Source organism: Amblyomma americanum, chromosome 1 (assembly GCF_052857255.1).
Source record: "Amblyomma americanum isolate KBUSLIRL-KWMA chromosome 1, ASM5285725v1, whole genome shotgun sequence".
NCBI lineage: Eukaryota > Metazoa > Arthropoda > Arachnida > Ixodida > Ixodidae > Amblyomma > Amblyomma americanum.
Window position 1 is genome coordinate 408443742 of NC_135497.1, and position 71387 is coordinate 408515128.

General features: G+C 46.2%; 2 protein-coding genes, 1 long non-coding RNA gene and 1 other non-coding gene across 5 annotated transcripts; 2 read left to right on the forward strand and 2 right to left on the reverse strand.

Moving 5' to 3' along the window:
• Positions 1 to 14540: 14540 nt before the first annotated feature.
• On the reverse strand, positions 14541 to 14702 carry LOC144116532 (U1 spliceosomal RNA). Its single transcript, XR_013311867.1, has one exon. It is a non-coding gene; the product is annotated as a U1 spliceosomal RNA (small nuclear RNA).
• Positions 14703 to 15431: 729 nt separating this feature from the next.
• LOC144115789 (uncharacterized) lies at positions 15432 to 17148 on the reverse strand. Its single transcript, XM_077650285.1, has 3 exons — positions 16935 to 17148; positions 16574 to 16858; positions 15432 to 15918 (listed from the first exon to the last, which is right to left on the reverse strand). The coding sequence occupies exons 1-3, from the start codon at positions 17062 to 17064 to the stop codon at positions 15899 to 15901; spliced, it is 435 nt and encodes a 144-aa protein (XP_077506411.1). The 5' UTR covers positions 17065 to 17148; the 3' UTR covers positions 15432 to 15898.
• Positions 16678 to 29311, forward strand: LOC144115788 (uncharacterized). 2 transcript variants are annotated; one of them, XM_077650284.1, is made up of 13 exons: positions 16678 to 16807; positions 18737 to 18809; positions 19864 to 19962; positions 20061 to 20139; positions 21066 to 21346; positions 21432 to 21497; positions 21676 to 21712; positions 24004 to 24141; positions 24800 to 24828; positions 24909 to 24967; positions 25859 to 25940; positions 26879 to 26963; positions 29097 to 29311. In XM_077650284.1, the coding sequence occupies exons 2-13, from the start codon at positions 18739 to 18741 to the stop codon at positions 29205 to 29207; spliced, it is 1137 nt and encodes a 378-aa protein (XP_077506410.1). In that variant the 5' UTR covers positions 16678 to 16807; positions 18737 to 18738; the 3' UTR covers positions 29208 to 29311. The 2 variants fall into 2 exon arrangements, with proteins under 2 accessions (XP_077506410.1, XP_077506409.1); XM_077650283.1 differs by lacking the exon at positions 16678 to 16807 and adding an exon at positions 17271 to 17303.
• An 11758-nt stretch (positions 29312 to 41069) lies between these two features.
• On the forward strand, positions 41070 to 43957 carry LOC144115790 (uncharacterized). Its single transcript, XR_013311550.1, has 3 exons — positions 41070 to 41154; positions 43625 to 43708; positions 43795 to 43957. It is a non-coding gene; the product is annotated as an uncharacterized LOC144115790 (long non-coding RNA).
• Positions 43958 to 71387: the final 27430 nt, after the last annotated feature.

The window sequence follows — 71387 nt, forward strand, 5'->3', positions numbered from 1 at the left end:
CGATTAGTGCACTAATGAGTTGAGTACCTTGGTCATTACTGAAAACAGAATCACAGGTTTTAGTGGCAGCCATTATCACAGCTCTAAAGTTGAATGGCTTTCGGACTAGGGTAAAAAAAACACCAAAACAAGCTACTTTAAGGCGATGAAGAATCTCAACACTTCAGTTCTACGTCAAAGCTTCATTTCCATATTGCATGAGCCTTGTCCCGTGTGCTCAGCTGCTACTTGATAAAGTTAAATAATTTTTTGTTTAAGAGAACGAGGCCACGAACACTTTGTTGCGGCCACAGCTGCTCACCAGAGTAATTAAAAATACTTGTGTGAGACAGCACTATATTGCTGCTTACACGACGGTAATCCTGTGCAAGCAGCACACTCGAAGTCACATTAACACTGGTTGCACTGCAAGCACCAGGAATAAGCAAGCTCACTTACTGTGAAGATAACCATTATACTAGACACCCTGCAGGTGCTGTTGGTGAGCAGTGATCTGAGTGGACTTTAGTAAAAGGAAGTAAAAAACAAGGAGACCGGAACAGTGATCTGGGTGGACCAGTAGTAAAAAAATGAAAAAAATAAAGCAGACCGGAATTATTAAACCATGCTAAGTATGCACGGCCCATTGTACTGCATCACAGTGGAATGGAAGCTACAAGTGCAAGGCAATGGCGTCCTCAGTTGTGAGGTTGGCTCGTAAGCATGCGAGGACAACACACTTGTGGAACATGTTGCCTCGTGCTCATAGCTTTCACTCCACTGCTATTTACTTGTGAGATGGAGTACAGTAATGTCAGAAAGAATGTCGAGCAGCGAGTTCTAATGTTGAGTCGGCTGTTTCCTCCTAGAATTTCCAGTATTCAGTAATAAGCATGCTATTAGTGTCTGCACAGTTTTATTAATCTCAAAGTATTTTCAAAGTACTGTTCATTTTGATGCAGCAGATAAGTCTGGAACCATCTGCAGTACAGAGCTCTGAGGACAGAGTGCTCCGTTGTGGTCCTTTTTTTTTTAATGAAAAAATCTCTTCAAACAAGTTCCTCGCTCCTCCTGAAAATGTTGTCTTAAGCCCTACAAAGCAAGATTTTTAAAAGACAAGCATGTGCAGTCATGTTCTGCACTGAATTTTAGTTCAGTAGTAGTTTTAACCCCCTAACGGAGCTTCTTTTTTTTTTCGGAAATTGAACCAAACTGCCTATTTTTTATTTCAGGAAATGGTAATATGGCTTATCTGAAGCAAAAAAAGCCATAATTTTTTTTTTTTGCCATACAACAATCTTTTTTCTGGTTGGCAGAACTAAAATCTGTCAGTAAAACTAAAGAACTGTGCTGGACGAACCCTACACACTTTAAGGGGGGACGCGGCTTCCAGAAAAAGTTTTTATATTTCTCTTTGTATCTACGTTATTTTTTATTATATTAAAGTCTGACTACTCGCACAAAGTTTCACCTCTGAATTTTGTGAAAAGGCTGCAGCGTTAACAAAATGTGGCAGAAGGCTGGTTCAACATTCACTGCATTCCTACTGGCATGCTACAGGTCAAGACTATTTTAAAGGAATATTTTTTTCGCAAAGCACAAATTTTAGTTTTGAATTTTTGTGGTGCAGAGTCCGTTGACATATCTAGGGTGAGAAGATTTCATACAAGAAATTTAAAATTCACAAATTCGAAAAGAATGCAGTGACCTGCACTGTGGTCCTAAGACTGCAACAAAACTTGAGTCAAATAAACAAAACAGTCGTGAAGAAATTTGCTTTGCAAGGTGAGCATCTAGGCAGAAAACCGTAACGGAGAAAAACGTCCATTCTTCGTGCGCTTCTCTGCAATGCTGAGCTGCCAAGGTCTATGGAACAATTTTCTTTAGAGTACTTCCCGATCAATTTCAGCAGTGAAACTTCAGGACAGCATAAAAAACGAGGCACATAAGCAGACACAGCAATTTTCAAAACATCAAATTTTTGGCCACTTTTTGGGATTTCAAAGCCGCATCCCCCCTTGAATTGGATACAGAGTGCTATAACAGGCATGACGAGGTGGATTCATCATAAGCCTAAAATGACCATAGGCTTGTGACGGCCGTGGCTCATCAAAGTTTGCTAGGGGGTTAAAGCACACAATAACTAGAGGGTGTAAAATCGGTTCTTTCAGTAAAGCCTTTTGTACTGTTTATCAGGTAGCCCTCTGCAATTCAGTGCTGTTTTGGATCAATTTCTTTTAAGTTTTGTATCTTTGTGCATCTGTTACCTTTCTTGTAGCCACGCTTCGTCTGACAAGATTGGCATTCAACCACATTTTTAGTATTGTGCAGTATCCCCTGAGCTTTGCACATTGCGCAGAACTGTTTGCATTTGCTTTTCAGTTGTGCACATTGCACTCTGCATGGCAGTGCATATCCATATGCATAAATACCGGAAGCATAAGCAGGTGATTATCAAGGAACACGGTGCTAAAGGAATGGTACAGAAGAGAACAGACGTACACAAATGCTGACTAGCAACTGAATGCATTTATTGCGTGAGTGCATTAAATACACATGAAAAAGGTTTGCGCATTACCTGGAAAAAACATCACCAAAAGCAAAGTCACTAGAGCTTGTCAGTCAGGAATTAAGATACGCCAGCTCTTGGCGGAAGAGGGATACTGAAGGTTTGCTGACACATGATGCCCCCTTGCGCGCAATAGCAGAGGCTTCAAAGATTTCCCTTGCCCGTGGATCGATCAAAAAGTGGTAAACACCCTTAGCAGATTTTGTAGTGAAGTGCCAGGTTGCTGTTGGGGGTGGTGGCACATACCTGGCAGTCCACTACGAAAGCTGTAAAGGGTGTTTATGTCATCAGATCGCTGAAGAGCCATAGAATTTTATGTGGCCTTGTACTTTGGTTTTGGAAGCCCCATGAAAGAAATCTGCTCTACTCTCAGAAAGTGAGAGCTTGCTGTTTCTATGCAGAACAGTAAAGTATTATTCAGGGGGAACTGTGCTGGGTACTTTATTAATTACAACTTTCCCTGGAGGCTTCAAGAGCTCTTTATTCAATACATGCTTGCATTGTTACTGTCATGCCGTCCATATGTAGATGACTTTACTGGATTTCTTCATTGTTGTTCCTGGCATAACACAAATCACAATTGATGGAGCTGAATATTATGCTGTGGAGCTTTCATTTTTTTTTGCTGTAGCTTATTTCATGTATGTGCATTTTTCATGGCTATTCAAGATGTGTCTTGCTGTAAATGCAAACTGGCCTGCATTTGGCCCACCAGTGATTTTTAAGAATCGTAGCATTTTGTCAAGCTTTGAGATATCTTCATGCTGCAGTTAAGTATTGTGTGTCCTTGCAGAAATGCAACTTCTACAACTACTCTTGTCCATGCACACACAAAAATTGAAAGTGGACATTCCTAAAAATTTTTTCTTACCATTCTATTCATGCTTCTGGAACTTGTGTTTTCTGTAGTTACTGATAATTTAGGAGTCATCAAACTTGTCATGGAACCATTTGTTAACAACCTGACATCTTTAAGTGAAGTTTGTCAAACCCATTTATGTATTGAGTGGAATCTCAAGTATGAGAAAGTTGATGTATCTGAAGCATCAGTTGTAGAATACAACACTGTCACAGTGATTTTCATTCTTCTCTTCACATTGTTAGTATTTTTCTCTGGGAACTCATGGCCCCAGTTTTGGTACAGGCAATAAGTGCCTGCAAGGGCATGCCGTAAAGAAACAACATAGATTAACTTCATCCTTGTCTTTTTGAGGTTATATTTATAAAGTTGCTCAAATGAAAACTCTTGGAATGCTTTATCAAGGGCAGGCAGTGCTTTCTTTTCTTGTGCAAACTTACTGGCTATGCAATTTTTGAGTGTTAAGGCCACCTTTAACACAATCGGAAAGCTTCAGCAATTTTGCTTTCACATAAATTAAACGAGAAGCTTTTATGTTCAGTGAAAAAAAAAAAACACTGAGCACTCTGAGCCCTTTTTTCATGTGGGGACATTGATGCGCACTGTTGGCTCCTCTTCCTTGAAGAGTAACTCGTGGTGTATAGTGTTCAGTCACATTTGGTGGCTTGTGCATGCCATAATTGCATACATAAAGAAAACCTCATTGCGATGATCTTACACATGTGACAACTGCGGAGGTAATGTGGTAGTCTTGTGACCAGTGGTATTGAGCAACATTTAGAAGTGATTCCGTCAACGCAATGCAAGTGTTCAAGTGTTTTGGTTGTGTTTGCATGTGCTCAGTACGGTGTGACACATCTTAAGTTTTGTGCCATCAAAGCAAATGTGATAACACCCCCGTGAAACCATATGAACAATATGGTTAGTTTTTCCTATGTGAATTGGCACTCAATAGAATTTCGTGGATGCCACCTGTAGAGAGTGGATTCTGATTAAGCGACAGAGTCGGCAGTAGATTTTCACTGCTGCATGCTGAACAGCATTTTGTAAACACCAAAAGCTTGCCTTCAACATTGATGACTGGGGTTTTGCATTTGCCGCATTATGGTTGGTGTAGTGATCAAACTAACCTTGCACTTGCTGGCCTGTTTGTTGTGCCAGTGGTCGCAACCATGGTTGACAGCTTGTATAAGGGAGAAAAAAAAATTATTTTCTGCAACACAGGTTGACAGCTGTGCTGCACAGTTGTTGAAAAAGGTGCATAGCAGTGTGCAGCAAAAGGTGTTGTGGCTTTGTCATGCATGGAATCTTGCATGTATCATTGCTTCACCTATGTGCATTTTTTACATTGCCATTAAAATAATTTATGCATAATACACTTGTCCAAATGTTGATTATGTTTGTTTTGTACGTGGCTATTACAGGAGAGCTGTCACATTGACTAGGGGTCCTCACTCGAAGCTTTTTAATGTGCCTTTGCGAGCTTCAAATCCACACCGAGGTTAGTCAGAGCTTGCATTGAACTGAATGGAAATGATTGAGATGAATCTTGTGGGTGCTAATCAGTATTTTGGTACACATTTTATTTTGTTCCATGCCTCCTGAATGAACAACGGTAATGTGTCTCATTATCTTTTCAGACCAGCACCAGACACACTCAGTGGTGTACGCTGCTTGCACATTGCACTGCATGCAAGGATATATATGCATCTCAGCATTTGCGAGATATGCAACTGCACTTTGTGCTTTGTGTGCTAGAGCAGTGCATAATGTTAAAAAGGCAGGTTTAAGCAGTGCTTGTATGCAAGATAGCGTGAAGGCCAAGTGCACTGGTACTGTCATCGCCATACATAGAATAGTCAATATATACATGTGCATCACTTGCTGTCGGGAGCTAAACATGCTATACAGTCAAACCTCGATATAACGAACATGGATATATCAAATTGCTCACTATATCAAACTCTTGGAATCTGACAAATACACGTAAATTTTACCGTTTATGCCGAACAATCCATTCTACATCAAACTCCCCAGCACCTTGCTGTGTTGCTTCTGATAGTGCAGCAAGCGTCTGCACCTCGCACCTGCCGACAGCGCCACGGAAGCAGTGGCAGGTGCAGCTATAGCGTTGAAATGGCCTGTGTTGCAGCTGTGGTATTCGTCACAGAAAACAGCAGTACAATCCTGATGTATTAGCTTCTGGTCTGGCATGTGCATTTTCTACGAGACACTGTTCTCAAGTGGAATAGCTGCTCTAGCTGGCAGTTAGTCTGCCGCCACATGTGCTGGCGACTATTTGCAGCGATGCCAGCTGTAGTATGGCACTCGCAGTAACCCAAAGTAATCTCCAATTGCTGCCTTCGGAAATGTTAATGAGGTTAATGTGAAATCATTACTTGGCTACGTTCGCGGTTTCTTGTCCGCAGAAAGTGGACGCAAAACGTGTCGGCAGCCCTTGCGTCGTTCGAGGACGAGGAGTAAAAGAATGATTGTATGTTATAGAGGATGATAAAAGGTCGATGCGCATCAAATTTGGTTGATGTGGAGTAATTATTTAAAGGCCTCAGAAAGGGGTGTTTCAGCTTGGCTTTAAATGGTTGCACTATGTAGAGTGCAGGCCACCGAGCATCCATGCCGCGTACGAGACGTCACGTGCTACCACAGCCGCAGCCACACCGTGCGCGCCGCAGCCGGCGGAGGTAGGAGAGGGGCCGAGTGTGTGGGGCCGACGGAGTGGCGCCGCCGTTTTGGCGCGCGAGAGAGCGAAAGGCGCGAAGACGCGGAAGTTCAAATTTTGTCTGCATATAACACAGCTTCCACAGGACGCATTAAAAAAAAACTCTTGCTGGGGGGTAATGTGCGGGGCACTTTCCTTGCCGTGCACTGCAGAACTACAGATGTCCGTGGTGGCGAGCAGCGCGCGCAAGGTATCTGCGCAGCCCGCGTCCACGGTCACCACGCTGCGCCGCGTGTTGACGCGGACTGCCAGAACTCCCGGCCGCGGGCCGAGCTCCTCCTCGCACTGCGAGTTTTTAGAGTTGAACCAACGAGCAGAGCGCGTCCTTGGTGTCATCTGTTTTGGTTTAGTTGCGTCCTTGTAGTTGCAAAGAAGACACAGCTCCCCCGTTAAGCGCTCCGCGAGCTTCCCCCGTTCCGTTCGCCGCGTTCGGGTGCCGTTTAGGGCCTTGCCGTGCAGGGGTCTTTGGCCCGCGTTCCGCGATAAGCGCTTGTGCCGCTGGGTGTTTTTGTGTACACTAGTTTGAGAAAGTGTATGTGTTTGCTGTTGGCATGTCTTGTAAGGATGGGCTCCGGTTGGTTCCGATAACGGCTTTCTTGATTGTTCGAAAGAAGGGTCGCCAGAATGCTGGTGAAGCGTATTTAAGAGCGGGTTTTTCAACCCGACAAGGGGTCTCGAGAGAGAAACGGCTGCCTTCCGGCTGCTGCTCGGGACCTCCGCTCCGAAGATGTTGCGCGCCCCGGAGTATGGCTGACTGTTTTTCTATGTGACCTCATATATTTTATCTCAGTTTGTAAGTTTGGCTAATGATTCGGATCTATCCTTAATAAATCAAGTTTATCAACACATCTCGACACCTGCTGGTCCCCTCCTTCAATGCGGCGGAGCTCTCGTCCGGGCACGGAAGCACGCTTCGTTACACCGGTGCCCCGCTGCCGGACGGTGTTGTTTTGAGGAGAGGAAATGCACATAACTGGCGCACTGGGTCAGTGGACACCTCAATCGCGCTTTGAGGTGCGTGGATGTGACTATTTCCTGCCACATGATGACATTCTAAAAGTGGTCATCGAAGGTATCAATGGGTACGGCACCACGTTCGTTTCCAGAATGCATGTGGCATTAATGTGAACACCTTCCTGGACCTTCGTAAATGTGACCTGCGGTCGTCCTTGGTCGCCTTCGAAAATGGCATTTACACCCAGAAAAAAGAAGTCTGCATTGGTTCCTGCTTAGCCCCCGTGTTCAGCGACCTCGCTTTGGCGTACCACGACAGGAACCTAGAAAGACAGCTTAGCACTAAGGACCACACAGATCTTCCAGTATGTTGACGATTACCTCATCCTGTTCGACTGTCAGCCAGGGGGCCATACCATTGACCATGTGAACCTCATCTCAGACTATTTTGAAGCAACCATCTCTGGCTTGACCTTGACAAGGGAACTTCCCGCAGACAACTTGAATAAAGATGTAGCGCAGAAGAGACGAGCACGGGAGAGAGACACGACAAACACGAACGCTATTAACAACGATTTATTTTCCGTAACAGACATCAATATATAGGCGTGCACATCGCATGCGCACATGACATAGGGCGCTGTCTCAACAACCGTTTAAGGGAGCATGCTCAAAACTTAATACAAGATAAGCTCGCGAATTTAGTTCAGCATGTTCTGACATACAAGTGCGAGCCCCGCTTTAACGAAGCAAAGATTCTGGGCAGGAGCGCTAGCACAAAAACCAGAGTTTTGCTGGATGCTTTCTACATTAATAAAAAATCGAGTGATTGCATTAGCACACGTCAATAAGTTTGTTCTCCGGGCGCGCTTTTCTGGAAAGTTTTCTGTAAGAATAACACCGCCTCTTTCGTGCGTGCCTCTTTAGGCTTTTTCTGTAGGTTCATCTTCAATGCCTGTTTTCCCCCCTCCTTTTTTGCAGATGATACATTATGATGCTCGTTATTTCTGCGATTGCAGATATGTAATCAGATTTCTCTTTTTTTCTGTCAAGAAGCCCAGAGCCGCCCTAGTGTCACGTGCCCATGCGATGTGTACACCTATATATTGATATCTGTTACGGAAAACAAAGCCAGTTGCTAGTAGCATTCGTCTTTGTTGTGTCTCCCTCCCGTGCTCGTCTCTTTTGCGCTACATCTTTATTCAAGTATGTGTCGCCAACTAGCCCAGCAACAAGTTTTATTCCCACAGACAACCAGTTGAGATTCCTGGATCTAGTTTTGACTTTTGACCCACACCATCTATGCTGCAAGTACGCACCCCGCTCTAAAAAATATGCTCTACCTTTCGGGTCTGCGCACTCAAAGGTAGTTAAACGTAGTATCGCCATCGCAGCTATTTTAATAAATACCGCCGATGGATGGAACGATAAAACACTGAGTGATCATGCATGATGCAAAACAAAAAGGAAACCAAAAAAGACTGGACATTAATCTGGGAAAGCAAACTCAGGATTTTAGATGTGACAGTTCCTTCTTGAGGAGGGTGACCAATGGTGTGTTTACGCAGTTCTCTCCTTTTATTTTTCTTTTTTGTCGATGATGAATGCCTCGATTTCTCTCGCTCCTTTCTCTTTATACCTTCATGAAACGCGCGTTTTGTGCAGCTTTGGTCTACAGCTCTTGAAATTCGTGCAGTGTAATGGCAAACTGCTGCCTGTGCCAGTTATTATTGAATTTGCATGTTCACGCAGCCGGTCATTGAGGCAACGGCCGGTCCAGAGGTGGGCATTTGACCTCAAAAATATGGGCCTCACCTCAACCTCAAAAAGAATTTTCCGACCTCACTCAACCTCATCAGTTGAAGTTGAGGTCTCCTTAGACGCACTCACCTCACTTTTCCTGAGGCCACTGCTGACCTCACTCAACCTCACTTCAACCTCAAATTGTGAGGTTGAGGTCGGCTGCTCAACCTCAGAAAACAAACGAAAAACAAAAAAAAGCGATTAAGAAGTTTTTCAGTTAAAAACGATTCTGAGAATCCTGCGAGACAGGAAAGCCAAAATGATAAAAGCCAAATAATGATATTATTTAATTAGATGTGTACAGACACTACTGATGTGCACGCAATAGGAGAAGCATATAATCTGGGATGAGCCCTCAGAGAGTATATGACCTGCGGGCAGGGTTGTCCCATACGCGGTTACAACTAGTACGTCGTTGAGTACTTCATATACATGCAACCTACTTCGAGTATACTTGTCCGTATTGGAAGCATCTCGCTTGTTCACGCACGAACCGGCAATTGACAAAGACCTTCTACACCATATACCAGAAATTGGGAGGAGGTATTCACGGTACTCTTTTCAGGCTTGAGAATAGTAACCGAATATAAAGAAGCTGGTCGTCGATGTACTTTCCAATGCGACGGTTACGCAGATGCATATCAGTATATTTCGATTTTCTAGCTCCATTCGGCATAGTGAGAATGCTCTTCTGAGTCCTCTTTATGTTGCCTTCGAAAACACTTAACAAGCTGCGTTGTATTTATGTCTGTGTAGAAGCGAGCGGCTTCTTTTATTAATGCGGAAGCGTTAGATGGCTCACTTTCAAGGTAATATCCGCAAAAAAGCGTCCACAAGAAACGCGCCATGCGACGCCACGAGCCGACGAGTCACGCGACGAACATGATGACGTTACCTGAATAATTAATATAATTAGGTAATGCCACAACTAATTAGTATAATTAGTGATGTCATCGTGTAAGTGTGACGTCATACCAGGTCACGTGGCAGCGATGTATTGTGCCATCAAACCTAGTCACGTGACGACGCTGTAATATGACATCACACCTACTCACGTTACGACGATGTAACTTCTCGTCATACCAGGCTCCCAACCATCCCCTTCCACCTCATTTCAAGATCAATATGGATCCCACATTACTACACATGCGTGCATGACTGATTACAAAGAGTGCCCACAACCCGGTCCACGTTAATGACATCCGGATTGTACAGCAGGTAAACGCGCTAGTTCTCATGTACGACGTACTGCGAAGATCATGCAACGACACACGCCTTTGACTCTCGAGATGATGGCGATGATGATGATGCTAACAATGTATCCTTATGAGCCTGGGGAAGTCTGATATACCGGTACCAAATTAAAAGTTGCCAGAATATTGATTAAATATTGTACATTACCCAACAACCAAATACAATTATTGTGCGGTAAAATAGGAATACCTGCAGCTAATAATTAAGGATGATGAAGTTGATGTTCATGGGAGGTCAAGACCGTCCCCCGTTTCCGCCACTTCCCTCCAGGTGGCGATGGTAATGGTTTCGAAATCCTGGGAATTTTCCGATGACTCGGTGAACCCGCGGAATTTTAAAAGAAAGGGCTAGATTACGTCTTCGAATACTGTGAGTGTGTTTATAATATCTTGATCCGTGCCTGGGTCTGTATTTAGAATTTTGGTGATTTCCTTTTCAGTCGTAGCTTTGTTCGATTCCGGATCAAGGAGATGCAGCAGAAGATTCCACGTCTCTCTCGTGCCTAGATTGCCATTTATATTTTTGCAGATATGGTTCCACTGCTGTCTCGCGAGTTCTGCGGAGTGGTGTTGAATTTCTTCCGTGAGTGTGAATATCCGATTTCTAAGCTTTTTGTTGTATTTTTGCTTAAGCCATCTTTTTTCTAGGCTTTGCCTTGGCTCCTACATGTGTGTGAGGTAGCTGTCAATCATATTTACGCCTAGGTCATGCACTACGTCTTTAGTGGCCTTTCCCACGTCTGAGAGGAGGGTTTGTATCCACTGTGCTAGGTCTGCGATCGGTTCCTGATTTTGGTCAGGCATCGTCCTAAATTTGTCCCAGTCAGTGATTCTGTTTTTTCTGGGTTGGGGTTTGAGATTGCCAATGACGATTTTTGACATTATGATATAATGGTCACTTCCCAGATTTTGTCTGGTGTTGCTCCAGCTTAAGTCTGGGAGATTTTTGCCCATCGTGAGGTCCGGGCACGTGTCCCTGTTCACGCTGTTGCCTATCCTGGTAGGCTGCATGGGGTCCGTATATTGGGTTAGCCCTCTTTGCTGGATAAAATCCATTAGGGCCGTGCCTTTCCTGGATATTGTTGCGTGTCCCCATTGCACGTGTTGAGCGTTGAAGTCGCCCACAATTAGGATTGAGTTTTGGCCTGCAATTTGTAGGGCTTTGAGTATAGCGACTTTCGCTGGTCCAGCCTGTGCCCTGGGGTGGCTTTATGCGTTAAGTATGAATAGAGAAGTTTCTTTTGGTAGGTAGAATTTCGATTAATATACAATCGAGCTCTACGTCTCGTGGTTAACCACGGTAAGGTTTCTATGTACCATTGTAGTGGTTAATGGCTGTTCTGCGATGTAACATGGGAGAACTGGACTTTGCGAACGGATGTTGGAGGGAAGGAAAACTCCCAGCGTCTTGGAAACACGCCATTGTTAAATTCATTCCAAAACCGGGCAAAAAGCTCGCGCTCGAAAATCTCAGACCTATTTCGCTTACTTCTTGCTTAGGAAAAATGATTGAGCACGTCATACTCGACAGACTGCAGTCCCACATGCACAAAAAGAATTTATATCCAAACACTATGGTCGGCTTTAGACCATATTTATCAACACAAGGATACGATGCTCAGACTAGCAAACGAGGTCCTATCTCAGGAGCAAGAAAGGAGCACAAGGGCAATCCTAGCTCTAGATTTAACCAAAGCATTTGATAACGTCAAACACAAAGCAATTCTAGATTCTCTTTCACCGTTGAATGTAGGCGAAAGAACGTTTAACTACATCAAGGACTTTCTCTCCGATAGAACGGCTAAAATTCAAATTGGCACAATCAAATCCGACACCTTCACTTTAGGAGACAGAGGAACGCCGCACGGATCGGTCCTCTCCCCTTTCTTATTTAATATAACCCTCATCAAAATGGCGCGCGAACTCGCCAAAATTCCAGACCTAGAACACTCCTTGTACGCAGACGATATCACCCTTTGGACCACCAAGGGGAGTATCGGCACGATACAAGATACGCTACAACAAGCGGCAGATGTAGTAGTAGAGGAGGCACAAGCCGCGGGACTTGCGTGTTCCCCCCAAAAATCTGAACTCCTCATCCTACACCCAAAGCATAAAAAAAAATAAAGCGCCTGAGATCAAAATATACGCAGAAGGGGCAGCCATCCCAGTAGTGGAAACACTAAGAGTCTTGGGAATGATGATACAGTCAAACCGAAAAAACGACACACTAATTAAGAAGCTGAGAAACACCGTCAACCAAATCTCCTTCCTCATCAGACGCATCGCGAATAGGCGAGGAGGAGTTAAAGAAGCCAAGACCAGGAAACTAATCCAGGCCTTCGTTCTTAGCAGAGTCATCTACTCCACACCATACGTCACCCTCACTGTCAGAGAAAGGGACGAAGTGGATTCTCTAATTCGACAATCCTACAAAATTGCGCTGAACCTCCCTCGTCATACCCCAAATGAAAAACTAATACAGTTAGGAATTCATAACACCTTAGCGGAAATGATGGAAGCACACCTCACCGCACAATACGAAAGACTATCAGGCACTGAAACGGGACGTTTCATCCTAAAGAAGGCAGGAATACAATATGAAGAAATCTGTGCACACACGTTGCCAATTCCAAGACTCGGGCACGAACACTTAATAGTCCATCCTCTGCCCAAAAACATTCATCCACACTATGATAGACAGAAGAAAGGCTAGGGCACAAAAACTTCACGAAAGATTTTCAGTTCAGAAAGACACGGCGCTTGTGGACGTGGTAGAACATGCGGACAGAGACGCCTTTTCCCTGGCAGTTGTCGATCATCGAGGTTCTCCCGTCGTATCGGCGACAATCGATAAAACAAAATTTTCGGAGGAGGCCGAAGAAGCTGCCATAGCTTTAGCAATTACCTCCACCACTGCCAAATACATCATCAGCGACTCTAAAACCGCAATTCGAAATTTTTGCAAAGGAAGGGCCCACTCAGCAGCCATCAATATATTACAAAAAATCTCCAATACCCGCCAGATCATATTGATCTGGGTCCCCGCCCATTCGGGCCATCCTGGAAACGAGGCGGCGCACCAATTTGCCCGAGGATTCGTAGTTAACCGGGAGGTGCGTTACCCCGAGCTCAGGTCGGCCAAGGAGCGAATGACGACCTACAAAGAAATTACTACCCACTTCAAGAAAGAAAGACAAATCTTCCCAGACCCACAGATCTCGAAGTAAAACACAACAAGTCAGTTGGCGGCAGCTCCAAACAAACACTTTCTTTAATCCGTACATGTACTTCATATGGTTCCCAGAGCAGTTCATCCCCATCTGTTCTCTCTGTGGGCACCATAAGGCAGACACACCCCACATCCTATACTCATGTCCTCATGACAAGCCGTCGAACAGTCTGCAGCTCTCTACCCAATCGCAGTGGGAGGCCGCGCTGCTCAGCTCGGACCCGGAGGTTCAGCTCCGAGTCACTGAGCGGGCCGAAGAGGTTGCCGAGCGACATCGTCGGTCGGCCACCTGGCGTCCGGCCTAGAAGAGGTGCCCACCGCGGGGAGGGGAACGTCACCCCAACCCGCGCCAAAGACCTTTTCTTTAATAAAGTTTACCTCCTCCTCCTTCGAATACTGTGCCAACTATTAAAATCACACGGGTCAAAACAACTGGCCTAGAGTGGGCAGCGTGAACCGCTCTCTCTCTAAAGAGCACCGTGGCTCTCCGCTCAAATTTCCCCGCAGCGAAATCTTTTTCCGAGCCCCCCCCCCCCCCCATGGCGCAATGTGAAACGTGTAATTTCTTTTGCTGAAAACCAACTTTCATTTCACCTCCCTTCGCTTGCGCGCGGTTCGGGTGTCCACCGAGATATGTGAGACAGGCCTCATTTCCTTTCCTTAAACCAACTTTGTTTCACTTTCCTTCCTTTACGGCGCTCGCACAAAACAGTATATATTTAATATAGCTTCGGCGACATTTACAACTGTGTTATTGCTCGCTGTATGCGGAAATATGGAACCAAATCCGGTTCCGAACGACGCGCAAACCCTGCAGATAATTTGAGAAAGCCAAATTGAAAATGAGTTTGGCGAGCGCGATTCGGGTCTCCACCGAGATATTTGAGACAGGCGTAATTTCCTATCCTTAAAACTATTTCACTTTCCTTCCCATTCGGCGCGATTCGGGTGCCCACCGAGATATGTGAGACAGGCGTAATTTCCTTGCCTTAAATTGTCCAACGGGCAAGGCGTCGCGCCGAACGGGCGATGGGATTCTGTGGACCCCTTGGCAACGCAAGGGACTTAGGGACGCCTCCATTGCCGCCCTTGTGTAATTCACTACTCATTGCTCCAGTGTTATTTCTGATTTTTGCATTTGATCACGGTTAGGGGGGCCGCGCGCACGCAGCCCCCACTTCCAAAAATTAGATGCTCCACCTACTTCTGTTAAGCAGGTGGCAGGGGTCGACGCGGACGCAGTACAATGCCCTCGCCTCGCCCTGGAGGCGTCCCCCTTCTTGATCAGGGACGCCTCCGCACCAAGTACGTATGCCAGGAATCTACAAGGCCTGGCGAAGCCATTCTTTTCGACCGCCTAGAGTTGACAGCGAATATTGTTGTTATGAGTTAATTATAAATCCAACAACAATGATGTAAAGCGCTAATTTTTAAGCACTTTAGCTTTCACTAGTTACTTCGCGCGAGACCTTTACTTATTGTACTGCTTACCTGCCTTAATTGATAACTAAGTTGTTTAATCTTGCCTAAAACTCTTCAATACGTTTTCGTTCTCCCCTTATGACACGGTTCGGGTGTCCACCGATATGTGAGACAGCTACTGCGCCATTTCCTTTCTTCAAAAGCCAATATTAAATTTTCGTTCATGCGGCACTTTTTCCTTTTAACGCGACAGCGTTAAGGGGCTCGTGTCGCGGAAATGCCGGTGTCGTCGGCGTCAGCCGTGAGCGAAAAATCGCTCCTCCACCTCGCAAATTACGCTACAGCCCCAACAGATGGCGCGCGACGGCAGCGCCTCCTAGGGTGCCTCGATAATAATAATAATTGGTTTTGAGGGAAAGGAAATGGCGCAGTATCTGTCTCATGTATCATGACATCGTGCCGCCGCTAGCTCAATGTACAGGTGTACGACGACGTGCAGGGCCGCCTCATGCATTGCCTCCCATTGCGACTGCAGAGGCGTGTTTCATCCGCTTTCTTGAATTTTTTTTGTGCATTTGGCTACTGCGAGAAACATATTATTATGTCTTAATATGAGACAAGAAGTTTGTTGTGCCTGGCTGCAATGGCTGCGCGACCTGCAAGGAGCAGTTATTACTCTTCAGCACTCCCAGAGACGTAACTCGTCTGGATGCGTGGCGAAAGCCCATCCTCCACACCGACCGCGTTCGTATTTAAGAGCCAGAGAGGTCACTACAAAAAGAAGTGAAAACTTAATTGCAGATCCAAGAAGGTCTTATTTATGTGAATTGTAGAATATTAAGCATTCATTAATTAGTCAAGGTGATTTCTCTGTACAGGCCTCCACGACAGACACATATGCATGCAAGCATGCGAAAGCAAATTAGAGCCACAACTAAAACATGCCCGTTAACATTATGTGAACATAATAAGATGGCACAATATTAAAATATTTCATCTGAGAAAAAATGAAGTGTTTAATTGTAAACTTCCTGGTGTATTCTTCCTGGTGCAAGCAATGCCACAGGGGTAATGTGGTGCTCTCTTTCTAGCACCTCGGAGAGTTCCCTGTAAAAAAAAAATACGTCAAAGATCATCTTCTGAGGATACCTACTTGAACAAACAACTGAAATGTCTTCTGTCCATACCGTTCGTACAAGCAGGCTGCTCGCGAATGTCCGGACGAGCCATTTTTAACTTTCGATTTCCTGTACGCCCTCTCCATCGTTTTCCAATTATTTTCCACCTGCAGTGGTGTCAGGTGGCAGCCAAATTCACGGTTGATTTGGTCTCTAAGCTTCTCTCACAAAGCCTTTTTTTGTCCCGAGAAAAGATTTTTCCAAGCGTTAGTACCTTACTGTTAAGTTTTTGCATAAGGATAGCATCAGATACAGCATGTTCCAAGCTTAAAAGATGTAGCATCAGTTACAGCACGTTCCAAGCTTATACTATGGACCTGTGTGCTTTTGTGTAACTTTTAATAACAATGAACAATTAAAAACAATGAATGTTGTGCTTCTAGAAGTAGATAGTAAACATCCATTGCCAGTACGCCGAGCCATAGCTTACGGCTGAGAAAACACTGTGCGCTCTAAACTTAAGCAACAGAATCTGAAAGGTTAACGACACAAAGTGCGCCAATGATGCGTTGCAGAAATCAGAAATATGCGCTATCTGGCGCATAAGCACGTGTCATTACGGCATTTCACACGCTGCGACTTACCTAAAGCCACCCTTTCTGCCAATGCTATCCTTGGCTTCTTATATTTTGTAATCAGGAACCTTGATTTCCTGTCGTTCCACGCATCGCGTTCGCCGTGGCCGGACGGTGGCGGCGAATAACACGACGGCCCTGGCGACGGCGTGGGCTGCCAGACTACCGGCGGCGTGGTCTGCCGAAGAGGCGACGGCGCGAGCCGACTGCCATCCTCAACGACAGCCGGTACCGTCGGTGGAGGTGTGTTGCGAATAGGTTCTTCCACACGTAGTACACTGATGCGAAGGCCGCCTAGGAAAGTAAAATAACTTGCAGCACGTCACAAACGGCAACATAGCCCACGTGCTTAACCAATAACAGTATTCACCTTCCGTCTCATAAAGGAATCCATCATCGTTTTCCATGTGCGTGCCGTGCTCGTCAAGCAAGGCGTATGCCCGTGTCTCGACGCCGTCGATCAAGACGAGCATGGCTGCGGAAACGTCTGCTACGGCCATGGCTTTCAGAATTGGTTTCGGTTTTGTTCGATCAGTAGCATGCGCAAATATCTAGCGGTAGTCATCAGTTAACTGTTCACACGTACATTTTTTTGTTTTATATTCTGCTATAAAATAGAACGTCCAATACCCCAGCTAGGGCGTAACCCTTGCACCCCGTCACTATAATCAATTTTCTCACGGCATCATCATCATCATTTTCTTCTGCTGGAGACGAAGTGCCGCGGTACTGCGAAACGGTAATGGGTGTTGTGCGTTCGTCGCGTTTTCTTCTCGTTGAAGTTTTGATGTAGAAAACCACAGCACAAAGTTCTGGTGCATACTGTGCCTGTTTTAGTATGATCCGCTTTTGTATGTCGTAAAACCTGGGCGCTCATTTCAGAGCTTACATTTAGAGTATCCGACGACGCCGGATTTTCTGCGACACGATAGAGCTCCTTAGGCTCTCGCGTTAAAACTTCGACCACACACGGATACACTAGGGGGTTGGCTGCAGGAGCTCTCACCAATGTGGCGAGGGCTCCTTGTCACCGGCGGTATCTACTGCTAAACCGTAGTCGTCGTTTCGGATGACGCGCTTGTTGCGACGCGTGTCTTGTCTGCCTTTAAATCTTTCTTCTCGCATCTCTTTTAACTCTCCTACTGTCTGCACGTGGCAGCGATTGTGGCTCAGCTTGAGCCAGTGGGCAGGCCCGTGCACTTTCCTTTCCATTCTTCCTGCAGCCGCAACAACAACGGGTGCACTACATGCGTCTGGGCGCATGTGTTGTATCCGTATCCCTTTAGCAGCCTACATTCATGCTCTCAAACCTGCGTCACGGAGCTTCGCCCTTGTAGGGAAATTTGTGTAGTCAAATCAAGCCAGGTGGTTGTCTGAAACGAGTAAATAGAATAGTAAATGGTAAATATTACTAAATATGTGCTGTTATTTGCTAATTGCCTTCACAACATATACAGGCTGCTGTCAGCGGTGGCTCGGTGGCTCAGCCTAGTTCAGCCTTTTGGCCGTATGCGGAAGAACTTGTTTTAAAGTACTTGTGCAGTGCAGTGCGTATTTATAAACTTTACTGTTACTTTCCTTTTGGCATGGTGGACATTAATTGTGGCTGCAGAATCAAAGAAGACCATGGAAGACTGTACCTTTTCTGGTGGTGTGTGGCATGTGGAGAACTGCACATGTGCTATGAGAGATGCCGTAGTGGAGGGCTCCAGTTTATTTATTCCACCCGGGTTTCATTAACGTGCACTGACGTCGCACAGCATACAAGCAGTTTTGCACTTTGCCTCAATCGAAATGTTGCTGGGATCCGATTCTGTATCCTCGGAGTCAGCAGCTGAACGCCATAACTTATATTTGCATAACATAGTGGAATTTAAAATTTTAAACATATTTAAAGCACTTTACACTCTGTCTTCATCATCATCACAGGCCTCTTCATAAAAGGGGGCTAAAGTTAATGGTAGTGCCCGTTCATGACTTGTTGGTAGTGAGGAACAGTGTGGTACAAAGTTTGCACCCCCCTGCCTCTGTCTGTAAGGTGACCACTGCCACCTTCCCCCCTTTGCACACACCTATGCTCCTCTCCTTCATGTACTTTGCAGTTTAAGCATTGGCATGCATTGAAGGACTCTGGCATTGACATGCAGTTCTGCTATTTCACTGCTAATACAGGAATGGAGGATGTGTTGCTGGTTTTTCTTGACGCTCTGCACTTTAAGCCCCCTGATGACACTAAGCTTTTGCAGTAAGTACCTTTCCTTTCAACCTTTTAGGCTACAAACGTCTTTTGACTGGTGCTGTACTTTAGGACTTGCTATACTTAGTTTTTTACGAAACTAATGTGTGAAGTGTAGTAACCACTATGATACATGTGTATAACTTTCGGAGGCTTGCAGCAGCTTTGGGTAGTATGCAAACTCAGCAGCATTGTCTTAATTATAAAAGGCTGATAGGATCACGGATGATGATGTAAACACACGTGCATGAGCTGTCTGCCTAGTTTCATTCCATCTTGCATTCAGTGTGAGTTGTAGGGTTATATTTCTTGTTATTGTTGTTATTACAGTTGTTAATTTCTTGGTACCTGGTTTAACATGACGGGCCAGTTATCTTATTTTGTACGTTGTGCATGCTGGGAGGTAAGGAAAGCTACTTCTTATTCATCAATGGAGGCTTCATTCTTGCATGTAATGACTGAATTCTGCAGACGTTAACTAGATATTAATGCATTAGTGTTAAGGGTCCCATTCAGCGGCAACTCCTACATCATGACTTTGTTCAGAAGAGCAGATGGCCCACCTGCCATCTAGGCTACATGGACAGGTCAAGTCCTCACTACCTGCCCACTGTGGCAGCTGACAGTTAAATTAATCATTGGTCATGAGAGGTTGCTTGGAAAACAACCTGGGTCTTACAAGCCCCACCGTTGACTGTGTTTTAAATCCCTTGACCACTGCACCACTGCGCCGGGACCGCTATGAAGACTCCCTGCGACCTATGAATGTATAGTAGAGAATGACCAATTTTGCATATACGGGCATAGGCAGAACCTAGGCGACAGAAAAGGAGTACTTGTGCAAGAGGGACCTCTAATGCTGTTGAATTGTACTCTTAAAGTTAGATTAAGTGTTATATGATAATGAAAGAAAGAACAATGTCCATATCTGCTAAGTGATATGCAAAGAGGAGCCTGGCCGCAGGAAGGAGCGACTAACGCTATCGTGTCATACCGTTAAGATGGAGCTTGAGTGTCTCCCCAAGTTTTAGGCATGGACATTCGCTTTGTGCTTTTCTAACAGGGAGCACTTCAGGGGCAGACAAGCTCCAGCCACTGTCCGCCAAGTGCTGCACTTCCTCTATTACACGTATGACAAGAAGGCTGTTGAGTCAAGGATGAGGTAGGTTGTTTCTTTTTATTTTCTACCTGAACAACGTAAAATGACTTGCAGGTCAGCTGCAGTGAGCGTCTGTCTATTGCTTCTGTGGGGCCTTGCAGGAATATCTGGCCGGTAAAGACCGGCGAGTCGGACAAACGCTTCCGTGAAGAGATCACACAATGGATATCTACTTTGCAGGCAAGTACTAGCAGATGTTGTGAAATATTGACCTATATTTCTTTTTGTACCTGCAGTGCAGTCTTCGTTCCCTTCGTCATCTCTCTAGCCCTTCCCTGATGTACCCAGTATAACAGTCTCTAGGAAAGGTTCTTTTCTTTTGTCTGAAAGTTATTTTCTGTGGCAGGCATCATGATTGAGACAGTCATAATATCTCAATGTCCACTGGTGCACTTGCTAGACATATTGCTTTCGGCTTTGTTGAGGGCCTTCATTTTATATGGAACCTTAATCATCATAAAAGAATGCAGAGGCCACAGTTCATAAACTGTGAGTGATGTTGTTAATCAGAAAGTGGACTTTTGAAGTACTGGCAATGCTTGTTCCTTGTCTACTGTATGTATCACATTTGTCATAATGAAACTGAGAACTGGTAAACTCAATAAACAAAAAAAGAAACGGGCATCTTTGAGTGACTTCAGCTGCACTGAAAGAATGGCAAAATAGTGAAGCTGCCACATTGGAAAGGACTGCTGATGTCACTGCAAAATTTTTTCCATGACTGTACTCTTGCAGGGTTACTGAATTTAGTGCCATTGTTAAGGTGCATCTGAGAAAAGTTGTTTTTATCAGAGTTGAATCCTCACACTGAAAACTGGAGGAAAATTTGTCCCTTTGCTGGCAGTTTTTCTTTTTGCACTGTTTCACTTTTGCAGTTTTCGGCGTGGAATCTGGGGCAGGAATATTACTAAGCAAGTCTAATGTGTTTCCTTATAGTACTGTTTATCACTGGCATAAAAACACTGTGAAAAAGGACAGCTTTTAAAACCGGTTATGAAGGAACTCATAGGTTGCTTATAAGGCATGTCTTGTCACATGTGTAGAAGCATATAGCGTGGTTGCAGTGAGTAGCATGCGGTCGTTACTGTTCTGATTGCTCCCTGTAGGGCGATGAACTTGCAACTCCTTACATTCAAGAGTTCAGTGCTGCGCTGCTGCTTCGGCCTGGAACGCCGCAGTGCTCCAAGTTTCTTGCCAGCCTGTCCGTGTTTGTGCTTCACTACAAACTGAAGGATTCAGTACACTTCAGTAGCCCCTTCTCTCCAGCAGAGCGTCCAGCTTGGAAATTAGAAATGGTTAAGAAGGCTACGATCCAGACACGATCGCAGAATGCTGCTTTCAAGGAAGAATTGGATGCTTTTGAATCGGAAAAAGCGAAGATGCAAAGGTGAGTCTCGTTTACTCATTTTGTGATCTTTGTTAACTACAAACCTTTGTTAATGCTCACGTTTTTCATAATTTAATCTTAACAGTTTGTTGGAAAAGAAACGGTCAGACTTGGAACTTTCGATAAAACACTTGCAAGCTCAGGTTCAGAGGTGAGTCATTATTTTGTTATCTCTTCTTTTTTTTCAGATCCTGTTCTGTTTTAGTCAGGTGTTGTTGTGGAATGGCGTCTAGGTGTGCTAGTTCATTATTTTGGAGTTAGCCTGGTGAAAAGTTTACATCATTTTAATGATTATTTAGGCTTTATCTGCACATTTTCTGTTTCTACAGTTTTGAATCGGATGACACCCTCATGAGTCTAGAGAAGGTATGTCTCTTTTTTGCCATTCGAAGAAGCACTAAGAAAAACCCTCTTAGGTGATAATTGGTCAATCTTTGAACACGTCAGCAGTTTCTGTTGCAGGGTATGACACCATAGCGTTAATGGGTAAATGCCAGTGTATGCGGAATTGGTTATTGTCTACTTCACATTCGTAGATCGCTGGGAGTCCTCATACCACTCGTGGTGCATTTGTGCAGCAGTTCAACGATGCGCCACTGCGCTGGTAGGTGGCTTTCAAACACAGCCACCGGTGGGACTTGTGAGACCCAGTTGCCCTTCCTGAGCAACCTTTCATGACCAGTCATTAATTTAAAGGGGCTCTGAAAGGGGCTCTAATAAAGTTGCGGTATGCCTAGGATGTGAAAGCACGCCGCTTCTCGAGTATTGTCCGGGAAGAATTTTTTAATGCGCTTTGTAGAAACAGAGTTATCTGTAGTCAAAATTTGAATTCCAGCCTCTTTGCGCCTTTCCTTCTCCTCTCGTCACTTTTTGCACACTGGAAGGTCGGCGCTCCTCTGCCGGCCCCACCTCCAGGGGAGAGCTTCCTGACCCGCAGGAGCTACGCAGCTTATTGGCCGCAGCCACGGTAGCTGCCTGACGCCTGAAAGAATCCAACCAATAGCCATCTTTCAACATGTATACGTAGATGCGAGCGACAGGAGGAGGGTGCGAGCATGAAAAAGTTGCCGGGAAGGGCTCGCCAACTTTCGCGCGTGATTGTGGGTCCTCTGCTACTTGTAGAAGTGTATTATTTGGCTCAGGTGTTCATGACAACACAATGCAGTGATTGAGCAAGTTGATGCCCTCTCCTCGGAAGGTGTTTCAGAGCCCCTTGAACTGCCACCTGCTATAGTGGACAGTTGCTCACAGTTCGGTGGGCAGGTTGCCATCTGCCGTTGTCACAAAGTTTGCACTGCATCACGCGCGGTGGCAGTCACTATTTTTGCATGCAAAGACCCTTCTAATGTTAACGCATTAATAAATAAGCATGGGCATTAGCGCACTTTGCCTGAGCATCTGCCTTCTGGCAGTTTTGATTGGGATGGCCGTCACCGTGGCTCAGTGGTTGTGGCGCTCGGCTGCTGCCCCAAAACATGCGGGTTCAATCCCGGCCACGGCAGTCGAATTCGATGGAGGTGAAATTCTAGAGGCCCATGTACTGTGCGATGTCGGTGCACCTCAAAGAAGCCCAAGTGGTCGAAATTTCCAGAGCCCTTCACTATGGCGTCCCTGATAGCCCGAGTTGCTTTGGAACGTTAAACCCCCATAAGCCATAAACCATTTGATTGGGATGGTAAGGTGACCTTTGTGAAAACTGCTGCATGTTTCTGGTTGCTGTTCGACTTTTTGCTTAGAGACTTTTTGCTTTTTGCTGTGTTCCAATTTTTTAGTGCATTAGCACTTACAGTGGCCATTCTCTGCACTTAGCCGTTATGTTTGTCTGTCTGTCTGAAGCCTGCCGCAAAGCAGGCTGCCCACCTAGCCACCGGGTTGTGGGTAACCTGCCCTGGCGTGTGTGTGTATGTATAAATATTGCAACGGATAGAAGAAGAGATGAAGGAAGACTCTCGGAAGCGCGCTTGCTCTGGGATTCGGTGCTCTGTTCCTGGTGCCCTGTGTTCTTGACCTGTGTGCTGTGCCCGGGCGTTCTCGCGTCGTTCCCGCCTGGACCACGTAACAATATAAATAAATCAGCAGTCATAAATATATAGACCTGGCAGGTTGCCCACGTGCCACTGCCCACCACAGCAGGTGGCCGTTCAATTGATGATTGGTCGCGAGAGGTTGCTCAAGAAGTGCAACCTCGGTTTCACAAGCCCCATCAGTGGCAGCCCCTGTCATTGCAGGAGAGTTGCGTATCGCTTAATGCTGCACCACTGCACAAGGAGTGCTATGAGGACTCTCAGGAATATATGAATGCAAATTAGAGAATGAGGAAGTCCGCACATATGAGCACTAACTCATTATCGCTATCCGAACAACTTCCATCCAAACACCGGAACTGAAGTGATATTGAAACACTAGCGCACCTAATTCACATTTTGCTGAACTACGCAAATCAGCAGTCATTTTTTTTTGCTCTATGTGTAATTTTCATAGACATCAATCAAGCACATTCATACATTGTTTCTCACAAGCTTTTGAAGGGTTGACTGTCGTAGATACATTTGTAGGCGTCAACATTCAAGAGAGGCGAAAAACAAGCAGTATCTGCGTTCTGTCTTCAGTCTCTTCCATGCATGCATACAGGTTTTTTTATCTTGCTCTTTTCATAGCTCTGCCGAAAACTGAGAGCTGAGGAACGAGATTCGAAGAAAACATTGGAAATAATCAATGAAGCAGTTGAGACCTTTAGCAGGTCCAAGCGTGTGATTGACTTGTCATCACTTACTGACAAGCAATCCAAATTTCTCGTAAGTAATTCATTGCTTGTTTTGCAGGTCATCTGCAGTGCTTAAAGTCTCAATTTGCCCCCTCATTGTAGGTACTGCTTTAAAGGACACTGAAACGTTCAGGTTTACGGTGTAATGTGGGGGTGGTTCAGGGCATCTGCCGTACTTTAGGAAAAAGTATATAATCCAAGTAGATGCCAAAAAGTTTGCATAGTATTGTTAAGGCTTTTTGTTTTTGTTTTTGTTTTGTTTTTTTTTGCTGAGGAAATATTCTAGACAAGCTAGGTTCTATATATATTTTTGCAATGTTGCAAATACATTAGCGCTAATGTTGTAAGAATGAGCATACTTCAATAATATGTTGGTCATTATGAATGCGTGACATTGGTCGGGAAGCTGGAATTGGCTGTGTTGGTTTATTTGTTGAAGTGGCACGAGTACTGGTATGGTATACCTTGCCTTGGTACTGCAGCTGACACTGAGGCTAACATGATTTTGTGATGTTTTCAGTGTGAAGTTAGCCTCATAGCTGTATTACACACACCTACAGGCATAACTCGTTAGCAGAACTTTAATCCTGCAGCATTCTCTTTGCTGTGCTTTGTTATGTTGGTCTGTATGGTTATGTTGATTGCACAAGTGTTGTGGCCCTATCAAATCCAGCAAATTTGCTTTACAGAGCTCGTCTGGACTTGTGGATGTTGTTGGGTGAGTGCACTAGTGCCTGTAGCGTTGGCCACCTGCGTTGAGCTGCTATAGTATGCTCTTCTTATTATCTCTTTATTTAGGACATTCAAAGACTGCACTGAATTGGCCAAAAAGTTGTCTGCCCAATTTGTCAAGGAAGGTAAGTAGCTTTGCTTAAATTGAGTATCCTGGAGTTTGTCGTATTTGGTGCTTTAAGATGACCAGTCACAGTTAACTAGATGCTGTTTCAAAAGGGGACAAGGAAAAGGTTTCACCTCATAAAAACACATTCTTGCAGTAAACCTTTATTTTTATCCCATCAGTGAATGCGACAGGAGTGAAACCAAGGAGGTTATATTTTTTCTTTAACCTCCTTGTGTGAAACTAAATCTTACATGTGCCGGTGTTTCAAGATGCTGTTGTTTGATGCATGCCAAATGTGGTTCATGTTGAAAGTTAAGCGCAAGATGTATGCAAAGTACCACTGTTTTTAAAAACTGTTAATGGCCGGAGGTTTCACATTTGAATAGCTATAAAATTCCTGACTGGATATAACAAATAGCATGGCGACTCTGCTGTCATGGAAATGGTTTGGTTTGGTTTACGTGGGTTTAACGTCCCAAAGCGACTCAGGCTATGAGAGATGCCGTAGTGAAGGGCTCCGGAAATTTCGACCACCTGGTGTTCTTTATTGTGCACCGACATCGCACAGTACATGGGCCTCTAGAATTTGGCCTCCATCGAAATTTGACTGTTACGGCCGGGATCGAACCCGCGTCTTTCGGGCCAGCAGCCGAGCGCCTTAACTACTCAGCCACCGCGTCGGCTCATGGATACGGATTTGTTTCCTGTTTCACATGCATCGTATACAGGAGAATGGTGCTTAGTTTGTCTGCTTTCTGCTCTGCTTTTCCTGAAATTAAGCTTGCTATAATTACGCAGCTTGTTGGGGTTGGGGGCTGTTATACTGTCACTATTTGGAAATGCGTAAAAAAAAAAAACTGTTGCGGCTGGTTGGTTACTGACTGAACTGTGCTCTCTTTTCATCAAGGCTGTACTCAGCAGGATTTGGAAGCAGTGAAATTGCGCGTGGCAGCTTTAAGGGCTACACTACGACGACTGCAAGAACAAAGGTTAGTTGCTGTATTCATTTAACGAGGCTGACACATATGCGCACTTTGTGTAAGCCTGCTTGTCGTGTGGAGTTTTTTGTATTTTTTTTATCTTGCTGGTAAAAAACGTGGCATGGTACCATGAAATGCATGCTGAAAGGCATGAGCAAAAAAGCCGTATTCGATGTTTAATTTGTGCCAGGCAGCAAAGTCCTACATTAATGACGTGGCAGAAAATGGAATTTTATGGAGCTGAAAACTAGTTGTTACGGCAGTGATAAGGCATCAATTTACTTTTTTTTACATGCTATGTTTTTATTTTGCCAAAATTCCAGTAACTTCAATTCTCAAAGGTGGAATTCTTGAAAAGTTTACTATGCTTGTATGTGGTCCACAGGTTCTTGCTTTGAGAGTGTTGAGGCCATTTAAGCGAAAAACCATAGACCACGTACAGGCCTAGTAAAAACTTTTGACATCGTCATAACCTTGCCTTACTAACTGAAACATCTGTGTGCACTCTTTTTTGCATGGACATTTTTGGTTGAGGAAGTTCAGCGAGATCACCAAAAATAGCGGAGGTTTCTCAAAGATAGCAAATTTTACGTGCATGCCTTTCTGTTGCTTTATTTACGAGTTGCTGTTGTGCCAATTTATGCGTTCAGGGTATTGTGTGCTGCAGCACAAACCAGCAACAGCTTGCAGACCACCTTTTGTATTTGTAGAGCCTGTACAGGCAGACTATTTATGCATTACATATGAGTTAGCATTGTGTTACAGGTAGTTCAGATTTGTGATGCAAAAAAATCTTTGTAGTGTTTGATTGTTGTGCCTGTGCTTTAGAGTTTCCGAGCTTTCCAGCAAGAGGCCAAAAGTATGTGTTCATCAGATATTCTTTTGATGCACCTGTAATTTTTACGCCGTTAGGGTTTCATTAAAAGTCTCAATTCTTGCTGTAACAGGGAGACCGCCAAGGCAATGAAAGCAGAAATTGATCAGCGCCTGTCTGCTGGTTGCAAGAAGCCCTTTGTGGTGCTGAATGATAAGGTAAATGTGAGCTCATTTTTCAGACTTGACAGGGACTGAGGTACCAGATTTGTTGAATATTCGTGCAAGTTGGTGGCGATTTGATAACACAAACCAAAACTGGGTGCAAGACACACGAAAAGGCAACGCAAGCACTTTTCATGAGCTTGACATTGCCACATTAGGCTTGGGTTGAGACCAGCATTTTCAACGCCAAGTCCGCCAGAGATAGGCAGGGATTTAGTAGTGGGCAAAATAAGTGAAATTAAACATGAATGACTTGTTCGTAATTTATATGAAATAATGATGAAATAAAAAGCAACTGCAAACGTTCCCTCCCTTTTTTTTTAAAAAGCTTCTAGTGTTAGAAGATGCAACCTGTGCAAATTCAGATGCACATAAAAATTAAGAGGCCCGTGGATGTCGAAATGTTTTTGTTTTTGTCTCCCTTTTATTCCAGGATGTGCGTGCTTTTTTTTTGGGGGGGGGGATTTCAACCTGATGTCTGTACAAGTGTGCCAAGCAAAAGATATGAATGCATTTGCGCTTACTCTGTCAGTCAATCAGTGAAAGAATTTGAACTTTTGTTGCACACAACACCATTTCGGGCATCTTTCTCCAGAAGTGTACTTTCAATTTACCAAGATAAGGAACTCATTTTCATTCAAAGACAATAATTGTAAGCAAAGGGGTGTTCGTCGTTGCTGATCTTGATGGTTCTCTTGAAAGAAGTTGACCTTAAGTGCCTGTAACCTGGGAGAAATACAGAGATGTCTTTTTTTTCTTTTAATGTGAATACTTTGGGAACATCACTGTGGTGACAGTAAATTTCATATTAAGCTAACTTTACAAGCTGTTCAGAAAGAAAGTTGCAACGAAATGCATAATTGCACCATTTTTTTTTGGCTTGAAAGAAAGTAATCCATGTGTTTTTTTTTCTTTTCAAATATATTTTGTTCAGGAAAAAACAAGTTACTTTTACATGGAGCAGAGCATTCCTGTCGTCAGCAATTTTTAAATAAGGCGATATGCAATAAAATGTAAGGTTTGCACATAGCGGTTTTAAACGCAACACTTTTCTATAAACAAGAAATGTGCTTTGTTGGAAAGGCAAGGCCATGTTCGTGCTGCTGGCGATGAAAGGTGCCAAATGTACCTTTTGTGTCTCAACTAAAAATGCCATCCAGACATAGCCAGCCGATTTTAAATGACAGTGCCCCAAGCATTCCTCAAGTCTGAATAAATAGTTCTGTATGTAGACAACAGTGCCTTGTTGATAATATCCCACTTTCTTCAGGAAGCGAAACTATTGCTGGAAAGGAACCACAGAGCAGTATGTTGTGCTTTAGCAACAATGAGTTTGTGCTGTATATTATGAAAACAAAATTTACTTTTTTCACTTTGTTAAAAGCTAGGATGTGGAATATGTATGCTGCATGTTATAGGTAAACCCTAACGCTGTCCTGGGCTTAACTTCAGATTGATCTTTTCACTAGACTGCTTGCAGAAATTAGTTGCACGAAATGTTCAGTTCTGGGTATTTTGTACTTAAAAAAAATTATTTTAGCTGAAATGATATGCACAGTATACCAGATTTTAAAGTCTTCCACTGTCACATCACCTACTGCATCAAATCGTGGGGTGCATGTATGCTTTTGCACTTACCAAGGCAGAGCTGTTACAGTTTTAGCATTCTCAGGCACAAAGCATTATTCACTCAGCTTCATGATGATTTCACGATTAATGCCCTTTTACTTAGCTGGAAAGCACACAAGTGCAGCATTACTACAAGAAACGTTCAATACAAATGTTGCCTCAATGTCCAGGATGTCTGTGCACTCTTTATGAAGGGTTTGTGGAACATTTCCAATAAATGAGGTATCCATCTGGGAAAAAGGCAGTTGTCCAGGCAGTCCGCATTTGTGGCACTCCAATTTTTGGAGTGCACATGTGGTGCAGCTGTTCAGAAGAAGGGTGAGAAAGGAAGTTAGAGGAGGACTAAAGGCTTCGTAACTACCACCCCACTCTTTGGTGGGCACCTGAGCTATCTCCAGTTTGCTACTAGCATAGTTATTGCCTGCTGCTTACACAAAAGCAAGCAATGTGTGGTTTTTAACCTCAGTTGCATCCACTATTTTGTGTCTGCCTTTTCAGGACATTGACGAGATGTGCAGGCCTGCAGCACAGCCAGCTACAGAACCCGATGTGGAGGAGTTTGTGAATGAGCTTTTGGCTGTACACAGGAGCCAAAACAGAAACCAATAGTTATTTCCTCCTTTTTGTCCAACTAAGATGCTTGGCAGTATATTTTTTAACTTTAGCGTAAGCATTTTGTGCAGAGAGATGGAGAAGATGAAGACTCACATTTCCTCATGTTGTTTTACTTGTGGAAGTACCATGATGTGCTGTGCACATGCCCAACAAAGCCATCAGCACAGATACAGGTTTCACTCAACACACCGCTGCTTCAGTCCACACTGGGTCACAAGCACAAGCCTTGGTACAACAGACATGCTGTAAATTAGCAGCACTCACTAAGGCACTCCATTGTTGCAAGACAGGATGGCATTTTCAAGTGAACAAAAGATTGCAAAGTGACGGCCACTGGCAATCGCGTGCAGAAAAACTTGCACAGCCTGGCTTTATTAGCAGGCTTCCCTGAATTATAAGTTCAGTGCTTCAGCTGGCTAATGCTGAACTGCTGAATGCAAACAAGTGGAACGTGGTGTCTGAACGTTTGACACTGCATTGCTGTTGTGGGTAATAACTTGTGCCAACATAGACATCAGGGCTTGAATGTGCTTTGGTTTTTCTAACAGTCTCCAACAGACCACTGAATTTTCCTCAGTCATGTGAATGTGCTAAATATGGTTCTATCCAAGCAGCCATCTGGAGCCGGTTTTGTGGAGTTTGATTTTTCTGTTTTCATGGCATGGGGGGGGGGGGGGGTACAGAGTGAGAAGGCGCACTAGAATACTGGACAGTGGGGCAATGTTACAGTGAACTAGAAATACTTTAATAGTGTGACGACCGGCGGCGAAGAGCGGCATAGAGTTTCTTACTATTAATAGTAAGAAACCTGTGGAGAGCGGACCGCTTTTCCGATGACCTCCACCGGCTCCCCAGGGAGGGCGCTGCGTGCAACTTGTATGTAGGGTGCCTCGATGCGCCCTACTGGTATGCTACGTTGGCCGCCCGACGAGTAACGGGTTCTGTGTTACCGGGGCTACATTGGAGCTGCGCGGTTCTGTTTTCAGCTATTTTCGCTTCCGATGCAATTACTAGTATATTTAATAGAGGGGCTACTTATTCTCGGAGTTTGAATTGGTCACTGTAAGTTTGGATGCTTTTCTGCAGATGCCGTGCAGGCATGGGAGCTGCGCCTGGAAAGGAAATGGCGCAGTATATGTTTCACATAACGGCGGACACCTGAACCGCGCCGTAAGTGAAGGGATAAAGGAGGGAGTGAAAGAAGAAAGAGGTGCCGTAGTGGAGGGCTCGGGAATAAGTTCGACCACCCGGGTATCTTTAACGTGCACTGACATCGCACAGCAAACGGGCGCCTTAGCGTTTCGCCTCCATCGAAACGCAGTCGCCGCGGTCGAGTTCGAACCGGGGAACTCCGTATCAGTAGCCGAGCGCCCTAACCACATGTGTGCAGTAGTTTCGTTTTCCAAAGCGCGTGTTCCTCGTTCCATGTGTGTGCCGTTCGTGCACCCCTTGTGGCTGCAAACGGCGTTGGGTTGAACGACCTGAGTTTTCGTGCAAGCATGGCTTGTTGGAAAAGAGGGAAGTATTACCCGCCTTATGCTCCTGTACATTTCGCTGACTGCAGAATGAAAGCCAGCTGTTGTGATGTTCGTGCCATGAGGAACTTGCCCGAACCCTCGCTTTTCTACGAGAGACTAGTTTGTGCGCACTAAGTGTTGGCATTCGCCATGTGCTGGCGCTGCGCTTGCAGATTTTGCCAAGAAAAACACAAATTAGGAAGCGCAAACACATTAAAGCAAGTCACGGCCGTGTTTATGCTAACAAGTACAACATGCGGGGATTTGCGTTGTGGGGTTTAATTGGGGGGATAAATACGTTCTCCCCGAATAATTGCGGCTGACACAGTTCAAAACCGCCAGACCCCACCCCGTGATCGCGTAGGCTACCGAGCGCTCGCCGACCACGGCGGGCCTTGCTCTGAAGGAACAAAGGAACGACACATTGGCTGACACAAACAGGCATTTATTGCTACAGTGTAGGGCTCCGGAATAATTTCGACCACCTGGGGACCTTTAACGTGCACTGACATCGCACAGCACACGGGCGCCTTAGCGTTTTGCGTCCATAAAGACGCAGCCGCCGCGGTCGGGTTCGAACCCGGGAACTCCGGATCAGTAGCCGAGCGCCCTCACCACTGAGCCACCGCGGCAGGGCAAGCTAAAAAAATCGAAATATACTGATATGCGTCTGCGTAGCCGTCACATTGGACAACACACTGGCGACCAGTTTCTTTACATTCGCTATTCTTAAGTCTAAGGAGAGTATCGTGAATACCTCCACCCCCTCCTCTCCCGATTTCTGGTAGATTGTGTAGAAGGTCTGCGTTTGTCAATTGCCGGTTCGTGCGTGAATGAGCGTCAGGCTTCTAATACGAACAAATACACGCGAAACAGTTGTCGAATATTGACACTGATAAGCTTACAATTAGTGAAGCAAACAATAAAAAGTACCCTCCGACGTACTGGTGGTAACCGCGTAAGGGACACCCTTGTCCGCAAGCCATAAACTCTCCGAGGGTTCATCCCAGATTATAAGCTTCTCCTATTGCATGCACATCAATATTGTCGTACACACCTTATTAAATAATTACAGACCGCTTAGTGCCGCTATTGTAATAACTAGTCATCACAATGGTAACATCATCATTTTGGCTTTCCTGTCTCACAGGATTCTCAGGATTGTTTTTAACGGAAAAACTTCTTAGTCGTATTTTTTTTGTTTTTTGAGGTCGAGCAGCCGATCTCAAGCTCAAAATTTGAGGTCGAGGTGAGGTTGAGTGAGGTCACCAGTGGTCTCTGCAAAAATGAGGTGAGGGCGTCTCAGGAGAACTCAACGTCAACTGGTGATGTTGCGGCTGAGCGAGGTCGGAAAATAGTTTTTTTTTTAGGTTAGGTGAGGTCGAGATTTTTTAGGTCAAATGCCCGCCTATGGCGAACAGCCGCCAGCTTTCCCCTCTAGTCTACAGCAAGAAACTCTATGGCTATAGCCGTACCGCCGCCCGGAAAACTGGTGCATAGCAAGAGAAGAAACACGAAAACTTACGGATGAATCAAGAAAGTTACCAATGATATGCTTGGGGTATCGGGACCGAGGTCTTCACCGCATGACGATGAACTCTGCAGACGACGGAGGGAAGCCTTCAGGAGGGTTGGTAAACTTGAAGGTTTATTTACATATTTACAAGAGAAGCCGGGAGACCAAAAGTCAGAGATGAAGTGCCGTGAAACCAGCCAAATCGCGACTTAGATACAGTGGATATTCCCTAGGCACTTAGCTAGGGAAACCGGTGGCTGATCAAGCGTCCAATGGGCAGACACACTCTTCATAGTCTCTTCCCTAACCCCGTGACCGCTCCGCCCCCACAAACACGTGCACAGGCGATAAGGAATCCTGGCGCCTTGAGGTCCTGGAATGCTGTTTCCGACCGGTTGAACAGGTGCATAAGTTCGTTGGCTTAGCAGGCGGTGATCTCCTCCGTGGGAAAGAGGCGCCCTGGAATGTGGTTTCCGACGGGTTGACCATGTGCATAAGGTCGTTGGCTTTGTAGGCGGTGATCCCCTCCGTGGAAAGATGCGTCCTGACGGCCCCGGGCATTCCAGAGGGTAAGATGAATCAGCCGTGTCCGCCCCCGCTTTGTCAGGCCGCGCAAGTGCAAGCGAGCGAGGCGGGTCCGGCGCCTTTGTTCGGGTCTTTCTGCCGGTCCACGTGAGGGCGCAGTTCAGGAGAAATGCCGCATTCCATACTCCGGACGAAGGGATGAGAGGCCTTTCGTCACAGCTCACCGTCGCCAGGAGCCGTTCCTAATCCTCTTCTCAGGACGACAGCACCTTTGGTCAAACATAGTTCGATGGCGCCTGCCGGGTTCGTCTGTTCCCGCTGTCGGGGCCTCCGATCACAACAATCCGTCCGCCGCCAAGACGCCACGAAGTGGTTGCAGCTGGTCGGTGCACCACGAATGGGCGTCAGAGTCCCAGTCGGCCTCGTAGTAGTCAGTCCACTTGACCTGCACAGCTGGCAAGGGTCCTCAACGGAGCATTAGCGATCAGATCTGAGCTCAGCCCCTACCTCCGGCTAGGCAGCACGCGGCCAGCCTCAGAACATTGCCAGGTCTTTAATACAGAGCAATATGGCTGCAAATTTTGGATGACTTAACCCTCGCCAACAGCTCACGCCCGGAAGTCTGCTGAACCAAGACTAGTTCCTCTTTGTTTTTCATTTTTTTCGCAAAAGACATGCGTCTGAAATTTGGTAAGAAACCTTTTTTTTCGGCAATGAGGTAGGTACGGAGAAGCAAGAGAAAAAAAACAAAACAAAAACCAAAAATGATACGGTAGCTTTTCTCGAGCATTAGGGCATTTTACGCCAGATTACGCAGGAAAGCTACGACTGAGACCGTCGGCATTCCCGTTTTCCCGCCCTTTTCGGTAGCGGTAGCCCGACTGAGTCACTGGTAGAGGACCGACTACGTCCACCACCAAACGACGGAAGGGTTCGCTAATCACGGGCACTAGCTTCATCGGAGCCTTCCTTAAATCCCCTGGCTTTCCGACACGCTGACAGGTGTCGCAGGACTTTACAAACTGCTCGACATCCCTGAAGCAGCCAGGCCAATAAAACTCCTGTAGAAGCCTAGCTTTAGTTTTCTTCACTCCAAGGTGGCAAGACCAACCCCCACCATGGCACAATTTAAGGATGCCTGCGCGGTATTTCTGCGGCACCACGAGCCGATCAAACTGGACCCCCTTTGAGTCCTTGTACTCGGCGTCGCATCTGTTCCTGCCGCGAGCCTCTCCGCTCGTCTCAGAAGCATCGCCTCCTGTTTTTGCCCCTGCCTGACCCGTCGTGGGAGAGCCTTCGTTCTTCCTACGATTTACTTCAGCTGCAATCTCGCGAGCCTTCGCACGAGTGAGCGCCTGGACGGTTCGATCGCCGAAACTACGACCCTCTTCTTGGAGCATCTGCTCCGACCGACTTGAAAAGAGGTACGGAATTTTTTCCGGCAGATTCGGTGATACCGCTGCCTCCGTTTCAAGAACGCCAAACGGGCCCTCTATTCTAACTCGTGCGATCGGCAAGCACGCGCTATTCTCTTCGGCCACCTGCCTAATCCCTGCACATTCCCCAGTAAAATCAGCTGCGTTCACGTACGTGGGGTGGATTACGTCCATGGTGGCCGCGGAGTCCCTCAGAACCCGGCACGGTTTTCCATTAACCTGCATGTCTTTCAGGTATGGCTCTAGCAGGCGCATGTTCTCATCGCCCGCCTTCACCAAGGAGAGAACGATTTCCTGCTTCCTGCAAGCGCGGGCGAAGTGACCGGGCTCGTGACAACGGAAACACACTGGTTTTTTTTTTGGCTTCAAAAGCCTTATCCCTCTCTTTTTCGGTCGCCTCCTCTGTGGGGTTGCTTGATTTTGCTTTGTGGCCCTCGTTCCGCTCCCAGTTGCGGCTTGCTGCCCCTCCTGTCTGGATCCGTGGAATTTTTTTTTCTACTTTGGGGCTTACGGTGGCACGCGCATCCTCTGCTACGCGCTTGGCATGGAACTCTTCGGCCAGCTCTGCTGCACTTTCTAGGGTTTTATTTCCCGGCCTGTCCTGCACCCACACGCGCATTTCTTTCCTCAAAGAGCCAAAAACTGCTCCAGGCAGATCACCTCTATTACTTTATCGGGCATTGGTAGAACGGTCCTACCTGTTCTGTGTACGTGGCAATGTCTGTTCATCGAGAAATATGACACTAAGTGTTTACAACAGCCGCCCGCGGTGGCTGAGTGGTTATGGCACTCGGCTGCCGGCCCGAAAGACGCGGGTTCGATCCCGGCCGCGGCGGTCGAATTTCGATGGAGGCGAAATTCTAGAGGCCCGTGTACTGTGCGATGTCAGTGCACGTTAAAGAACCCCAGGTGGTCGAAATTTCCGGAACCCTTCACTACGGCGTTTCTCATAGCCTGAGTTGCTTTGGGACGTTAAACCCCTATAAACCAAACCAAACGAAGTGTTTACATGTTGAGTGTGTTTCTGCCAGCACAGTTTCTGCGCTTCTCTGGCTTCTTGGAGAGTGGTACCGCAAATTTGTGCAGACGAAGGATTTTCTCACATTCAACCATACTTTATCTATTGGTCAGCCCTGCAAAATTCCCACTGGTTCTTCTCATGCGTTTTTGAGTGCAATCTGCATTGGAGTGTTATGTAGCCATTTGCTGTTCATTAGAGTTTACACTGACCACGTAGCTCAAGAAGTGTTCCTAAAAGCCTTGCACCCTGTCGCACAAAAGTGTACTTATGGTGTGGAATGGTAAGCGCTCTGTATGTGTGCAAGCCTATAAAGCAGAGAGAAGGCTTCGAAGAGGAAACTCAAGACGCACTTTACACATGACTGAACAACAAACAAAACAGCGCACTACACATACACCAATATAAGGCTACAGAAAACACCGCAGTCCTATCACACTATTGGTCCTCACACGTAAACCACAAAGTCGCACTTATAGTCTTGCTACCAAAGGCGGGTGACTCGTGCGCTATCTCGGACGCGGAGTAGGGACAAAAACCCAGGCGGTACCTTGTTTCAAGAGACGCCGCTCTTCCACGAGAGGAGTGTTGAGGAGGATCAGGTGAAAAGAGACGGTACTGCCACGTCGATTTAGCTGGATGTCCGGTGTTGGGGCATCCTCGTACTGGTGACGAGGTCTGGGAGCTAGCAACTACCGCTTGCAGAGTCGTCGATCCGGAGGCGTTGACACAGGGCCCACGTTCCAAAGACAGGGTCAGCGTCATGATCCACAGGACCGGGGTATCAACCGGTGGGGACCACGCCTGGTCAGTAGGCCTCGCGATTAAACACCTCCTGCAGCAGCTGACGGCCGTGCACCAACGTCCGCACCTAGAATATTCCTCCTCCTGTCCACGTCGCCATACCTTCTTCTTCTTCTTCTTCACCCCAGGTATATGGCACATACCCACGCGGGGGGATTGGCCAAGGTGTAGTTGAATAAACAAAGTTTACGTGGAAGATGATGACAAAAATGTAGCACCAATCGTGAATTTTGAAAAATCAATGAATAAAGACAAGAGAACAATATTGACAGTTAAATAACAGACAGCATTTTATACCTCCTTTTATACGTCCACTTCATTTTCTTCTACTTCCGCCTTGTTTTCAGTGTTGTCGTAGTCTTCTCCATTTCTGGCAAAAATACCACTGCACTCTCTTTTCTTCAATCTTATCTTTCTTTCAGGTGCCATGTGCCAATTAACGTGCCTGTCCTTAGGTCCAGTTTTTTACTCATCCCTCTTTTCTTTCGCTCATGACACACCCTTACATCTGTGGATTTCAAAACCATTAGCAATTCAAACAGTCCAGTAAGGTTTTTGCTGTTGACTTTTGTTGTGCTCCCTTTTATCCTTTTTTAAGCTAACTTGTGAGAAATGTGACTAGTTAGCATGAAGCACAACCGATGAGAGCATGGCGTAGTCTCCTTGTCATTCTCATAATTTAATATATTTGCATATTAGTAGAGGCTCATTTCAGCTCAGAGATGAATTCCCTTTTAAGTGCCTGACGTTTCCAGTGCCCTTGCAGTCATGCTCCAATTATCGTTGTAATGATGCTATGGCAATGACTGTGCTTGTCTTCCCCCTGCCCACATTGTGACATGTTCTCAATGTAGTCATTTCCAAATCACATGGTGCCTGTCGATGCGAGCGCAGAACGGTCCTGGGCGCTGCCCATGCTTACTGCTGATGCTGTTTGCAAGACTCCTGGGTCCGTATTACTGAACTGTCAAATATCAAAGATTTCAAAACTTGCAAAAATGGATGGTTAGCCTCCCTCCTATTGGTCGGTCGTGGCCGGCGGCCATATTACTTTTTTGCGTCATGGGTGGCTTCAGATTACGTCACGGATGTGGTAGAAGTGATGGCGTTGCACACCTAATTATGCAGGCACAAATTGACATTTTTTTGTGATCACCTCGAGGCAGTCGATTTTACTGTTGCGTTTGTGACAGAAAATAGCGGTGGTGTACGCGGCGATATGACTGAGGCGGCTCCGCCGGCGCGAGCAGCGGCGAAGGAGGGCACACGAAGGCGCGTTTGATTCGCCGGACGAGCTGTTTCGGCGCCTTTTTTTGACTGGAGAAGCAGACTGTGGAGTGGCTATGCGACGAAGTCGCCGATGGACTGGGAGGTGTGCATGCGAGCGTGCTGTCGGTGCGGCGGCAGGTGCTATGGGCACTGCGGTTATTTGCCATGGGCGGCTTTCAGGCTGCCGTTGATAACGAGGCGCACGTCAGCATCACAAAACTGATGGTAAGCAAATGCGTGCGGAAGGTGCTAGAGGCAATCTGCTAACTTAGCGCGCATAAAGGGTGGTTCCCCGCGGTCACGTCTGTGCAACAGCTACATATAAACAAAACACGCTTATGCTGGTAAAGCACTTTATTTTTCCTAGAAAATCACACTTCGTGGTCGTCTTCTATTTCCCAAGGGAAAAGAAACAGACAACCACACATCACATACAGCAACACTTCGCCCTTTGGCGTTTTGTCATCGATCGTGAGCGCCGAACAAGACAGAAGAATAAGTTGTCTTCGTCGATTTCTTACCAAGCGCTCCCTGCTAGTTTGCTCGGCAGGCACGTAGCCTTAATTGCCTTCGTTTAATTTTTTCTGCGCACTAATTAGGTCAACCGCACTGTAGCTTGATTTCAGACGACACGACAAAAACAAAACAGCGTGGAATCGGCTGCTTTCGTGCCATGGAAGGACTCCATGTTTCGTGCAACTCTTCAAGCCCACCACTACTACCACTGGAAGCACTCTTGCACAAGTCTTACTTAAAATTAGGTTCAGTGCAGCTTAACGCACTGAACGAATTTCAAATTATTTTTTTATGCAATAGCTTGCAACTTTCATTGTAAACGCTTTCACACTCCTCCATGTTGGGCGAAACTGTTTGTGACCGTTTGACAGCATACATTGATTTGTGTGGTGATGTGTTTATTTATATTTTGTCTGTAGTGGCACATGTTGGGAGTGTATAGCTGTGCCCCCAGTTCTAGGTTGTATGTGTGCCTTTGTAAAAGTTATAAATATTTAATTCAGAACCATATGTTTTATTCATTCCTGCTACATTGAATTCCATTCGTACAATTCGTCACGCAGCACCTGCCAGGTGCAATAAATGAAATATAATGGTGCGCAACACAAAAATGGCGCAAATGAAAATAGTAGTTCCATAATCAACATTTAATGTGCTGAGCCGTGTAATGCCTCCAGGACTACTTTTTTCACTCACCACTTCCCAGGGTGGCTCTGTCTAGGCATTCATGAGGTGCCTCTTTTTTCCCGCTGAGCACCATTACCATAATTTGAATTTTCCTCATAAGGAAAGGCGCCTCGATTTCTCAGGCTAAAGGTTTTGAAGTGCCTGCTGTTCACTGCACCAGTGGTTTCATTTTAGTGCAGTGTGGCGTTAGTTGCAGGAAAATGAAAAGGCCTACTAAAAGTTGTGTAAATGCGCACTTACACTCATTTATTGCGCGTCGTGAAATGTGGCAGTGAATGTCAGGTTAATATACAGGAATGGGAATGTAGGTGTTTTCAAACACAACTGGTGAAGGGAAAGGTTGAAGTGGGGATGGCCTTGCAGGTATACATGCATCTTCCACGGCCAGGTGGGAAGGAAGAGAAAGCAGGAATAGGAAAAGGTAATGAGAAGGGGGAAGAATTTCAAGGCAAGGTGCTATGCACTATTAAACGCCTGAGGAGATCAAAACCAGTTATTTAGAAGGAGGGCAATCAGTACTGCATGCTTAAATCAGTGCCTGCACAATACAATGAAATCCCTTCACTGCGTAACATAGTTGTAGTGCCGAGAAGCTGCCAATATTGATGACGGCATCACAGAGTATAATGAAGGCCCTTGATTTGTTTTTATGCACATATATCACTCATGCAAAGTGGAGTAAACTGTCCATTTGCATAAAAGTGTAAGCACGACACAGGTTTGCCGCGCGTACGGCTGGAGCAATTTTAAGCGTTACATTCGTTGCCCAGGTTTCAAACTACGGACCTAGATTTCGTTCAGCTTATATTACACCGCCTCGAAGGACTACGCTTGGCGATGTGGCAACAAGCAATGAACCATTTAAGGCGCATTTATAGTCCGACGTGTTCAGCGCGCGTCGCTCGCAGTCAGTCTCGCTACGCCGGTTTCGCTGCGCTGGCCGAAGCGCCACCCCCTATGCGACCAGACGCCGCGCGCCGAGCATGCGCAGAACGACCGCCGCCTCGCGCGCCGACCGTCGACACGCCGGCAGTTTGAATTCCGTTCGCGCCTTTTTCTGCGTCGCCTCATCCGTTTCGTTCCATCCACGGCATTGCGGCTACTAATGAAACATGGCTAGAGTGTTATCCGCGCGACAGAAACTTGCTCTCGTGTTGCTAGTGCACCGCTTGCGGCGAAAGCGCAGGCGCTCGATGTATGTGCGAAAGATCGCTCTCTCCACGGGAACAACTTACCCGTGGAGAGACCGGTGCTTCGCCTTCTGTTGCCAAGCGTTCTCATTGCCCTGGTGGTCTCTGAAATCCAGCCTTTTGGTGTCGTATACACAAGGGTGCTGTTTTATGGCTTCGATAAACCGTTCCACAATGATGTCCGGCACAATTTCAATATTTGGGCAGCTCGCGCCACTCACGCCGCTCGCACTGGCATCCGCCATTTTTCTCCGCGCGATGCATTGTGTGTCGACGCGGTCGGCGGCGCCGGCGCGCAATTGGAGCAGGAGCCAAAGCTGCGCCGGGCACGTCGGGGCACGCTGGCAGCCGCCGGTTACGCTGGCCGCGGCAGTGCGTCGAACTGTAGACGGAGCCTTTTCACCAAAGCAGCGCGCGCGCGCTTGCGTTACGTCGGACTATATTCGCGCCTTCACTAAGAAAACAAAGTTCTGAAGACGCACGGACATTAAACCATCAGTTGCGTGCTTTCTTAGTTGTAACAGTGCTTAGCGCACAAGTAGATATGGATGACCACTTTCGTCCATGCCGACTAAATATTTTGTAACTCTAATTGGTTTTGTAAGCCCACGTAACGTGCACGTAATTGCACTAGTCCGCTTTGCTATTCGGATGCTAGACAGCGAAACCAAAATAAGAAGAAATTCATTGGAATTATTTACTAGACGTATTCATATTCTACATGGCAGTTTATATTCACTTATGTCTTGTGCTTACACAGAACGTACAGCCGAATGTGTCTGTACTGCTTTGATGATTGCGCACCTTAGGCCAATCTTTGGTAATGTATACATGGTATTGTCGAGCATTTTTCGCTCTCTCAACACCGCCATTTAGCCTCAGAGCACTTCCTTTTGAATAATTTGGAAGGGCGCATTTTGCGAGCAAGGGAAAAAGAGAAGCTTCGAAACATGGCGTCTCACCTGCACCGTTGCCGTATCAAACTCTGCGCGTTTCGCTTGCCACGCTAGCTTACCAAAACCACTGCGACACGAATCAACTGCGTCAGCACTTTTTCAAACGGCACCCGTCGTCTGCACTGGCCCAAACATAGCGCTATCGTTTTCAAACGCCGCGCCATTTATACCATAAGCGCTCTTGTGCTAGTGTCATCATCAGCAGCCAAATTTGCTTGCCAACCACTGTGTTGCAAACTTACAAACGTAAAAACCATTGTGAAATCTTGACAACTTAGTGTGTGTACGTTATTCAGTGTTAGCAAAGCTAAAATGCGAGCATTTAAAAGTGCTGGCTTGCATTTCGACATGTTTTTTTTTGTTTTGCTTTCAAATATGCTTGCTATGGCAGTACTGGCGTTGACCGCTAGGGGACCATAAAGCGTTCGACAAGATGGCCGCCTCCATGCTGCTTGTGTTACATTTCAAAACATCGCGAATAGTTCCCAAGACGTAAGCTTACGAAGGGTAGGTGAACGTTTCAGGTATATCAAGTGATTCAGTGCGTACGATTGTTGGAAATATGGCGCAGAAGTTTCGTAGCTGGCCTTACATGGCAGGCAAGTGCGTGAGCAACGAGTGCTAGAGTGGAGTAAAGCTTTGCTTTTACTTGAACATTAAGTACCAGCAGGCTGTTTTTTTGAATGGTGGAGGATGAGCTCTACACGAAATACAAACCTTTGACGGCACTGATGCTCATTAATTTTAAACGTCAGGTCCGGTGAGTTGCACCGAGCATTGTATGTTTTATTTCTGTGTGAATTAAACTGCAGTGAGCCTTTCGTCTTGCCTCTCGCGTCTGCATGCTACTTTGCACTGAAAGTTGTGTCAGTTAAAGAACTGTGCAGCGAGTCTTTCGCCTTGCCTGTCACGCGTCCCGGTTACTTTGCTGTGGAAGTTGTGTGGGTGTGAATTCCTGGCGCTCAGTTGGGCTTCAATCTATAATAGTGCCACAGCGAAAATGTAGGATCGTTCACCAGTACGCAACGTGAACGATCACGCCAGGATATCGCGGAGAGTTCGGAATATTGGTAGACCTGCTAGTTTTTCGCTTTCAAACGAAGGCATTTTTTGTTTTATTTATTTTCAATATTGCACAGAGCATGGTCTTCGACGGCCAAGTCAAAGGCAGATGGCCTGAGCCTAACAAGGCCCCACTACCGATGTAATTCTCGGCAGAAAATAAAAGAGAAAAGCGCTACGAACCAAAGTACATAGCTAGATATTACCTTGTGCCTATGATGTCTGTGTCCACTTACCACAGCACCTTTCTATTGCAGACATTCCTCTGGCATCATGGGCTCAGTTAACATGGTTTTGCAAAGGCAATAATGGGCTGTTTTGTGCTACTGTTTGTGAGGTGCCAATATTTAAGTGTGCCAAGAACTTCTACTGTCATATCGACTGCACAATGAAGTTTTCACTCTTTCACGCATTGCTATGCATGGCTATACGTGGGGATCACATGTTTTGTCATTTGAAAAATGCACAGCAATTACGTGTGTGCTAATACGACCATGGGTGTTTCCGCCACCTTCTAACGCTTAATCTGGGACTGTTTTGTTAGTTAGACTGCAAAGGAATTGGGGCTGATGCTGCTTATACCGCCTCATCATTTAATTCCTCATGCATTTAAGTTTTACGCTGCAGCTGTGCTATAAATTGCTGTGCACCTAGCCAAAGCAATCATTGCCCTTCCGTCGTGAATTCTCAACAGGAGATTCATTTAGTCAAAACACTCACACGCTTCTAATAGGAGTATTATGTGCGGAGGGCGTATACAGAAAGCGAAGGAGAGAAAAAAGCCGCATACATGTAGGACATCACTTTTTTACAGAGAAGCTCTTGAGCGCATGTTCCTGCATTCAACGTCTTAACTGATTGCTCATTCCTCCACTCTTGGCGTGGCAGGTGGTAGCAGAGTGAAACGCCACCTGCCAGGGAGAGAGTGGAGGAATGGGCAACTGGAAGGTGGCTAGCAGTGTAACACGTCACCTGCCAGTGGTGGCAAGTGGCATTTGAAGAGCTGCACTCAAATTTCACATTACCCACTGTCATATTTCAAACTTCTGAAGCTTCACCATGAATGGGTTACACAAAAGGCAAGCATGTAGGAAAGAAGTTACAGAACTGCACGTGGTGCAGAAAATCATATGTAATACAATATAAGGCTTTGGAGAATAGTACACAACACATTATATTTCTGCTGTTTAAATGAACATTTAAAACATGACTAACAAAGTACAAGACAGCACAAAATAAACCAGGAAAAGCATAACAGCTCTTGGTGATTTAAGACTACAGGGTCATTAATGGAAGCGGTGTGATCAGAAATATCATTCCAGCAGCTTATGGTTTTCAGGAGGGCTGTCAAATTAGCAGCAGTGGTGCGACCGAATAAGTGCCTAAAGCTGCTGTCTTTATAAAGACAACGGGATGCACAATGTGGTTCAGCTAGGGGAAGGTTAGTAGGATGCCTGATTTGGACAAAGCAAAGCAATCTTCGTACGTAACTCTAGTGTTTGTAATTAACTTTAGTGAGTGATAGCGGTAACTTAACATTAGTAACGCTTGATTACTGGTCATATTTTATGGTTAGAAAATGTGCTGTGCAGGTGTGAATTCACTTGAACAATTGTATTAAATAGGCTTGGTGTGGTGACCACATGGGGAACGTGAATTCAAGTTGGGCAAGAACAAGTCTGATATGCAAGTTTTCAAGTGGTTAACAGGGCATCTCAAAGATTACGTTTTAGATAGCTGAGAGTACGGCGATTTTAATTATGCCAGGCTTCAAGGTATTTATATGGAGGCACGTATGCACAAGGGTTAAAATTTAATTTTTTTTTGCTTGCCATGTTGGCCAGGTTTGGAACTGCCGACTATATTCTGGTCTTACAAAGACGAACATTTCCTGAACACGCATCTGTTTCTTCAGGCAAACTGCAGCCCACATTTTGGTCTGACCAAGAGTCTCAAACTCGTTTTGCCATGCAAGCCAGACTGTAGTTGTACCACTCGGGTATGTGATTTTGTGCAGGGAAGTAGGATCAAGGGAAGGGGGTGTTGCATTTTTGTAACAAAGCGTATCTTCCTTTGTAGTGGCAGATGTCCCTGGTGTTGAAGCTGTGCGGTGCAAGCTGCATCTGCAAGAATGTCTCTTACATGTGGATACCATCTACACACTTTAGAATTTTGGAGGAACCTATCTTGGCTCTGTATTATATGCTCAAGCACATGTCTGGAAGTAAAATTATCATGGCTGGTGACCTGAACCTTGCTGGTATAAACTGGAACACACTGAATACCGCAAATATAAGAATATAAGATTTTATGTTCACCTTTAGCCTCAAATAGCATAATGAGTTAATTGTCATATATACAGGTGATTCTCTAATTTACAGTCATAGATCGCCGGGAGTCCTTGTACCCTTTCTGGCGCGGTGGTGCAGCGGTTAAGCGATGCGCCACTGCCCTGTGATGGCAGGTGCTCCCAGCAGTGGGCCTTCTGCGGCCCCGGTTGCTCTTCCCGAGCGACCAATCATTCCTTTAACTGGCCCATGCCATGGTAGGCACTTGGCTCTTTTCCAGTGGGCAGGCTGTGAGGACGGTGCAAGGTTACATGACCTAAGTGGCCCATCTGCCTCCTAGGTTGCTCTGTGCGGACCACCTGCCAGAGCCATGCCAGTGTTTTTTTTTTTGCTCACAACGCTGACACCAGATGTTCTGGATAACGGGGCCATTAATGCTATCACGTTAATATAAAGACAGATAGCAGTAGACAGTCATGTTCATTTGAGTGCATTGTTTGCACAGAAGGCACAGAAAAATGGAAGGGTCACGACTATAGCTGGAGGTAACATTTCAGACTGGCTTCAAATTTATCATGATCAATGGCACATGCAATGGTACCAGGCAGTTGATTCCATTAACGAATGGGGTGGAAAAAAGGTGAATGAAAAAAGCAAATTGAGGAAAGGTATGTGCATCTCTCAGTTGGTGATCAATGCAGGTAAAAACACGACAGGTTGGTGTGATATGGCACAAAGCGAAGTAAGAGTGACTATGGTATTATTTGTGAAAAAGGAGGGAATGGAAAATATTTGCTGTCCTTTGAGCAGAGGTAAGTTCAGATATTTGTTTCATTTCTTTGATACTCAGTAATTCTTAGATATAAATTGGGCAGGCTCATTCTCCAAACTCCGATTTTGTTAGTATATGTGCATCTGTTAGAAATCAAGGAGGTATATTCCATTTCAAGCACACTAAATGATTCTATGTTAAAAGCATTATGTCTGGGTTTCATTAACCAAGGTTGCATTGAAGGAATTCAGATGCTTTCGATGCCTTGTTGAAGAGGTCATGGTACCATTCTTCAGACTCAAATTGTTTATTGCATGTAGTTTGTTAAGTATATCTGAACAAGTAGGCGAGATATAGGCTGATTTGGTGCGACAAGTAATTTGTATTTAAGTTATCCTGAACCGTGTGAAAGTCAGGCAACACTGGTGCACCCTCGATCTGTGACGCCATAAACCAATGGTCATGTGCTTGCCTGCAACTGAACTGCGCATAGTGAGGATAGGGCAGTGGGTTGTTTATTGTTCATGCTAGGGGTGAAGAAGGGGTGTTGGCAAGAGAATGAGGAGCCCACACCCCACAATAGGGGGACAAAAGACAAAGGCAACAAAGGCCTGTGTCCTGTTTCATGTCTGATCTTGGAGACTTCACTGCAGTGTGCCACGGCGGGACTTGAATAGGTGCATGTTGTGCTCCACACTGACTGTGCGCAGCAGTTTTGGAGATGATGACAGTGCTAACGATTTATGACGTCACTCAGGCTGCATCTATATGGCCGTCACTGCCATCGGGAGGGGATTAGAACCGATAACTTCTAATTGCAATTTCTAGCTTTCCAGCTGAAAAATGTGCACATAGGGCCGTACGCCTTTTTTATGTATAGTTAATAATGCCGTGGCCAGTGGCAGTAACATATAGGCCAATATCATTATTGTGTACATGTTCCAAGGTTCTTGAGCACATTATTTTTAATCATATCTCGACATTTGTTGAACATAATAATCTAATCGACAGCAGGCAACATGGGTTCCGAAAAGGACTCTCCACAGTAACAGCACTCCTGGAGCTAACTCACGATTTTGCAACAGCCATTGACATTCAAAGCCAAATCGACATTATATTTCTTGATTTTGAAAAGGCTTTTGATCGCGTCTCTCACCCTAAACTTCTTTCAAAACTAGAACCGCTGCTGAAAAACAATTCTCTTCTTGCATGGATCGAAGCTTACCTATGTGGCCGATCCCAATGCGTCAGAATAGATCACGTGTGCTCTGCTCCTGCGCCTGTCAAGTCCGGTATACCGCAGGGATCTGTTCTCAGGCCCTTATTCTTTTTAATATTTATTAACGACATAGTTCATAACCTACCCGTTAAAATCAAGCTATACGCCGATGACTGCATAATCTATCACGAAATTCACAACTCCAGCGATCAGGCTCTACTTAATAGTGCCTTAGCAAGGATTGCAACCTGGTGATCAGACTGGCAGATGTCAATAAACACAAAAAAATCTGTTGCGATGACCGTAACACGCAAAAGGCAGCCATTAAATTTCTCCTATTCCATAGGCAGCAGCACTCTCGCAGTGGTAAACAACTATAAATACCTAGGCATAATCATAACATCGGATCTAAGGTGGAATGAACATATATCGGATATTGTGAAGAGGGCCATGCGGAAATTAGGTTATTTAAGAAGAACTCTGCGACAATGTACAAACGAAGTTAAACTAATAGCATATAAAACCTTAGTTCGACCAGTTCTAGAATATGGATCAATTGTTTGGGACCCGCACACTCGTGGCAACATAGACAAGCTCGAATCTGTACAAAAGAAAGCAGCTAGGCTTATATACCGATCATATAGCTGGCGTACTTCCGCGAGTACTCTAGTAAAAAAGGCAGGTTTAGACAATTTACAAAAACGGCGTCAGTATGATCGATTAAAATACATGCACTTGCTGTTTCATGATAAACTAGGTATGAGAAAACACGATTACATAGAGCCTGTACACCGACGAACCACCCGATCGCATCATAGCAAAAAACTTAAAGATTATTCCTGCCACACTCAAACCTTCGCTAACTCTTTTTTTCCGAAAACTGTCCGTGAGTGGAACCGGCTTCCGGCCAGCATTGTAGAATGCCCTACTACTGAAGCATTTATGAATGCTGTCAGAATGCGGTCAGATAGTAATTGATGATTACGGAGTGTTCTTGAGATTTTTTGGGGGGGTTTCTGCACGCAACTTTCCTTCATCTATTTTTGCTTGTGAGTGCATCTCATTTGTTGAAGGCAGCGTGTTGTGCCTTGATTCGTTTTGCGCATGTCACTTATGTTTTTTTTTCTTCTCCCGCTCCTGCTTACAGCCTCACCTAGAGGCTAGCAGTACTGTGTAAATAAATAAATAAATAAAATCATGATTTGTGGGGAGAGCATGTCATGTCCCCTTTAATAATCGCGTCTATGTGATTGTTCCAAGAAAGGTCGGATGTTATGTGAACCCCGAAATACTTGATGGTGGGTACTGATTCTATGGCAACATTGTTCAGAGTGTAATGGCATGGTACGATGCTATATTGTGAAATTGAAGGGTGTCAAAATCGGAGGCAAGCATAGCTTTTCAGAACCTGTATGAAGCCTCGAGATATCGAACATGAAAATAGCTTCAGAGAACTCAAGTTGGGTTTTCTCACGTTGCATATCGAAAATGGGCGGTTTTAGAACATAGGTGATGTAAGCAACGCCCTTTTATGAACATGTAATGTGGGAAAGGCAATTTTTACGAGCTGCCAAATGCATATTTTCTGTGGTCCATATCTCGAATTACGATTCTGTTTCAGAAGTTTTTTAAACTGGGTTTACCTCTTATGTTGAAGGCCTTCAATTTGTCAGTATAATCTTGTGCCCTGAACAAAAAAAAATTTAGAGGTTCCATTTATATTGGTTAATTACTCATTATTTCGTTGTGTTCTGTTATGTACATGATGTCTGCCTTGCTGTATAATCAACCTGCATAGACGTACCTTTCGCTGCTTTTCAAATAAAAATCTGTATTGAATAATTTGAAACAACAAGTTTGTGTGTATGCATATATAAACGCATGTGTGTAGAAAGATTCTACAAAAATGCCTGGTGCAGTCATTTCATCCTTTTGCATGATGAGGTCCTCCTGCTTCTTCTGGCACCATTTAGACCTCAAAATCAAAATAAGGTGGCTGCTAGCTCACTGCGACAACATGGCAGAGTTTCTCTTCTGTGTGTTGCAACAAAAAGAGAGTTCAAATAAAGGTCAAAGAATAACTGCAGAACTGCTTGCTGGTCAGCAGAATGACAGCATAATAGTATGACTGCAATAAAAACACCTGGGCATATGTGCTCTTTTCACACCTGTAAAGCAGACTTGCAGTGTGCAGAAGCATTTTTTTGAAGTGATCATGTGGTTGTGAGGCACGATATCCCACCCAGTGGTAACGGGAGCAACTTTATGAAAACAGGCAAGAACAGAAAACTTGATGCTGTTGGTCCTGCGGGACGACATGTTTGCTGTCTACATGAATTATGCTGCTATCTTCTCTGTCCTATTGTGGACATCCAAACCCGGATCTGTACAAATAAATAATACAACAAAAATATGTGATCATGCCCTCCTTTATTTGATACTGCCAAAACAGGTCCCTGACAGGGAGGTCCTGGCAAGGCAGTCATGTTCAAGCACTCTGCAATGAAAAACAACAGACTATAATGTAATCAGCACAAATAACTGTGCACAATAACATCACAATTGGGTTAAAATGAAACAGTATAAGCAGAAATGTATAATATATACACAGAAAGGGAAAAAACATAAAGCAGTAATATCATATAGCGGCTACAAAACACCACGCAAGAAGTATACAAAAAACAGCAACAAAATTACCATATCCAAAAGGAGGAAAGAATAGAAATTTAAAACACGATAAAACAGCCGGAAGAAATTTTGGAATCCTTTGAAACAAGAAGGAAACCATCATGCAAAGGAGAAACAAGGCTGTAAAAGTTTTAATCGGTACCAAGATAAAAAAAAGTCACGAACTGGTTTGACTGAGGCATTGGTTCGTGCTAGAGCCGTACCTCACTGGCCTGCAAGGTAGCCTTGAATATGCAACTGGAAGAAAAATGTGCTTAAAAAAAGGACCAAATCTGAGAAAAAAACTTGGAGATGAAGAAAAAAAGTGCTACCAGGCATTCCACATCTGGTTATCAAGCAGTTACCGCACGCTACAGAATTATCCAAAACTGTTCTGTACTTAGATGAAGCAAAAGGACCGGAGCATAGATATTTAGGGCATTGGCAAAAGTAGTGAGAAATTCCATCTACTTGACTTCCACTGGGGCAAGCAGATTTAGGAAAGCCCAGTTTTAGTATTAGGTGTGACGGTCCCTTCAACTGCCCCAGACATGAGAAATGTCTGCGCTTTACAGCATACAGCATTGTAATAAGGGAGTATTTACTCTCTTACAAATCTACTCCACCTTGAGGGATTCTCCTAAACATTTGACCAGCATATAGCATTACACACGTTCACACCATGCAAGTGGCAACAGTACTAGCAGCACCTCTTGCTCGCATGACAACCTGGCCAGTTTGTGGAACTGGGCTGCAGACTACGACCATGGAAGTGGCACAGCAGTGGGGGCATCGCTCACTCACGTTTCACCTGGGCCAGTTTGTGCCACTTGCCTAGACTATGAATACATTCAGACCTTGTTGATATGTTGCCAGTTCATACGCTCAAAATCACGAACAGCAGAAATCTCACCTCCTAGAATTACAAACAACACCTTGTGACACATTTTCCCAGCTTCTAAATTTACAGTTGTGACGAATTCTGGTCGTATAATATGTTTAATGACTAACTGAGGTGTGCAAACATTTAAACGGGCCAAACATAGCGGGACGCAACATGGGAAAACTAGGATGCAGCAGCAGTCACCCACTGCGGTGGCTTCTGTGCAGTGCACAAGTGCAGAGCACCAGAAAAGCGACAAAGGTGCTGAAACATATGAGCAGACCATTTTTGTGGTAAGGCAACAAGAGGAGCCCGAGTTACGCCTCCACAAAAGGCGGCAGTGTGGTGCGCGATGTTGGCACATGCTACAAAACCCCCTGGCGGTCTAAACTAATCCGGAGCCCTCCAATACGGCGTCCCTCGCAGCCGAAGTGTCAATTCACGACGTTAAACTGCTTGATTAAATTACTACGCCTACTTGCTTATAAATGTATTGTTCTGCCTACCTTAGATTATGCTGCTATCATTTGGGACTCGTTCACGCAAACAAATAAATTAGAGAAGGTTCAAGAGAGCGCGGCACAATACATACATAACAATTACCAACGTACATCAGTAACACATCTTCTAATCCAAGCTGGCCTCCCAACAATAACTGAGCGAAATCGTTGCGCACGACTTAAATTTATGTATCAATTAATCAGGAGACACTACAGAACGGAGCTTACCGATTTGCTTGTTTTTTCGTCCGTATATGCGACGCGACAATGACACCAGCTAACTTTAACTCCTTTTCGGGTTCGAAATAACTGCTTTAAATACTCATTCCTTCCACGAACTATTTCCGATTGGAGTAACCTCACTAACAGTGAAGTGCTGCAGCCGTCGCTGACGCTGTGCAGCATATCACCTAGTTTTCAGTGCATTTGCTATTTCGCTGTTCTGTTGTATATGTTTAAGGGGGGAGCCTGGTCTTGAAAACAAAATTTTATTAATGTAGTAATAATTATGAAATCTTCAGGGAACATGAATTTTTGTGCACTGATTGTAAATATGTAATTTAATTTCATGTAAAACAATTTCTTGGGCACTTATATAATTCTTATGCAATTATTCTGCGAAGAGCTTGGAAGAAAATTTGCTGTAGGAGAATCGCTGAAATGTATGCCTTTGGGTCGTCTTGATACTAAGGAATGCAATAAGGGTAAAATAATCATTCTGAATATTATAGAACTTCAGTTATAGGGTATTGAAGCTGCTACCAGAAACGAGAATACACACTTTTCTTCACATTTGATGACTGATGTTATAAACTACCGCATATCATCACAAAACATTCAAATGCACAGCAAGTTTCCGAGACGCGTTATTTCAACTTGTGTGGCTTCCCTACTACGCATACTGCAACCGGCCGCCGCGGTGGCTGAGTGGTTACGGCGCTCAGCTGCTGGCCCGAAAGACACGGGTTCGATCCTGGCCGCGGCGGTCGAATTTCGATGGCTCATTCCCGGTTAAAAGCAGAAAAGCAATGACAAAAATAAAGTGGAACGAGAAACGGCCTGTACCTGCATAGCACCACCAGGCTTAAACCAATTAAAGAAAAAATGAACAGGGCCCATTCGGCGAAATTTTTAATTTAGTAGGAAAAGCCACTGGGAAAAATAAAATTGGGCATGGTAACTGAAACGGTGTCCGAAGGGCTCAACGTACACACAGGAATGAAAAAGTCCTCACAGCCCCCCCCCACCCCCCCCCCCCCCACCCCCTGCAGCGTCCCGTCAACCTTTACTACGGTGAGTAGCTTTGGGACGTTAAGCCGCCATAGACCATAAATGGGCTTAATTCTTGACAAGAAGCGAAAAAAAAGGAGCCCTTTGATGAGCCACAAACACATCAGCCAAGCACAGTGTGCTCGTGAGTGGTACGACAGTGTACCGGCGCTTCTGCAACTGGATTTGATGGCGCTAGCTCCTTTCCCAAGCTATGCACACCCTAGAAGGCCGAGCACCAGGCCGGGGATGGCTTGTGCCCATTAAAGAATAACCGGTAGGTAACCGGCGGCAGTGGGAGTCGAACCCACCACCTCCCGAAGCCGAGGCGAGTGCTCTACCACCAAGCCACAACAGACATACCCACCACAAAGCCACAGAATTTGTACTTTGTATCTACTATTAAAAAAAAGAGAAGAAATCGACAGGGACACAGAGAACAGAACAGCAATATGTAGTTGCGTCTTAGCGTAGTTCCTTTTCAACTGCAAACAAACACCAGGTCTACTTCATTTTCATTTTACACGCACATTTTGATGCTGTCACGACAGATGGCGCTCACTAGTGGTGCATATAATGTGGACAACTAGTGGCAAAATAATGTGGATAAAGGGCTTCACCCTACAGTGGAAAGCAGCGGGGCTGATTTATCCAAGGCATTGGGGTTTAAGGACAGTGAAGGGAAAATATATTTTAAGCGGGTAGAAATAACCAAGCAAAAGTTATCTGATTGGCGGATAAAATCAAGAGAAGAGTAAAATTTCATAAGTCATGGCTAGGTGGCTTGAGCCACCGCCCGATTTAAGGGGTTCAGCCATATCCATCCATCCATCCATCCATCCATCCATCCATCCATCCATCCTATAGGGTGCCTTGATGTGCGCGGCTCGGGCATCGAGGCTAGAGTGTACTAGTACACTCTAGCCCTGTATACGGCCTTAGACGAGACGCGTGGGCCTATGCGCCGTCCTCGTTCAAAAAAGCGACGGGCTGGAGAAAGTCATCGCATACGCTAGCCGTTCCCTTTCCAAGACCGAGGCTAACTATTCGACAACTGAGGAGTGCCTTGCCATCATCTGGGCTACGTAGAAATTCCGCCCCTACCTGTACGGACGACCGTTCAAGGTGGTCAGCGATCACCACGCGCTGTGCTGGCTTGCCAATTTGAAGGACCCCTCGGGCCGACTCGCTCGATGGAGTATGCGTCTCCAGGAGTTTGACGTCGCCGTCGTTTACAAGTCCGGACGCAAGCACTCTGACGCCGATTGCCTCTCACGAGCCCCTGTAGATACACCGCCGCTGGACGACGATGAGGACGCCTTCCTGGGACCCATCAGCCCCAGCTCTTTTGCTCAGCAGCAACGCTCGGACCCCGACCTAAGACGCCTCATCGAGTACCTGGAAGGCAAAGTTTCTTCATCCCCCCCGCCCACCCCGCTTCATTCAAGCGAGGACTGTCTTCCTTCTGTGTGCAGAATGGGGTCCTTGTGAAGAAGGACTTTGCAGCGAGCAAAACAGCCTACCTCCTTGTCTCCGCGAAGAAGTTCTACACACTTCACACGACGAGCCGACAGGTGGACATATCGGGTTTCCTCGCACCCTCCGCCGCATTCAAGACAAGTATTACTGGCCCCGACTGTCTCCCGGTGTCGCACATTATGTGAAAACCTGCCGAGATTGTCAGCGACGAAAGACCCCTCCCGCACGACCAGCAGGATTTCTGAACCCCATTGAATCTCCCTCAGGGCCCTTTCAGCAGATCGGCATGGACTTGCTTGGCCCTTTTCAACGTCAACGTCTGGAAATAAGTGGATCATTATAGCGACCGACTACCTGACCCGCTACGCTGAGGCGAAAGTCCTACCGAACGGAACAGCAGCAGAAGTCGCCAAATTTTTCGTGGAGTGCATTCTTCTTCGACACGGCGCCCCCGATGTGCTCATCACGGACAGAGGAACAGCATTCACGGCGGAGCTAACGCAAGCCATCCTGCGTTACAGCCAAGCCAGCCACCGGAGGACAACTGCATACCATCCGCAGACCAACGGACTGACCGAGCGCCTGAACAAAACCATCGCCGATATGCTCGCCATATATGTCGATGCCGAACACAAAACTTGGGATATCATTCTGCCTTACGTCGTCTTCGCCTACAACACCTCAGTGCAGGAGACCACCCAGATGACAACTTCTAGGCTCGTCCATGGCAGGGAGGCCACGACCACGCTAGACGCCATGCTGCCCCGTTACAGAAGAGAACGTCGACGTGGCCGCCTACCTTCAACGCGCCGAAGAAGCACGAAGGCTTGCCCGATTACGGATCAAAGATCAGCAGCGGTCCGACACCAGACGCTACAACCTACGAAGACGCAACGCGGAATACAAGCCAGGAGACCAAGTCTGGGCTTCGACGCCCATTCGCCGCCGTGGATTCAGTGAAAGCTTTTCCGCCGCTATTTCGGCCCGTATAAGGTTGTTCGTAGGCTAGGTGAACTGGATTATGAAGTATCCCTGACGCAATGACTGCATCTCAGCGACGCCGCGTAAGACCAGAAGTTGTCCATGTCGTCTGTCTGAAGCCGTATTATGCGCGCTAAAGGACGCTGCATGTCCATATTACTCTATTTTCGCAAGATCCGCTTTATCTCTTGCTAGTCGCATTATTTGTTGTAATGCATCGGGTCGTTGCTTCTTTGAGAGGGGAGTAATGCTACGAATATTTGCAGTTTTTGTTCGTTCTTCAAAACTGCCGCCACACCACTTTATCGCTTTGTTTGCGACGCAAGACGCGACTAGATTTATCTCGATTGATCGCAGCCGGGCAGAGCTGATTCTACGTTGTTCCAGATTGTTCTAGTAACTTTTCACTCTTTATCTCGAAAGTTCGCTATCAGCTTTAAATTGAGCACGGCCGACAGCGGCGGGCATTTTGTTCGACGACCGCCGAGCACGCTTGTCGCTTCGCCGCAGCCGAGTGATTCAGACCATTGTGGGCGCAAGTCAGCCCAATAAACAGTTTTCTGTTAGAAGAGCTTCTGTTCGTCTTCATCGCTCCTTCGACTGCCGTCACCACTACGTGACAATATGAAAGCACTGTCGGCCACAAAAGTTTACCGGGATGTGGGTGTGCGAGAAAAAAAAATCCAAGCAGCTACGCGCGCCAATCGCCCAAATGTCTGCAGGTGTGCGGGAACGAGCTTGCTCCGTCAGTTCGCTACATTACCAGGCAGCTGGATCGCGAGGCTGCGCAACATTGTTATTTTTAAGAGCGTGAGCTCTTACTCTTCAGGTTTCGAGATTTCGTAGGGTCTGCTACCACCCTTGATCACAGCGCCATCTGTGGCAGCAACTACTCATCGCGTTTCGAGATTTCGTGAGGTCTCCTACCACCCTGAGATCAAAGCGCCATCTTTGGCTGCCACTAGAAAACAGCGCACCTCGCATTGAGACTTGTAGCGACATCTACAACATTGTAGAAACAACCACCTGCCGCGTGCCAATATGACTTCACGGTCCAATATGGTGGATAGAGGTCGAACTATGGGAGTATGACGTCAGGGGCCGAAATGGCGGCATAGTTTCGGCATATAGTTTCTTACTATTAACTACAGGGAAAGCTGGCGGCACTGCACCTGAACCTCCATGGGCGCGCAAATCATCATGGGGCGATGAGGTACTTGGTGCGGGACCGTAGTTTTTTTTTTTTTCAGGAACACGGAGGGGCGTTACGGAGATGTCCCATTCCGTATCCACAGCGCACTCCACGCGCAGTCTTCGGCGTAAAAGTAGTGCGCGAAAGCCATAGTAGCGAAAACGCAACAGCACACGATGCCAATAAAAGGTTTTTCTTTTCCGAAATGCTGTGGAAAAAGCTTTTAAAATGTTGACGCGACATTTTTTTTTCAAAAATATATCTATTTTTAAAAGTGCGCCTGTTAAGCACGAAATATTGGCTTTTGTGGTCTGCAGTGCTTGGCCAATAGGAGAGCAAGTCATCGCTTATTTTGAGCAAACTTTGCATTTACATGCTTTTCTGCTCGTTTGTTGCGATTTATAGACAGGATATTGAATGATAGGACAATCTTGATTATCGAACAATGTGTGTTTTTTCATTATTTTTGGCCAAAAGTTGTAGTCCTGCAGTCGGTAGCTCTCCGCCTTATGATGCTTAGAGCGCCCCTGGTGGTACAGGTGGTATCGAGGAAGCTCCTTGCAAACTCGCATAGGCGGGGCGCCAGCTTTCCCTCTAGTTAATAGTAAGAAACTCTACTTGTTTCGGTTTCTCTAATCCAAGATGGCGGCCATTAAAATTGGTTGTGCCCTCTTATTGTGAACTTTTTCTTATGTGAACTTTTTCTTCTTGCGTGGCCATGTTTTTCTGACGAGAGTGAGAAACTCTTGGCCAACGAGAGGAAAATGGACGTTCCGTTTGACGACGCCTCTCGCATCGTGTACCTTGAGGGCTCCCGAACTAAGCGGCGGTCGAAAGAATTCTTGGAAGTTTTTAGAGGACACTGGCCTTATGGAAAAGTGATAGAGACACAATCATTCAAATCTGTGATTCAGACGGAGCACCTGCTGACAGGCCACTGTAAGGCTAATCCCACTCGTAAATTAACACCACCGCCTCCTGCATAACATCGAGCTTAGATTTTGTTAAGTTTTCTTGCATTTTCGCCTGCATCCATAAGAATAAAAACAGAAGCCGGGTTTCGCGTTTCTTTGTTTTGTTATGGTTCGCGATGAATCCGAGCGATTAAAAAAGAAAATAAAAAAGGGGTGCGACTGCTCTCGTGGTAACATCAATGATCAGCGCTGGCTGTTAGCGTTCGGTGGTTTTGCATTTGCTTTTGCGTTGCGCTGTAGCTTGTTTTGAGAATGCGTAATGTGCTACTAAGGCGGTTCTGCAACCACCCTCGGCTCGCTGCCGTTCCCTCGCCCTTGTCTCTCGCTTACGCGCCGCGCCAGAAGGATTAGCTTCCACACGCCGTTGTGGCGCTTCATCCATAGCACTGTTGTGAAGAAGGAAGCGCAAAAAAAAAAAAACGGACGAGGTACGGAGTAGGGGACACAAAACACGTTCATGAGCGCTCGTGAACGTGTTTTTTGTGTCCCCAGCTCCGGCCCTCGTCCCTTTTTTTTGCGCTTCCTTCTTCACAACATGCATCACCAACTAGACCGGCAGCTTGCTCTCCATAGCATTGGTGTTAGCGCGACGCACCTATGACGTCGACAGTCCGGGACTGTCTGCTACGCCAGCACGCAGGTATTTTTTTCTGTTTAACGGCGCCCTGTGCGTGTGGCGGTGCTCTATATTTGAGCTACTGCGCATGCGTCGCTCGACGCTCCGGCGCCTACCCTGTAGCATAAGTATTCCTTTCCCCCTCCTCCTCCTTTACCTCCTCTCGTGATTTTCTTTCTTTTAGTACGAAAACATTATTAGCCTCCTACCCGGCCAAATCGGTCCGTTTGCGCGAAGCCTCTGAGAGAGTCGCGAATGGAAACGAAAAGCACATAACTGCCCCCCCCTCCCCCCCCCGGGTTAGTGGGCACCTCATTCGCGTTTTGAGCTACATGGCGGGGGTGACAGCCCCAAAATGGATTGGTATAATGGATGAACTTGCAAACTTGAAACATATTTAATGAACGCTCTACCCAATGGGGGAGGACGCATTTTATTTTTCACCTAGAGTAATCTTGTTTTTTGCCAAGCCGGCAGTAAAGAAAAAAAAAGTGGTGGTGGTGACAGAGAAATGTGCGCTGCATGCGCCGGCGTTAACAACGTTGTGGCAGAAACGCGGCACTAGAGCAATAGGCCGCCGGCGTTCATTGGGTTCATTAGCTTTGGCGTTGACATCTTTGTAGACTCAGTAGATTTTGAGGAAAGAAAAGGCCCATAACTGGCTCCCTGGGTCAGTGGACCCCTCGCTTTCAGGTGTACGTGGCGGTGGTGTCCACCTGCAAAAACCCATGATTTGCACAATATTTCGGGCTCAGAAATGCTAAACCTCCAGCACGGAGCAAGACTATATAGGAGGTCAAACTCCCGTCAGCGCGAGCGAGCGCAGGCGACCAGATAAAAGTCACAATTGTATGCGCCGACGGGGTCGCACGCAGTGGCGGCGGCATGCGGCGCCTCGCAGAAGCCGCACCGAAAAAAAAAAATGCAGCGCCCGGGCAGGCGGCTCCGGCGGCGCGCGCTCAAAGCAGACGACAAGCAGACGACACGGGTGTTTGCTTCAGCGGGCACGCCGTGACGTTGTGTTTCAGTAGTTTCTTTCCAGGCCGCCAGCATGTTAGTGGCGCCGCGGGCTTGTGACCTTTTCTGGTCGCCGCAGACAGCGGAGTTTCCACTCCTATATAGTCTTCCTCCGTGACCGCCAGCCAATTTTTTTTTACTTTAGGTCGAGCCCATGCTGCCTCGACTGAAATACGTTTCATGTTGTTGTTCTTCCACCAACACCTGTTCCTCCTTCCGGTGCACGAGGACACGTGAAGGTGACGATGCGTTCAGCGTTCGATGTGAATTCGGGCGAACCTATCTATAACAGGCAGCGCTGTGTCAAAAGATAGGCATCGTTACGCGCCGGTTTGAGTACACGAAGCGGATAGATAGACTGAATGGAGATTGGCATGTCGTGCAGATCACTACCAGCGGTCTCGTTCGCAGCCATATCGACAACAGCACAAGGGAGCCTGTATGCCGTAGGAGCCCGGCGACGACGCAGTAAATCGTTGTTTGTTGGGCACCCGGACCGCTCGCAAAAATTCCGCTCGTCCATCATACAGGCAACAAGCGCCGTACGTACGCTGGGCCGCGCGCTGCTGCCGTGGACCACTTGCCACAGTCCGTGACCGGCGAACGGTCCTTGCGAAGGCCAGCTCTCTTTCTCTCCCTCTTTTTGGGCTGCCTTGAATAATAATTGGTTTTTGGGGGAAAGGAAATGGCGCAGTATATGTCTCATATATCGTTGGACACCTGAACCGCGCCGTTAGGGAAGGGATAAGGAAGGGAGTGAAAGAAGAAAGGAAGGAGGTGCCGTAGTGGAGGGCTCCGGAATAATTTCTACCACCTGGGGATCTTTAACGGGCACTGACATCGCACAGCACACGGGCGCCTTAGCGTTTTTCCTCCATAAAAACGCAGCCGCCGCGGTCGGGTTCGAACCCGGGAACTCCGGATCAGTAGTCGAGCGCCCTAACCACTGAGCCACCGCGGCGGGCCGGGCTGCCTTGAACTTTTCGGTTCTCTTTCTTCTTCCCCTCCCTCCTTTATCCCTTCCTTTACGGCGCGGTTCGGGTGTCCACCGAGATATCTGAGACGGTTACTCTGCCATTTCCTTTCCTCAAAAACCAAACAAAACAAATAAGCCGACGGCGTTCACAGAGTTCATTGGGGTTGACAGCATTGCAAAGGCCGTTCATTTTCACGAAAGGAAAGGTGCACAACCGGCTCCGTGAGTCAGTGGAGACCTCAATAGAGAGTTTTAGTTTCACGTACGTAGAGGCTTCACGTACGTAGAGCTCTTACGGGTGACCAGTGCGCATGCGCAGAACGCAAAGGGTATGAGCGAGTCTCACGTACGTACGTGAGATTCGGATTTTTACGTTGCGGTCTTTGCGTTGCTTGCGTGCGTAGCGTTGACAAACATGGCGGCACCCTGCCCGCCGCTTCACGGCGATAACAGCTTCGTCGCTAATCCCTCGAGGCGATATGGTGTTCTAAACTGCTGTATTCGCCTTCGATTTGCCCATTCTTACCCTCGCACAAGGTTTCAAGCGACAAATAGCTTTTGTTTTTCAGACAGAAGGGCGATTTTTCAGCTGCTAAGCCTGACGAAGTAGCGTTGGTCGTCGTCATAGTAACGGTCTCGCTATGAATGGCTTCGCTTAATTACTTGTCTTGGATGATTTTGGCTACAACCAGTGTCTGTGTTTCTTAGTAGATGGCGCTAGGCGTAATGCGCGGCGTGTTTCGCGTACGTGTAACTATAAGGGTTTCAAACCACCTGCGTGCAGGCTACGTAGACTTCTCACGTTTGCGTGCGTGAAGCCTCTACGTACGTGAAACTAAAACTCTCTAATCTCGCTTTCATGTACGTGGCGTTGGTGTCCAACTGCAAAAGCCTCCTTTGATTGCGTTCCGCACACTGAATAGGCAGCGCGCCCTCCCTTCAACCCTGGGAGGTAGCATGCAGTTAATGGTTGATCGCGAGAGATTGATCACCAAATGAACGCGGCGGCCTAGCTATTGCTTCAGAGCCGCATCTCAGCCACTACGCTGTCAGCGCTAATGCATTCAGGCCACATCTCTCTCTATCTCTAACCACCGCCACATGTATCAAAGCACGAATGAGGCGTCCGCATGTCCAGGAAGCCAGTTATGCGCCCTCCCTTTGCTCAAGGCCACCGCCGTCTAGAGCATTGTCAATGCCAACGCCAATGAACACAGTGAACGCCAACATTTTTCGCTTTGTATATCCTGGATTAGTTGAGCTAATCCAGATAATTTTTTCAGGAACGGAACGGTGTTTGTGCCCCGCCGCGGTGGCTCAGTGGTTAGGGCGCTCGACTACTGATCCGGAGTTCCCGGGTTCGAACCCGACCGCGGCGGCTGCGTTTTTATGGAGGAAAAACGCTAAGGCGCCCGTGTGCTGTGCGATGTCAGTGCACATTAAAGATCCCTAGGTGGTCGAAATTATTCCGGAGCCCTCCACTACGGCACCTCTCTCTTCATTTCTTCTTTCACTCCCTCCTTTATCCCTTCCCTTACGGCGCGGTTCAGGTGTCCAACGATATATGAGACAGACACTGCGCCATTTCCTTTCCCGCAAAAACCAATTATTATTATTTCAGTAGCTGCAGCCTAGCGCGTGGCACGCGTTCCTGACCGCTCACCGCCCTCGCCTCGCAGCTTTGGCTGTGCTTCGGTGCGGACAGCGCACGCATTTTCCAACGCTGTATGCAGATCTCCTAAAAGCTAGTTTTAAAATCTCATGCTCCCAGGTGGATTGCCGTGACACTATGCGTAACTAGCAAAATTATTGGAAAGATATAGCGAACAGTACGAACTAGCCTTTACCATACCTGGTGCATCGATGCACGTCGCGGGCCATAGCATATTAGCAAGACCTAGTGACAACTGAATTTCTTATACTTTGAGGTTTTATTACATTGTGCTGGATATAGCCTGTTTCTGATTGTGGTGGCATTGTTACGTCACTTGAATAACAAAAGCAAAAAAGTTGCGTCACTTCAATAGCGAACGCAAAAAGAAAACTCTTTAGCACACACTCAGGGTGCGGAAAGCCGCACGAAATGCTTTGGATAAAATGGCGAGAACTGCCGCTCAATGCATAGCCCGATGCAAGCCAATGGCCGGCCGCATTTGTTTACACAGAAAGCGTTTACTGATTTGTGGACACTTTGTTGTCCACTCTATGGTATAGCCCAGTTCCCGTTTTATTTACGTTTTCACCTATTTCGATCAAGCGCCTGACTCTTATCAGTTGCTTTCATTCTGCTCTATGAGTGGTGGCGCAAAAAAGTTGGTAAGATTCAGGCTGAAGCCCCGTTCTCCGCAGAGCAGTAGGAAGCGAGCCGGAGAGTAAATGGACGCCGGCTGCTTGGCTATCGTAAGGAAAAAGTTGCCGGCGAAAATATTCGCTCCGCTGTTGAGTGCGTCGATGTGGGCAGGGCTTGGCGAGGCGTTACGCGTTTTATCAGCCCCGTGTCGTTCACTAATGAATCACGGGTGCAATGCTGCTGCGCGACACTTCCGCGGTGGAGGCGGCGATCTGAAGGGGACAGTATATACCGTGCTGGGTACCTCGGCCGCTTTCGCGACAATAACGACATCGACTCTCCCCAGGCTTCCGGCAGTGCACGCGTGGCCATCGATGAATTCAAAGAGAAAACTTTTACATCCTCCGCCCAAAACCGGCGCCTGGACGTGCGCCCTCTACCGGACGTGCACTGCAACTTTGTGTGCGCCGCTCGGCAAAAGCTCCGTCGTCGAGCTGGGAGCAATAGAGCGTGGGGCGGGCGAAGCTTTCGCCACCTTGTCGGGCCGACTGCTTCGTGCGCTGTGTTTTTACGGAGATCCGGGCGTCGGGGAAGGAAGGGGGGGGGGGGCGCTGTTCACATGTTTGCCCGGCCGAAAAGCCGCGAAGACGCCCGTAGTCGACGTGCAGCTGCGCGAGAAAAATTGGCTGTGGTTTAGCTCTGGTTAACCCTAGTTGAATAGCGAAAGCTTCGTTTCCTCGGCACGTCGTCTACGCAGGGTCTCAATCCGACGCTCTCGAGAACTCAAACCGGTCTCTGACGCAGTTCAAGACTCCGGGACGTGGAACGACTTCTAGCCGCATCTTCGTTATGCTGCGTTTGATTCGTGCGGCGCGTTCTTCTGCCGTCTCTTGAGCGCGTTCTCTCTTCCTCGCTTCGTTCCTTCGTTGTCCCCTTCCCCTATCTCCCTCCCTCCCTCCCTCTCTCTCTCTCTCTCTCTCTCTCTATATATATATATATATATATATATATATATATATATAGGAGGTGTCGCCCCGTGGGGTATATATATATATATATATATATATATATATATATATATATATATATATATATATATATATATATATATATATATATATATATATATACCCCACGGGGCGACACCTCCTCTCTCTCTACCCAGCGGGTCACATCTGGTGGAGCGAGCAGCGGCGTCGACGGCGGCGCCATCTGTTGGAGCGCGGCTGCGGTGATGCTTTGCAGAATATTTCGGGCTCAGAAACGCTAAACCTCCAGCACGGAGCAAGACTATATAGGAGGTCAAACTCCCGTCAGCGCGAGCGAGCGCAGGCGACCAGATAAAAGTCACAATTGTGTGCGCCGACGGGGTCGCACGCAGTGGCGGCGCCAAGCGGCGCCTCGCAGAAGCCGCGGCGAAAAAAAAATGCAGCGCCCGGGCAGGCGGCTCCGGCGGCGCGCGATCAAAGCAGACGAAAAGCAGACGACACGGGTGTTTGCTTCAGCGGGCACTCCGTGACGTTGTATTTCAGTAGTTTCTTACCAGGCCGCCAACATGTTAGTGGCGCCGCGGGCTTGTGACTTTTTCTGGTCGCCGCAGACAGCGGAGTTTCCACTCCTATATAGTCTTCCTCCGTGACCGCCAGCCATTTTTTTTTACTTTAGGTCGAGCCCAACTGCCTCGACTGAAATACGTTTCATGTTGTTCTTCCACCAACACCTGTTCCTCCGTCCGGTGCACGAGGACACGTGAAGGTGACGACGCGTTCAGCGTTCGATGTGAATTCGGGCGAACCTATCTATAACAGGCACCGCTGTGTCAAAAGATAGGCATCGTTACGCGCCGGTTTGAGTACACGAAGCGGATAGATAGACTGAATGGAGATTGGCATGTCGTGCAGATCACTACCAGCGGTCTCGTTCGCAGCCATATCGACAACAGCACAAGGGAGCCTGTATGCCGTAGGAGCCCGGCGACGACGCAGTAAATCGTTGCTTGTTGGGCACCCGGACCGTTCGCAAAAATTCCGCTCGTCCATCATACAGGCAACAAGCGCCGTACGCTGGGCCGCGCGCTGCTGCCTTGGACCACTTGCCACAGTCCGTGACCGGCGAACGGTCCTTGCGAAGGCCAGCTCTCTTTCTCTCCCTCTTTTTGGGCTGCCTTAATATTTTCAGTTCTCTTTCTTCTTTCCCTCCCTCCTTTATCCCTTTCTTTACGGCGCGGTTCGGGTGTCCACCGAGATATCTGAGACGGTTACTCTGCCATTTCCTTTCCTCAAAAACCAAACAAGCCAATGGCCGGCCGCATTTGTTTACACTGAAAGCGTTTACTGATTTGTGGACACTTTGTGGTCCACTCAATGGCATAGCCCAGTTCCCGTTTTATTTTTCATGTATTTCGATCAAGTCCCTGACTCTGTTATCAGTTGCGGGCATTCTGCTCTATGAGTGGTGGCGCAAAAAAAAGTTGGTAAGGTTCAGGCTGAAGCTCCGTTCTCCGCCGAGCAGTAGGAAGCGAGCCGGAGAGTATATGGACGCCGGCTGCTTGGCTATCGTAAGGAAAATGTTGCCGGCGAAAATATTCGCTCCGCTGTTGAGTGCGTCGATGTGGGCAGGGCTTGGCGAGGCGTTACGCGTTTTATCAGCCCCGTGTCGTTCACTAATGAATCACGGGTGCAATGCTGCTGCGCGACACTTCCGCGGTGGAGGCGGCGATCTGAAGGGGACAGTATATACTGTGCTGGGTACCTCGGCCGCTTTCGCGACAATAACGACGTCGACTCTCCCCAGGCTTCCGGCAGTGCACGCGTGGCCATCGTCGAATTCAAAGAGAAAACTTTTCTTACATCCTCCGCCGAAAACCGGCGCCTGGATGTGCGCCCTCTACTGGTCGTGCACTGCAACTTTGTGTGCGCCCCTCGGCAAAAGCTCCGTCGTCGAGCTGGGAGCAATGGAACAGCAGCAGCAATGCAGCAACGACCAATGTTCTTCTGTTTCTTGGTGCAGATGCTATCTTGGAGCGGACTTGGTCATGACTCGAGCGACCGGCAGCACGTTCCCTACCTGACATCGACTGAGCGCCCCGTATCGCCTCTTCGGCTGTCTGTACAGTTCAAGCCCGACTCGCTACGAATGAGCGAATGTTGCCCGACGCCACCGGAAGAAGCCATCGCCTTCAAGTGGTCTGCACCTTTGGCCGCGCAAGCCCCATCGTCACAGTCATCAAGTGTATCGCGCCCATTTGAGCACTGGCAATCACCGAGCGCCTTCAGTGGGCATGGAACAGCAGCAGCAATGCAGCAACGACCAATGTTCTTCTGTTTCTTGGTGCAGGTCAGTTCATGTCCTTCTTTGCACTGTAAACGCACAAGTAATGTCAACCTGCTGCTTGTGTCATGCCCAAGCGTATTCATGTGCATTGTCTGCGAATGTGTATATGTGCTGAAATTATTGCTCCTAGGTGGCGACTTTGAACGGAACCCAGGGCCCCCTAAAAAAGATTCTAGCCAGTCCAATGATGACACAGTCACTCTGTTAAAATCTTTAAACGAAAAAATTGACAAGAACCATAGCGAAATACTCTCCCAGCTCAATGAAGTTCGGCAAACACAAACAAAGCTTGAGCGTCAGATGGCCAGAATGAACGATAGGCTTGTTGCCGTCGAAGAAAAAGTAGCTGCCTCGCAAGCCTCCAGCGCCTTTGACATTACCCAGGAAGTGTCTGAGGCTGTACAGAATGAAGCAGAGGCGTTTCATAAACGACTCGACGACCTCGAAGGCAGGTCACGACGCCATAATCTATTTTTTCACGGCCTCCCTGACACGCAAAACGAAACATGGGATGAATCTGAAAAGCTCGTGCGTGAAAAGCTTCTTTCTGAAATGGACCTTGAGCTACCCAGCGAGGCCATAGCACGCGCGCATCGGCTGGGTAAATTTTCGAATGACAAATGCCGTCCTGTCATAGTCAAGTTTACGAATTTTAAGATCCGAGAAGCCGTGTTTACTGACCGAAGCAAAATGAAAAATGCTGGGATAAAGGTTACGGAAGATTTCTGCTTATCAACTCGCAACGCACGTAAAAAACTTTTTGACTTTGGACAAGCAAGTGGAGAGAAGTGCGCTATTCGTCAGAACAAATTGTTCATAAAGAATAAGTGTTACATCTACATTTCGGCATCAGATAGCATCTGTGAATATCATATCAATAACCAAGCATCCCCACGCAGCCCTGATAGTAGTGCCTTGCCTGCCGATCTTTCTACCGCGTAGCTACCTGCTCGTGGTCATGAGCTTCCAAATGACATATGTGTTTTGTTCTCTAATATTCGTAGTGTTGTTAACAAGCGTGATGATCTGTGTACTATCATCGACACGTGCGATGCAGACTTTCTGGTCCTCACCGAAACCTGGCTGAATTCAAAGATTTCTAATGAAATACTAAACTGCGAAAAGGATTTCATTACTTATCGATGTGACCGTGGAGACAGAATAGGAGGCGGTGTTCTGATAGCGGTCGCTGATCATCTGCATTCTTCACACGTGTCACTTGTTTCTTCACTAGAAATTGTATGCGCCTCTATGCGCATTAATCATCGAGACGTAATCTTCTGCGCATGCTATCGCCCTCCAAATGCTCCATCGTCTTTCTGTAGTGAACTTCATGATGTGCTCAATCGCATTTTAGTTAGGTTTCCTTCTTCGCCAATCTTTTTACTTGGCGATTTCAACATGCCAAAAATAATTTGGTCTGGCGCGTTCCCTTCCACTCTGGATTCGTCACCTGACTCGATTGGCTTCATAAATCTGTGCACTGACTTCAATTTTTCTCAGCTCATTACCCAGCCAACCCGTATCACCACTACTAGCGCTAACATTCTTGATTAACTACGCTCCCTGAGCTAGTTCATTCATTGGCATTTCTACCAGGCCTCTGTGACCACTCCTTCATCCAGTTTGACCTTAAAGATACTAGCACACGTGTGCGACCGAATCCCAAATATATCAGAGTTTATTCAAAGGCAAATTTTCCGTCGATTTACGCTGAACTCGAAATCTTCTTAGGAGAGTGCATGCCAAACTTTTATAACCGTACTGTGGAAATGAACTGGCGCCTTTTTAAAGAAAAAGTTCATTTTCTCGTCCAAAAACACATACCTTTACGCGTCATATCAGGCAAGCAACGTTCCCCGTGGTTCACTGCCGCATTAAAACGCCTTTTAAGTAAAAAAAACGAGTTTATCGTAGAGCGAAAACCACCGGTTGCCCTGATCACTGGGATGTGTATCGTGCCATAACATATGAGTATCGAAAAGCCTTAAGAAGCGCCAAGCAGGCTTTCTTCCAGAGTACGCTTCCGTTTTTGTTGATTGATAATGCCAAAAAATTTTGGAACATCATTTCTGGTCTCAAGCATAAAGCAATAGCTCTGAACGATAGAAGCGGCGCAGCCATTCCTTCATCAGAATGCCCTCAAGTGCTAAACGACGCCTTCTCGAATACTTTTTTACAGCAATCATCTGTTTCTCTGCCCTCTTTTCAGCCTGTGCAGAATCCATTAATGGACCCAATTGTGTTTGACAGTCTTGGTATAGAAAGTCTAATTAATAATCTCAAAATTTCTTCGTCTTCGGGAATCGACGACATAAATTCTAAATTTTTAAAGAATACAAGTGTTTATTCTTCCATTTACTTGTGTGCACTGTTTTCGCAATCTTTGAATTCAGGAAAGCTACCCGGGGACTGTAAGGTGGTACCAATATTCAAGTCTGGTGATGCTCATTGTCCTCTTAATTACAGACCCATATCATTAACGAGTGTCCCGTGTAAACTGTTTGAACATGTCATTTATTCTAATCTGGTTAAATTTCTAGAAAATCATTCGTTTTTTTTTCCTCGTCAGCATGGCTTTCGTCAATCATTTTCTTGTGAAACGCAACTCATTTCCTTCACCCATGATTTATTTGATGCATTAGACAAGGGATTTTTCATTGACTGTGTATTTTTAGATTTTCAGAAAGCATTCGATCTTGTTAATCACCAACTACTTTGTTTTAAGCTCGGCAAACTAAACATCGACCCAAACATTCTTTCATGGATCGAGAGTTTTTTGCGTAACAAAACTCAATTCGTCACTGCAAATAACGCTGATTCCTCACCATGCTCTGTTACCTCCGGCATGCCTCAAGGTTCCGTGCTCGGGCCGCTATTGTTTCTAATATACATAACGATCTACCAATTTCTATTAACTCCACAATTAGGCTTTTCGCAGATGATTGCGTTATTTATCGAGTAATCAAATCCGCTTCAGACTCATCCTTACTTCAAAGTGACCTAAATAAGGTATCTAGTTGGTGTAATATTTGGCTCATGAGACTGAATACTAACAAGTGTAAGGTCATGCGTATTTCACACCGGTCTGCTAACGAAAATCTTATTCCCTACAATATTTCAGGTTCTCTCCTTGAGCAAGTTACCACATATAAATATTTAGGGGTTCATATAAGTGCTAACCTTTCATGGCAGGCACATGTTTATTATATTGTTAACAATGCTAACCGCATGCTTGGCTACTTGCGTCGTAATTTTTCCATGGCTCCATCTTCTTTAAAACTGCTACTCTGTAAAACCTTAGTTAGATCGAAATTAGAATATGCGTGCTCTGTGTGGGACCCGGGACTTGAAACTCTTACTAATCAGTTAGTCAGTACAGAATCGTAGCGCCCGATTTATTTTCTCTAATTTTTCCCGCACTGCTAGTGTAACTACAATGAAAAATTCTTTGAACCTTCCTAGCCTTTCCCTTCGTAGAAAACTCGCGCGAATACTAACTTTTCACAAGATTTACTACCACAATCATCAGCTAAAACGGGATCATCTATTTGAACCATCGTTCATATCACCTCGCACGGATCATCGCCACAAGGTACGCATTCCATACTGCCGAAGCAATGCATATTTTAACTCGTTTATACCCAAGACGGCGAGCGATTGGAACCACTTGCCCACCTTGCTTGCCGACATTTCTGACACCTGTTTATTCAAAAATGCCGCGGAAAACTATGTGTTTGACTAGGCTGTTTTCTTACGTAATCTGATTTGTATTTTGTTCAAGCTTACGTTTTTTCATTCCTTGCTGTATTACATTACATTTTCCATTTACTTTTTGTTTTCATTTTGCTGCATTGTTTTTACTTTTTTATCCACTTCCTTCTGTAACGCCCCACTGGGGCCCTGAAGGTATTGTAATAAATAAATAGAGCATGGGGCGGGCTCACAACACTCACAACGCATATGTACACAACAGTTTTTTTTTGGCCACAATGACTCTAGAATAGGTGACATGTCTGAACTACTGAGGCTAAGCTTTCACTTTTTTTTTGTCTCTTCAGTGCATCATGAATCAGTTCATTAGCTGGGCTCTAAAGTCTTAATAAACAAAGTGCACATGTCAAAGATCAGGCAGACTGGCATGAGGTTTCGTGGTGCCAGATTAAGCGGAACTTAATTGCATTTGAATTGATAAGTGTCATCAGGTTGAATCTACTACTTTATTAAAGTATCTCTGTTAAAACAATTATGCTATCAGCTTGTTGGCTTAGATTTGAATTGTATTTTCATTATTTTTGTAGTTGTTTTTATTGTGACTAATTTTAATATATTTGTTTGATTACAAAGCCTGAACGTTTTCATGTGTCATTCTTTGCTTACACAGGCAAGAAGAGTATCTGCTTCAGGTCCGGCAGGCCTTATCCCATCTCAGGAACTTGAGGAACGAAGACGAGCTTTTGTGCGGCCAGAGTATGACTATGCAACAAAGACAAGTATGCATTAATTGCTGCTTTTCATGAGACAGATATGTCACAGGTGTTGAGGACTGCAATGAAAGTATTTTTGCATTTTAATTTCACATGTGCATAGTACCTGTTTTGAGTAGTATTGTCAACTTGTTGCTCGCACGAGCCTGTTCGCAGTCAAGATTTTGCATTTAGATTTAAATTCATTTTGCTGGACTGCATACTGTTGTCATGCAGTACTTTATTTTGACATGAGCAGGCTTTAACCATTATAGGCAGGTACTAGTGTGTTTTGCATAACTGCAATGTTTCCCAGTTTCCCTCCTGTAATGTAAGGATTTTTGTGATTTTAAATAGGTGTAGAATTAACACTCAAGTTCCCCAAACTAGAGGGGAATCCGTTATTGTTGTGTAGCTAAAGCTGCATGACAATGAAAGCTTCATTGCTAGGTTTCAGCCAGCTGCCAGTGTTTTACAATGGTGTGTCACTACTGCACCTCAGTGGTTTGGAGCTCTGCCGTTTCTGGTTGACAGCTATTGGATCTCAAATGTGCAGACCACCTTACAACTAGTTCGAGCTTGGCTGACAGGTGCTCTGAGCAAGCATGATGGCAAAGTTTGTTTCACGCTTTTTCTTTATAAAAGGAGTGTGCAGTGTTAAACTTGCCTCAACTGTGGCCACATTGGTTTGGTTTTTATATCATTTTATGTTTGCATTTACCTTTCTGTTGGGTCAAGCATCGCAAACAAATGGTGAAATGAAAATATTTGTCTAAATGTGCTTGAAGCAATACATGGCGAAACTTTGTAGTATTTTATTGTTTTGGAAAGCTAAGGATACTGCGTTGCACAGTTTATTTGTGGTACAAATGTTTTGTTCACTACAATCTAAGCACCTGAAGGTTGTAAATTCAATGGGGATGTATGCACAGATTTCAAGGATGTTTTGAAATGTTAAATTTAATTGCTATAACATGGGCAGCGCTTTAGTCAGAGGCAAAACTCGGCATTGCGCGTCCCTCATAGCCCGAGTCGCTTTGGGACGTTAAATCCCCATAAACCAAACCAAAACTCGGCATTGCAGTATTATGTAGTTAAAAACATGTGCTTGCAGCATGAGCAGTCATTGACGCCATTCCTCTTTAGATTGATTCATGTTGTTGCTTGAGCTGCTGCTCTCAGTGACCGCTGTTTCATCACAGTGGTTTGTGATTCATTGTCCTAAATGCCATCGTGGAAGGGGTGATCATACTTGAGCACTAGCAACTTTATGGTTGCTATGGAAAACGTTGAGAAAATTTGGACAGACTCTATAGTGAGAGTTAGAGAACAAAAGTTTTTTCTTGGGGGGGGGGACCAGATGCCATATGATGTTTGTACTGAATTTAAACAGCAGTGTTTATGTGTGGTACTGAGGGCCCGTCCATTTATGCAATGAACAAGACTTGTGTCGGCATCTGCATATATCATTGGTGAGGTTTTGGGCAGTTTTATAATATTTGTTTTGTATTTTTGCCTTTTTGTTCTCACTTGTGACTTGTGCGGGGATGAGATAGAAAAATGTAGTAAACATAAAAAGTTAAAAAAGATACTAATAAATTCAAGATACATTTGCAGGAAATATTTTGACAGTGATGAGTTATACCATTTGTCAAACATGAAGACGCTGGCACGCATTCTCGGTAAAGAAGGGTGCTAACAACGCACAGTCTATTGAGTGGCTTTACCACTACCACCATCGGACGCCTTCTCCCCCCTCCCCCCCCCCCCCCCCAAACGGCCGTCACCCAAAAGAAAGGGCCCAAGAGGTTGTATACCAAATGTCCTGCTCGGTCTTCCCGGAATCGTACATAGGGGAAACGAAGAACTTCGCCGAAATAATGAGGCAACACAAAGCGGACGTCCGACAAATGAACCGTGACCGCAGCGCTGCGGCCGAACACTGCGAGGCATGCGACCACCGAATGGACGTTGACGGCACTAATGTACTGGAAACCGAAGCTAACCCGCACAGGAGGCTTCTACTTGAGTCGTGGCACATCCAACAGACAGAGAAGAATGTTAATCGCTCCCTGGGGACACTTCCCGCTTCTTACATCCATGGTTTGCAGCCACTGACCCGGATGTCTTCAACACGAGGGCTTAAAAAGCCGAGGTTCGAACCATCCGAGGGTTTGTCGACAGCCCGGCGCCGAGATGCGGCGATTTCCCTGTTAATCCCCGTCAGCAGAAGCGTGCATGGCGAGGCAAGCGGGCGTAGACCGGCGAAGGCAAAGACCGAGCCAGAGGAAAGGAGCCAAGACGTTTTCCCGAAACCGCCCGCCCCCCTTCGCCTGTCTAAGGAAACCACCGCAGTGATAGCGTAGCATAGCGCATGGTCAGCGCGGACGCGGCAAGCAGACGCCGCGTCTAAGCCGCGAAGGCGTCGAAGTCAGTGGATGGAGCATACCAACGGGTCCCGAGAAGCGGGCCTGCTTAACGAAACGCTGAAGTGTGTTCAGAGGCAGCAACGACAGGCTGGCGCCTCTTTCCAGATTTTGCGGGGACGCCTGTCAACAGTCGTCCCGGAGACGAGTAGTCTACTACTCGCAGCGGTAGCGATCGGTTGAATATCGGTAATTGGCGTAAAGCTGGGAGCCGCATGGGAATGTTTTGATGTATTTTCATGTTTCTCTTTTTACTTTTTAAGGGAGAGAGTTTGAGTAATACTGTGGAAGAATGGGGCGTGGCACGTAAACCTGTTGGCCCAAGCATTT

Bases quoted from the DNA above. Each gene is read 5' to 3' on its own strand.
- LOC144115789 (XM_077650285.1), bottom strand. From the start codon at position 17,064: ATGGCCGTAGCAGACGTTTCCGCAGCCATGCTCGTCTTGATCGACGGC. The intron at 16,859-16,934 runs GTGAATACTGTT...TTACTTTCCTAG, and splicing joins ATTCCTTTATGAGACGGAAG to GCGGCCTTCGCATCAGTGTA. The intron at 15,919-16,573 runs GTAAGTCGCAGC...TTTTTTTTACAG, and splicing joins GGCAGAAAGGGTGGCTTTAG to GGAACTCTCCGAGGTGCTAG.
- LOC144115788 (XM_077650284.1), top strand. From the start codon at position 18,739: ATGGAGGATGTGTTGCTGGTTTTTCTTGACGCTCTGCACTTTAAGCCC. The intron at 20,140-21,065 runs GCAAGTACTAGC...TGCTCCCTGTAG, and splicing joins AATGGATATCTACTTTGCAG to GGCGATGAACTTGCAACTCC. The intron at 24,968-25,858 runs GTAAGTAGCTTT...CTTTTCATCAAG, and splicing joins TGCCCAATTTGTCAAGGAAG to GCTGTACTCAGCAGGATTTG.